The sequence below is a fragment of the Giraffa tippelskirchi genome, chromosome 9 (assembly GCF_054371585.1).
Source record: "Giraffa tippelskirchi isolate mGirTip1 chromosome 9, T2T-mGirTip1v1.2.pri, whole genome shotgun sequence".
Lineage (NCBI taxonomy): Eukaryota > Metazoa > Chordata > Mammalia > Artiodactyla > Giraffidae > Giraffa > Giraffa tippelskirchi.
The window spans coordinates 102,769,116-102,841,204 of record NC_137283.1 but is presented as its reverse complement, the minus strand read 5'-3'; the positions used below and the strand labels follow the sequence as shown (position 1 = coordinate 102,841,204).

The window sequence follows — 72,089 nt, the reverse complement described above, 5'->3', positions numbered from 1 at the left end:
AAAGACTGCTCTCCTACTAAAAACTATAGCATAACGTATCAAATATAATGGTTATTAACATTATCTCTTATAAAGATGATCCTCTTGTTAGCTCCATTTTTACTATTTAAGAGCCTAAAATATATGGAGGTTAAATAACTTGTCCAAGGTCAAAATCTGGGAGCATGTCAGAGCTGATATCTATAACAAAAAATGTACTCTGTTATCACTCAAGGGCTTCTCTATATTAATTTAGTGCAAAGATGTGGGGGTTAAGAAGAACTTACCCCCCAATTACATGTATAAAGTAAATATACACCAAATGCAAGGAATTATTAAAGGAAGCTTTTATTATTTTCATGCATTTGTTTGGGTCTTAATCCTTGATTTAGAGCTCCACAAACATTGTGGGTTAATTTAAAATAGATACAATAATAGACTCAGTTGGGTAGGCAGTACATGATAACACAGAAATATGTAATAGAGTACAGAGACACAACTATGAAAAAGAAACAGTGGTTACTGTCTCAGTCATCTTCTTTATTAGAACAGAAACTTGAAACAGGATATTGCGGGCCAAGCATCTCTCTCCTAGAGGGGAGTATTCCACCTAAAATAGCTCCAAGGTGATTCTGGACCAATTTCAGAAATAAGAACAGTTCTGTTTCATATGGAAAAGGTAGGAGTCTGTCCCTCATGGAAAGAATGCCATGTATTTCTATTTTACCTATCAGCCAGGCAGATTGTGATAGTTTAAATTTTAGCTAAATTAATCTCCTAGTTATTTCACTTTTTTTCTGAGATAGAAAAAAACAGGAAAGTGCTATTTTCAGTTTCTAATAAGTTTCTTAGAACACAATGAAAAAAAAATTGAGTGAAAGATATTTGAAAAATTACTTTAAATATGTCACACATACACACACACACACACATATATATATATATATATATACATACATATACACACATACATATATATTGTTCTGTGCTTAGTTGCTCAGTCGTGCCTGACTCTTTGAGACCCCATGGACTGTAGCCCACCAGGCTTCTCTGTCCATGGGGATTCTCCAGGCAAGAATACTGGAGTGGGTTGCCGTGCCCTCCTCCAGAGGATCTTCCCAACCCAGGGATAGAACCCAGGTCTCCTGCATTGCAGGCCAATTCTTTATCATCTGAGCCACCAGGGAAGCCCTATATATATTATCTTTCTTTGAAATTCATGTTTTCTTGGCACCTATACAAGTAGAAAAAGGTTTCTTTTTTATTTTGATGGAACACCAAGTGGCAACTTTTACTTAAAGTATTTTTGTGAAGCCAGATAGCACCATTATCTACTAGAGAATGTATTCTTGTTATATTTATGTCACTCTTGGAATGTAAAGGATCACCATAATACACCTGTCAGAAATAAATAGAAATATGAATGTGATTTTTTTTATTGATTGCTTCTAAGCGCAGGCATTGCAGATTTCTGGGTGGACTTGCAATGCTCTCCTTCAAGTCAATACATAGCTCTCTAGATCTACTCACTTCTATAAAATGGTCAATGTATTGTTGAGCAGACTGAGTTTTGAAGACAGAGAGGCAGTACAGCATTTCAATTGGAATTGTTTTGACTGGAGGGTTGGGTGATTAAGCTGGTCAGTTGTGGAAATGTATTGATTTCATGATATATTTTCAGGAAGCAATTTTTCTTTTCTGAAACACTGGGTCATCATGTGCTGTTTAGAATTTCTTCTCTTCCCAGAGGGACATGGAATAGCTTTCAACAACTGAAATAAAGATACAACAATGGAAAAAGGAAATATTTTGTCATTGTTGTATTCAACCCCCTAAATGTTAATAGAGAATCTGCAAGTATGAATTTGTGTTTTTCTTTGTTTTTAAAGGCTTATGAAGTAAGTGTATTTCAGTTTATTATACATTAGTCATATCATCCAGAAAAGCACATGTGGTATATTACAATTTTAAATTACAGCCAACATATGAAATATATGAAATGTTTAGTTTTATACCTGGAATAGAATGTGGCTTACATTTTATTTATTGAATGTTTTTCCCTTTTTTTCTAGATTTCTTGCTTTAAGATTATTCTTTAAAATCGGCTATTTTAAATGAAAGGCTTCATGATATCTTTTTAAATATTTATTTTTGGAAAGAAACTAACATATATTGAGCCTACATTATATGCCAGGCACTTTAAGATTACATTTCATTTAGTAGTCATAAGAATTACTTGAAGAGGAAATCAGTATCCTTTTGCAGATAAGAAAAAATAAAGATAAGACTCAAAAATATTACATATCAAAATCCATCCAAATAATAAGTATAATAATATTAATATAATAGTTGTTGTTAAGTCACTACGTCATGTCCAACTCTTTTGTGATCCCGTGGACTGTAGCCCACCAGCTCCTCTGTCCTTGAGATTTCCCAGGCAACAAGAATGGAGAGGGTTGACATTTCCTTCACCAGGGGATCTTCCTGACCCAGGAACTGAAGCCTGAATTAGCAGGCAGTTTTTTTACCACTGAACCACCTGAGAAATCCAATATATTAATATATTTTTTAGCATATTCAATACCTGGTCTTATCCCCTTCCCTTTTTCCTCATTAAATTGAGATCAGACATTTAAAATACTTTCTTTTTCAGCTTCTGTTGCAGCTAACGGTGGCTTAATGACCTAGGTTTGGTCAATGGGATGTAAAAAGAAGTCCCTATAGAAGGTGTCCTCCTTATCTTTGTTTTTCTCTTCTGTCTGAAAAATAGATTTGGTACCTAGAGTTATGCAGTCATTCTGAGATCACATGAAAATTGGTAATTGGGAAGACAAATGATTCTGCAATATTAGGTCTTTCTGAAATACAAGGTCCTGGTTGTCCAACTCAGGACTTGATATTGCATAAGAAAAATAAGTTGCTTGTTTTTTGAAAGATCATGTTTCTATGACCTTTTATTACTTTAAGCCTGACAAATCTTTGCTAAGTAACTAAGCACACTTCCATTGTTGGTGTCTGTAGGAGGTAGGGCGGGGTTTGGGTTCTGAGATTGTTATCACCAAAGAAATTTTAGTCCACATAAAAAAAAAAACAAAACTGTTAAGGAAATGTGGTAATAGTTTAAATGAATCAAATTAACAAATTACCAAGCTTCTATTGTGGGCAGGTCACTTAGATAGTGACGCACAGGATGTGAAGGAGTTAATGTATTTTTTTCTTTGTTTGAACTTCCTGAATTAGCTCCAGTGTGGTTGAAGATGTGAGGTTTTCTGGTTTTTGACTGAGTGCAAGCAGCTAGGTCTGGCTTAGAAAAAAAGGCACACAGAGCCTTGACTTTTCTCTGAGCATTAATTTCTATGACTTCTCTGATCCTTGGTAACAGTTCTATCTCCTCCTCCTCTCCCCTGTGTCTCTTTTCCTTCCCCATCCTTTCCTTCTCCTTTCTACTTAATCAGGATTTGTTGATTCTAGTTTGTTTGCTTGCTGTCCTTTCCTCTCTCCTAAATATGTATGAAATTCAGGTTGGGATTCATGGCTTTATGGTAATTAATTGCTGTGTTTTGTGTAATTTAATATTATTATTATTATTTTAAATATAAAAGGTAGAGCTAATTCTCTGGATAGAGTAAGTGACTACTAGGAGATACGGGGTTATGAATCTGGTTATTCCTGACTGTAAGTTTGTGAATTGTACTTTTTTTCAGAAAGTAATCCAATCTGTTAATACGTGAAAACTAGAGGAAGTAGGTAACTGAGAAGGAATGATTAGATAATTAATTTTTTCAGAAAGAGCCAAGGTTATAGTTTTCAGTAAACAAACACAGCCTCCTGTCTTGACAAAGACTTGGTTAAAAATTCACTCCTTTCTAGGATGGTAGTAATTTTTTACACCTTTGTCATCTCTTCCTCATAAATTGCAAAAAAGATGAGAGAGTCATGGTTCACCATACAGTTTCCCTTTTGATTATAGCAATTTTAAGGCAAATCAAAAGTAAGACCAGACAAGCTGACTGAGCCCTTTTAAATACCTTCTTTACTGTTTAAATACAGTCGAAGAGTCCAAAACAGAAAGTCTGGGCTTTTGAAACACCATCAGACCAGATGTATGAAGACATATTGAAGGCTGACTTAGATATAAATATTCAATAGTGTTGGATGATTTGGGGGTTAGGGTATGATTTTATTAGATGAAAATTAGGTCAGTTATGGAGCAAAAAGAGGGCTAAAATATAATGTTATGCTTATAAACTTGTTTGATAGATAAACAGTTGCAATGGAATAATATCTGAACAAAGGAAATCAGTTGGCATTTTACCAGGCATGTGAATGAACAATAAACTTCATGTTAGTTTTCTGTTTTTCCCCCTAAGAATTATTTAGATAGGTGTGGTGGAATGGAAAGTAATGTGGGAGAGAATATTTGAAAAGTGAAAATAGAAATTATTATCTATTTTCACTGTTGTGAAGCTAGGAGAGTTTGTAGTTTGATTAGGAATAATCAGAAGAATTACAGGAAATTATTTTAGTAGTTTTCAATATTGAATGAAACTGGGATTTGAAAAATCCAAAAACATTTTGAAAATAAAGAAATTAATTCAACAAAAGCAGTGTATAGTGTGAAGACATTTTTCCTCCTCAAAAATGTCATAGATGATTATATTAAAATGGAGAATTGAGGTTAACTTCTTTTTTTATTTATTTATTTATTTATTTATTTTTTTTGAGGTTAACTTCTTTACTGTATCTATGTCAATTAATGATACTTATCTTTATTTCTCCCGTATGCCTACTGATATTTTATGCTTTGTAATTCACAGCAGTCATGGAACTGAGATTATCTTTTATTCTCAATTGTTTCATAATTTAGTAGTATGTATATGCTTTTAAAAACAATTCTTGCACTACCGAATTTTTCAAAGGCCAATTTGCAGTGTTTTAAAATGAAATGTAAGTTAATAGAATGTCCAAAAAATGGCTTCTTTACAAAAAATATAAATTAGAAAACTATTTTCAAATTGATACTTGATTATCAACCTACACGTTACTAAGGCAAGGGTGATAATAATTATTATTTGTTTAATAATCAAGTAGCTTGTTTGCAAGTATGTTTCCTGAGAAAATGGAATAAATAATAATGTTTATGGAGAACAACTGATTAGTTGATACAGTTGTTTTTAGTTGTTATTAGTTGTTTATTAGCTATAAAGCATGATATCAATTGAAAAGGTAAGGAAAGTACTTTATTATATAAGGTATGTGAGAAGCCAGCCATGAAGTCAGCATACAGTACTGTATTGTGTTCTTGCTCAGCCACTCAATCGTGCAGTATTCCACTAAAAAGTTTATGAAAGGCATTTGGCCATGAAAGGAAAGCACATACATAATCTTTTTGATGGCTCAAATAAGATGAGGAAAATACAGCTTGGAGATAATGTTCAAAATTTCTTTCACATATCAGTGTATGAGGGTTTGCTGAGAACTCAATCATGACTGAGAAACCATAATTCTTTTATAATGCTTTCTTTCATTTTTTAAGCAGCACTTATATCTTCAAATCTCAGCTTGTGCAATTCTAAAGTAGAGCTAACACATCCCTTTTAACCTGAAATCATGAAATCAAAGCCTTGACTAGGTAGGGAATGGCTTTAGAATTGAATTAGTCTACATTTTTTTCCCCATTGTAAATATTTTTACGTCATTGTAATTTTATTAGCTCATGATGAGTCAGTCAACTTTAGGCTACTTTTTGATCCGATGATCAAATTCCCTTCATTATTTTTCTACTAAGGTGATTTACAATTGAACTCATTTATTGATGGGAAAGTCGGTCCTATTTTTGAGGACAGATTGATGTAAGAAGAATGTCTCTATCTTAGCCAAACATATACTTTGATATATTTTTCTCCTAAATAACCTAGTTTCACATTATAATGACATCAATAACACATTTGGTCCCTACTCCAGATAATAACTCTTCAAATATTTAAAGATTATAATTTCTACCACACTCCCCCATTCTCATTTTCTCAAAAATTTAGACTCTTTTTATTTTAGAATAATAACATCAATATTTATAGAAAAACCTTGCTGAGACTTTACAGGAATATGTAAACCTGGGTTTCAATACATGAAGAACTTACATCTTTACTATGTTGAGTCTCAGTCTAAGAACACATATGTCTTACTATTTATTTAGACCTCCTTTGATTTCATCAGTGTTGTGCAGTTTTCAGTATACAAGTCCTCAGTTCAGTTCATTTGTTCAGTTATGTCCAATTCTTTGAGACCCCATGGACTGCAGCACGCCAGGCTTCCCTTTCCAACAACAACTCCCAGAGCTTGCTCAAACTTCTGTCCATTGAGGCAGTCCATTGAGTAGGTGATACCATCAAACCATCTCATCCTCTCTCATACACTTCTCCTCCTGCCTTCAATATTTTCCAGTATCAAATGAGTCAGTTCTTCACATCAGGTGGCCAAAGTATTGGAACTGGAGCTTCAGCTTCAGCATCAGTCCTTCCAGTGAACATTCAGTACTGATCTCCTTTAGAATGGACTGGTTAGATCTCCTTGCAGTCCAAGGGACTCTTAAGAGTCTTCTCCAACACCATAGTTCAAAAGCATCAATTCTTCGGCACTCAGCTTTCTTTATGGTCCAACTCTCACATCCATACATGACTACTGGAAAAGCCATAGCTTTGACTAGACAGACCTTTGTCAGCAAAGTAATGTCTCTGCTTTTTAATATGCTGTCTAGGTTTGTCAAAGCGTTTTTTCCAAGAAGCATGCATCTTTTAATTTCATAGCTGAAGTCAGCATCTTCAGTGATTTTGGAGCCTGAGAAAATAAAATTTGTCATTGTTTCCATTGTTTCCCCATCTGTTTGCCATGAAGTGATGGGACCAGATGCCATGATCTTAGTTTTCTGAATGTTGAGTTTTAAGCCAGCTTTTTCACTCTCTTCTTTCACTTTCATCAAGAGGCTCTTTAATTCTTCTTCACTTTCTGCCATAAGGGTGGTGTCATCTGCATATCTGAGGTTATTGATATTTCTCCTGGCAATCTTGATTCCAGCTTGTGCATCATCCAGCCTGGTATTTCGCATGATGTACCCTGCATAAAAGTTAAATAAGCAGGGTGACAGTATACAGCCTTGACATACTCCTTTCCCAAATTGGAACCAATCTGTTGAACCATGTCCAGTTCTAACTGTTACTTCTTGACCTGCATACAGATTTCTCAGGAGGCAGGTCAGTTGGTCTGGTATGCCCATCTCTTTAATAGTTTTCCACAGCTTGTTGTGATCCACATGGTCAAAGGCTTTGGCGTAGTCAATAAAGAAGAAGTAGATGTTTTTCTGGAATTATCTTGCTTTTTCAATAATCCAATGGATATTGGCAATTTGATCTCTTGTTCCTCTGCCTTTTCTAAATCCAGTTTGAATATCTAGAATTTCTTGGTTCATGTATTTTTGAAGCCTAGTTTGGAGAATTTTCAGCATTACTTTGCTAACGTGTGAGATGAGTGCAATTGTTTGGTATTTTGAACATTTTCTGGCATTGCATTTCTTTGGGACTGGAATGAAAACTGACCTTTTCCAGTCCTGTGGACACTGCTGAGTTTTCCAAAATTGTTGGCGTATTGAGTGCAGCATTTTAACAGCATCATCTTTTAGAATTTGAAATAGCTCAACTGGAATCCCATCACCTCCACTAGCTTTGTTCGTAGTGATGTTTCCTAAGGTCCGCTTGACTTTGCATTCCAGGATGTCTGGCTCTAGGTGAGTGATCACACCATTGTGGTTATCTGGGTCATTAAGATCTTTTTGTACAATTCTTCTGTGTATTCTTGCCACCTCTTCTTAGTATCTTCTGCTTCTTTTAGGTCCATACCATTTCTGTCCTTTATTGTACCCATCTTTGCACGAAATGTTCCCTTGGTGTCTCTGATGTTCTTGAACAGATCTCTAGTCTTTCCCATTCTAAGTCCTATATATGTATTATTTTTTGTTCAGTCACTAAGTCATCTCCAACTCTTTGCAACACCATGAACTGCACATGCCAGTCTTCCCTGTCATTCACTGCCTCCTATTAGATTCACATATAACCATTTCATTTTTTGAGTGACTGTAGATAATGTGATGTTTTTAATTTCAACATCTATGTTTTCTTTGCTAGTATGCAGAAATATAGTTGATTTTTATATTTCTACACAAATAATCATGTTCTCAGCAGAAAGTTTTCTTTCTTTCTGATCTTTATGACTTCTATTTCCTCTTCTTGCCTTATCACCCTAGAACTTCAAGCCTTACAGTGAATGATTGGTGAAAGGACATATTTGCCTTATTCTCAATGCTAGTGGGGAAGCATTCACTGTCTCATTATTTATAATAATGTTAGTAGTAGATTTTTTGTAGGTGATTTTATCTTGTGAGCATGATCACCTCTATTCCTGTTTTTCTGAGAATCCTATTGTGAATAAACATTGAATTTTATCATTTATTTTTCCTGTGTCAATTAATATAATCATGTGATTTTCTTCTTTATCTTGTTAATAAAATAAATTAACATTTATTTTCCAATATTTGTATTGATATTAAAGCAAACTCATGAAGAAATAAGTACATGGACTTAAAGGAAAATTATCTATTAGGTAGTAAATATCTAATAGGTATTGGATAGTCATGAGTGCATAAAAGAAAACAGTCTCTCCAATTACTTGGAAAAAACTCAAATTTATGTACACAATATGCTTTTGCAGATATGCTACATACAAGTATTTTGTTAATTTCTTGCTTGTTACTGCTTTTGTATATACAACTTATAATGTGCCAAGTGATGTTTTCAAGTACTAATTCAATTTAATCATTGTAAGCTGTAAGGTATTATTACTATTGCTTTTTATATTATTGACTAAAGTAGTAACAGGAAAGGAAAACAAACCAAAATTGAACCATAAATATTTACTCATTTTTTCTTTGCTGCCATGAAATTACTTAGATATTTATTCTAATAGAAAAAAGAAAAAATCTTTGAGGGTTTTATTTTTTGTTTCAAGAAGAGTTTTATTACTTTTCCAAAGCATCACTGTGATTCTGATGTTATAAATGAGACAGAATTTTAAATAAGCTTACATTTCCTGAAAATATACAGCAGTATGAAGAAGGAACCTAGAACTTAAGGTGATCATTCTCAATTCATTCAATAAATTTTCTTGATCCATTTTTATTAAAACTTCGTCACTCAAAAAAATAAGACAATAATAAAAGTATGGGATATGGGAAGAATACTAGTTGAAATAGATGTTTGAGTCATATTTTAGAAGCCACTGAAAATGATATTTTAAAAGAACAATTAAATTAATATATTTTGTTATCTATCATGCTAACCAACGAGTTAATTTACATGTGGCTTCAGAAAGAATGATTCTTTGTTCAGTCATTCCATAAACTTAGTAAATATCTATTGTGTGTCAGGTACTTTGTGTTGTTTGGGAATTGAATTGGAGCTGTGACAGGGTTTTACCTTAAAAATGCTCTAAGGGAAGGAAGACATGTGAGAAGAAGAAGCCTTAATGCAGTGTGGTAGCTCTCGTAATAGAGATACTATGCACAAAGTGATGTATTTTGGACAAATGGAAGTACTTCTAGGGGGATCAGATTTTTGCCAAATACATTAACAGTTTTTAAGAAATAGAGTGATTTCTTCAAAAAAAGGAACAACAGACTGAGGAGGAGTAGTTCATAATTATGAAAACATTCAACTAGCACTTTGCAAATCACATAAAAAAAAATATTGAAGGTTGATTTCCTCCACTGGTTGAGATTTAAGACTAGGAGACTACACCTCTATCGTCTCTTGAATCCAATACTCTGTGGGGAAATTATGAAGTCCTGTGCACAATTGCCAGATCATAGAGAAATGTCTTAAGTAAAAAGCATTTTAACAAGTGTTTATCAAAAGCTCTTATCGGTTTCTTTCTCTCTGATTGCTGCTGTGGGAAATACAAATAGGTACAATGCATAGATGATATTTTTCACTAGCTTATATTCAGGTTGAAAAGTATTCTTATTTATTTAACAAATGAGTGTACTGCACTTCCACTAGAGATTGGATGTTTTTGCTATTTTTATTATTTATGAATAGCTGTCACTTTTGAGATCCCAGGGCACTCCACTGGCACTGTAACATCCTATTACTTCATTCTTTCAGGGTGACTGTATAGTAGTGATAATCTCTGTTATAGATAGGATGATCACACTGATATTCAGAAAAGTTAAAAAATCACCCAGGATTACCCAGCTGGTAAATGGCAGAGCTAAGTTTTAAACCCAATTCTATTTAATGCTAATTCCTATACACATAGTGGTTTGCCATGCCCTTCTCCAGTGGACTGGAAAAGGTCAGTTTTCGTTCCAATCCCAAAGAAAGGCAATGCCAAAGAATGCTCAAACTACCGCACAATTGCACTCATCTCACATGCTACTAAAGTAATGCTCAAAATTCTCCAAGCCAGGCTTCAGCAACAAGTGAACCGTGAACTTCCAGATGTTCAAGCTGGTTTTAGAAAAGGCAGAGGAACCAGAGATCAAATTGCCAATATCTGCTGGATCATCGAAAAAGCAAGAGAGTTCCAGAAAAACATCTATTTCTGCTTTATTGACTATGCCAAAGCCTTTGACTGTGTGGATCACAATAAACTGTGGAAAATTCTGAAAGAGATGGGAGTACCAGACCATCTGACCTGTCTCTTGAGAAACCTGTATGCAGGTCAGGAAGCAACAGTTAGAACTGGACATGGAACAACAGACTGGTTCCAAATAGGAAAAGGAGTACGTCAAGGCTGTATATTGTCACCCTGCTTGTTTAACTTATATGCAGAGTACATCGTGAGAAATGCTGGGCTGGAAGAAACACAAGCTGGAATCAAGATTGCCAGGAGAAATATCAATAACCTCAGATATGCGGATGGCACCACCCTTATGGCAGAGAGTGAAGAAGAACTAAAGAGCCTCTTGATGAAGGTGAAGGAGGAGAGTGAAAAAGTTGGCTTAAAGCTCAACGTTCAGAAAACTAAGATCATGGCATCTGGTCCCATCACTCCATGGGAAATAGATGGGGAAACAGTGGAAACAGTGCCAGACTTTATTTTTGGGGGCTCCAGAATCACTGCTGATTGTGACTGCAGCCATGAAATTAAAAGACGCTTACTCCTTGGAAGGAAGGTTATGGCCAACCTAGATAGCATATTTAAAAGCAGAGACATTACTTTGCCAACAAAAGTGCGTCTAGTCAAGGCTATGGTTTTTCCAGTGGTCATGTATGGATGTGAGAGTTGGACGGTGAAGAAAGCTGAGTGCCGAAGAATTGATGTTTTTGAACTGTGGTGTTGGAGAAGACTCTTGAGAGTCCCTTGGACTGCAAGGGGGTCCAACCAGTCCATCCTAAAGGACATCAGTCCTGGGTGTTCATTGGAAGGACTGATGTTGAAGCTGAAACTCCAATACTTTGGCCACCTCATGCGAAGAGTTGACTCATTGGAAAAGACTCTGATGCTGGGAGGTATTGGGGGCAGGAGGAGAAGGGGATGACAGAGGATGAGATGGTTGGATGGCATCACTGACTCGATGGACATGGGTTTGGGTAAACTCCGAGAGTTGGTGATGGACAGGGAGGCCTGGCGTGCTGGGATTCATGGGGTCGCCAAGAGTCGGACACGACTGAGCGACTGAAATGAATGAAATGAATGATACACATAGTGCTTGGTGACAAGCTAAATGATCCATTAGAAAGCAATCTGAACAACAATTATTTAGAACAATTGTTAAGAGTTATAGTGGACAACTCATATGTTAGTTACTAATATCGGACATTTTTTCTTACAAAGAACATTATGTTATAATTTCACATATTATAATACTTCCCAACATGTCTTAAGTCCTTGACATGCTCCATGCATTATTCTAAAGCACTTATACTTGATCATCACCATAAATCTGTGAGGAATTTCATTGCTAACCATCTAAATTTTAGAGAAAATATTCTCCTTAATCTCATCACATTATCCCAACTGTCAAAACTATCTGTTTCTTTGAAACTCCCTCCTTCCCATACACACTGCAGTGGTGTTGTTAATGTTCAGTTGCTAAGTCATGTCTAACTCTTTGTGACCCCATGGACTGCAGCACACTAGTCTTCCTTGTCCTTCACTGTCTTCCGGAGTTTGCTGAAACCCATGTTCACTGAGTCGGTGATGCCACCCACCGTCTCATCACCTGTGCTCCCTTCTCCTCCTGCCCTCAATCTTTCCTAGGATCAGGGTCTTTTCCAGTGAGTTGACTCTTTCTCTCAGGTGGCCAAAGTATTGGAGCTTCAGCTTTGGCATCAGTCCTTTCAACGAATATTCAGAGTTGATTTCTTTCTTTTTTTTTTTTTTTTTAATAAATTTATTTATTTTAGTTGGGGGCTAATTACTTTACAATATTGTAGTAGTTTTTGATTTCTTTAGGACTGACCAGTTTGATCAACTTGCTGTCCTAGGAACTCTCAAGAGTCTTCTCCAGTACCACAATTCAAAAGCATCAGTTCTTCAGCACTCAGTCTTCTTTATGGCCCAACCTGAATACATATTTAATAGAAATTATTTAATCATAGTTTATCACCACATAGCTTTTTCCTACAGAATCAACACAAATATATTTGGCTATTTTTGAACTTAATATTGGACTCATTACTGTGATGACCGAATCTATCAAAATCTTAAATACATGTTTGGATTATTGTAAAAGAACTATCATCTTTCTGGAATTTTAATCATAACTAGTTTATTATTAAAACTCTTCAAATTTCTTGTTTATAAACATCATATTTGTACTCTAACTACAGTATGGCATTTTATAATCATAAGAATGTTAATATCAGTAAGCTCACAAAAGTTTAGTAAAATTAAACAAATGTAAGTATTTTATCATCTTTGGTAAAGTAGGAATAATATCATCTAGGTTGAAGGTTTGGAGCAGAATTCAAACACAATACATGTAAAAAGTTGTTGGCAACGTAGACAACCGTTAAATGCCTTCTGTTAGATTATGGACAGACCTCGTCAGACTTTTCAGCCCTGCAGGATGGCATAAACAATGACCTATATGACATTATATATGTATTTTCTGTGTTTCTGGAGAACCTTGACTAATACACTAATAAAAGTAAAAATCTATCATGTCACACTCTGATACTTGTGTAGTCATATGTTGACTTAGAAAGTTATTTTCAAATTAAATAAGGTGCTTTTAGGTTTTAGATCAATTTCTTTAACACTAAAAGCATCTCACCAGAATGCCAAGCATAGCCTCTACCACACAATGCTGTTAGTAAAAGCACCGAGTTAGAGACTGGTAATACATACTTATTGGAGGAGACCCAGCACCCCACTCCAGTATTCCTGCCTGGAGAGTCTCATGAATGGATAAGCCTGGCAGACCACAGTCCATGGGTCACACAGAGTCGGACACGACTGAGGCAACTTGGCATGCACACATGCATATCTATATGTCCAGGGACCAGAGATTATCAAATAGTTATCCCTTAGTTAATAAATTGTCAGTATAGCTCTTTCACATTTCCAAGTTTGTTTTTAATGCTATCTATAATTGTATTTTAAAAGCATGGCAGGAAATTGGAGTAGTACCAGAGATAAAATATTAGCATATGTGGACGCTTGTATGTTTTCTGTGTTTGCTTATTACAAGGATGGGATTCAGTGACTCCTTAAAAAGCAGCAAAAGATATGCCTACTACATGAATCACGACTTAAACTGTCAAGCCCAGAGGTGTGATGAGGCTTTTTAATATCAGGATTGGCAGCACTGCTAGTCGACTTGTTGACTCCTGTATATTCTTTTCAGTGTTCCCCTCATTCTTGATTTATAAGATCTATACTGATTCTTAGTATGTGAGCCTTGAAAATACTTTGGTTTTATTGCAAATTTAGGATTGAAAATCAGATGTGATTTGAAAAATGTATTTAGAGCTAGAATATACTGTTTCTAACTTACAAGTTCAGTTAGCTTTGTTGAACCATACATTGCTCTTTTTAGATGGACTTGCTTAGTGCTTTCTGATTCAGCTTCATCCTTCAACATATTTCTACATATACTATTAAGTTAAAAGTTTCCTTTGTTTTCAATTTTACCAATAGTATGAATAATTGACATAGTCTTGGGCCTTAATTTTAGCAACAATTGCATGTACAATATGATATAAACACTGAGATTATTAGTGAAATAGGTCAATTTTTATCAACTCTAAGCATTTAATTTTAAGTCCATAATGCTTTATTCAGGTTTGATAAGTTAGTACCAATTTAGAAATTATCTGCAAATCAATTTAATAAGGAAACCAAGTTCATATTTTAATGTACTTACTATAATTATAAAATAAAAGAAGCTGACAAACCCATTTGTCATCATAACTACATATTAGACATAGTTGCATAAAATATTGCTTCAAACACATAATTTACTGTGAAAAATCAATGTTGAGAGCATGAAAGTCTGGCAAATATATGGCTTTAATTAATAATCAATAATAATGATAACAACAATAATAAATTTTCCTTCATAGCTGACATTCCCAAAGGTATGTAGAAGCCTAAGTAAAAATAGGAAAGAATAGCTTTACTTTAGAGAAGATGATACTCTGCCCATATATGCTTTCAATGGAATGAAAGCAAATCTGACCATTTTATATACAGAAATAGCATCATGTTTACATATGTCAAATTTATTTATTTATTTATTTATTTAAGAATTTAAGTTTTATTTTCCTTTAAATCTAACTTTTTTTTTTTATAAATTTATTTATTTTAGTTGGGGGCTAATTACTTTACAATATTGTAATAGTTTTTGCCATACATTGACATGAATCAGCCATGGGTTTACATATGTTCCCCTTCCTGGACCCCCCAGCCACCTCCCTCCCCATCCCATCCCTCTGGGTCATCCCATTGCCCAGGCCCTGAGCCCTTGTCTCATGCATCGAACATGGAATGGTGTTCTGTTTCACATATGATAATATACATGTTTCCATGCTATTCTCCCAGAACGTCCCACCCTCACCTTCTCCCTCAGAGTCCATAAAATTGTTCTATGCATCTGTGTCTCTTATTCTGTCTCGCATATAGGGTTATCGTTACCATCTTTCAAATTCCATATATATGCATTAGTATACTGTATTGTTGTTTTTCTTTCTGGCTTACTTCACTCTGTATAATGGGCTCCAGTTTCAGCCATCTCAGTAGAACCGATTCAAATGTATTTTTTTTAATGGCTGAGTAATATTCCATTGTGTATATGTACCACTGCTTCCTTATCCATTCGTCTGCTGATGGACATCTAGGTTGCTTCCATGTCCTGGCTATTGTAAACAGTGCTGCGATGAACATTGGGGTACACGCGTCTCTTTCAATTCTGGTTTCCTCGGTGTATATGCCCAGCAGTGGGATTGCTGGGTCATATGGCAGTTCTATTCCCAGTTTTTTAAGGAGTCTCCACACTCTTCTCCATAGTGGCTGTACTAGTTTGCATTCCCACCAACAGTGTAAGAGGCTTCCCTTTTCTCCACACCCTCTCCAGCATTTATTGCTTGTAGACTTTTGGATAGCAGCCATTCTGACTGGTGTGAAATGATACCTCATTGTGGTTTTGATTTGCATTTCTCTAATAATGAGTGATGTTGAGCATCTTTTCATGTGTTTGTTAGCCATCTGTATGTCTTCTTTGGAGAAATGTCTGTTTAGTTCTTTGGCCCATTTTTTGATTGGGTCATTTATTTTTCTGGAATTCAGCTGCAGAAGTTGCTTGTATATTTTTGAGATTAATTGTTTGTCTGTTGCTTCATTTGCTATTATTTTCTCCCATTCTGAAGGCTGTCTTTTCACCTTGCTTATAGTTTCCTTTGTTGTGCAAAAGCTTTTAATTTTAATTAGGTCCCATTTGTTTATTTTTGCTTTTATTTCCAATATTCTGGGAGGTGGGTCATGGAGGAGAGTGTTTTGCCTATGTTTTCCTCTAGGAGTTTTATAGTTTCTGGTCTTACGTTTAGATCTTTAATCCATTTTGAGTTTATTTTTGTGTACGGTGTTAGGAAGTGTTCTAGTTTCATTCTTTTACAAGTGGTTGACCAGTTTTCCCAGCACCACTTGTTAAAGAGATTGTCTTTTCTCCATTGTATATTCTTGCCTCCTTTGTCGAAGATAAGGTGTCCATATGTGCGTGGGTTTATCTCTGGGCTTTCTATTTTGTTCCATTGATCTATATTTCTATCTTTGTGCCAGTACCATACTGTCTTGATGACTGTGGCTTTGTAGTAGAGCCTGAAGTCAGGCAGGTTGATTCTTCCAGTTCCATTCTTCTTCCTCAAGATTGCTTTGGCTATTTGAGGTTTCTTATATTTCCATACAAATTGTGAGATGATTTGTTCTAATTCTGTGAAAAATACCATTGGTAGCTTGATAGGGATTGCATTGAATCTATAGATTGCTTTGGGTAGTATACTCATTTTCACTATATTAATTCTTCCAATCCATGAACACGGTATATTTCTCCATCTGTTTGTGTCCTCTTTATTTCTTTCATCAGTGTTTTATAGTTTTCTATATATAAGTCTTTTGTTTCTTTAGGTAGATATATTCCTAAGTATTTTATTCTTTTTGTTGCAATGGTGAATGGTATTGTTTCCTTAATTTCTCTTTCTGTTTTCTCATTATTGGAGTATAGGAATGCAAGGGATTTCTGTGTGTTAATTTTGTATCCTGCAACTTTACTATATTCATTGATCAACTCTAGTAATTTTCTAGTAGAGTCTTTAGGGTTTTCTATGTAGAGGATCATGTCATCTGCAAACAGTGAGAGTTTTACTTCTTCTTTTCCTATCTGTATTCCTTTTATTTCTTTTTCAGCTCTGATTGCTGTGGCCAAAACTTCCAAAACTATGTTGAATAGTAGTGGTGAAAGTGGGCATCCTTGCCTTGTTCCTGACTTTAGGGGAAATGCTTTCAATTTTTCACCATTGAGGATAATGTTTGCTGTGGGTTTGTCATATATAGCTTTTATTATGTTGAGATATGTTCCTTCTATTCCTGCTTTCTGGAGGGTTTTTATCATAAATGGATGCTGAATTTTGTCAAAGGCTTTTTCTGCATCTATTGAGATAATCATATGGTTTTTTTCTTTCAATTTGTTAATGTGGTGTATTACATTGATTGATTTGCGGATGTTAAAAAAAACCTTGCATTCCTGGGATAAAGCCCACTTGGTCATGATGTATGATCTTTTTAATATGATGTTGGATTCTGTTTGCTAGAATTTTATTAAGGATTTTTGCATCTATGTTTATCGGTGATATTGGCCTGTAGTTTTCCTTTTTTGTGACATCTTTGTCTGGTTTTGGAATTAGGGTGATGGTGGCCTCATAGAATGAGTTTGGAAGTTTACCATCTTCTGCAATTTTCTGGAAGAGTTTGAGTAGGATAGGTGTTAGCTCTTCTCTAAATTTTTGGTAGAATTCCACTGTGAAGCCGTCTGGTCCTGGGCTTTTGTTTGCTGGAAGATTTCTGATTACAGTTTCGATTTCCGTGCTTGTGATGGGTCTGTTAAGATCTTCTATTTCTTCCTGGTTCAGTTTTGGAAAGTTATACTTTTCTAAGAATTTGTCCATTTCTTCCAAGTTGTCCATTTTATTGGCATATAGCTGTTGGTAGTAGTCTCTTATGATCCTTTGTATTTCTGTGGAGTCTGTTGTGATCTCTCCATTTTCATTTCTAATTTTGTTGATCTGATTCTTCTCCCTTTGTTTCTTGATGAGTCTGGCTAATGGCTTGTCAATTTTGTTTATCTTCTCGAAAAACCAGCTTTTAGTTTTGTTAGCAAAGAAAAATTTTTTAGCATTTTTCAAATCAGTTTGGTTTGGATTCCAAAGAGGTGCCAGAAGGGAGTCCTTTTAGACTGTGCAAAGGGGCTATAAAGGTTATTAGAGAGTTTGAGGGCTTCTCAGGTGGTGTGGTGGTAAAGAATGTCTGCCAATGCAGGAGACACAAAAGCTTCGGGTTCCATCCCTGTGACCGGAAGATCCCCTGATGAAGGAAATGGCAACCCACTCCAGTGTTCTTGCCTGGACAGTTCCGTGGACAGAGGAGCCTGGCAGGCTACAGTCCATGGGCTCACAAAGAGTGAACACAACTGAGTACGCACGCAACTTGAGAGTTTGAAGGAAAATGATATGGTCAGATTTGCATGCTATAACAATGACATGGGATTCAAAATTGAGGGTAATTGGAGTGAGACAAAGAAAGAAAAATTAGGTTGGTTCACTAGCCCAATTTGTTAAAAAAAAGAAGAAAATAGTCATTTGCAATGTTATAGTGGCATTAAAGGTTGAAGTAACTGGATCAATTTGCATGCTTGGGAAGGATAGATAAGGATTTCAGATGGTTCCCAGGTGTTTTATCTGATCTCCTGCAAGATGGTGATGTGTTTTACATAAAATTCTAAAAGGAGAAAGGACCAGAAAATTGCATAAAGTTTCAGTAGTATATTCATGGCATCATATTGGAATGAAATAGCTATTTAATTGCAGCAAACATTTGTCATATCAAAATATTGTCACTAACTTAATTATCTAATTGTTTTTGTTCAGTCTCTAAGTCGTGTCCAACTCTTTGGGACCTCATGGACTGCAGCATGCCAGGCTACCTTGTCCTTCACTATCTCCCGCTGTTTGTTCAAATTCATGTCCATTGAGTCAGTGATGCCATCATACCATCTCATTTCCTGTCATCCCTTTCTCCTCCTGCCCTCAATCTTTAATTGTTTGTAGAGTTAACTGCATTTAATTTATAAATCATTCTGTTTTACAAATGACTTATTGCACCGTATTGAAGGGGGAAAGAGATGAAGTTGTGGAAGAGACTGCTCAGTAAGAACTGTGGCTGCAAAGGAATGCAGACTCCTCCTCCACTCAGCAAGGCAGATGGTATAGGAGAATCAGAAGGTGGAGTAGGGTGGAATAAAGATACTGGTCTTTCTCTTTGACTGTCTTCTGCTCTGCTTTGACACCTCCCATTGGCTGAAACATAAGGGAAACCACATGGAGAGAGCTCAGGTGATGTAGTTCATTTACATAGATCATTTTCCTCGGGCTCAGGGATCATAGAAAATAGAAGTAAGAAAAGGGTCATAAATTAAAAACAAGCATGCAAGCAAAGAAGTAAATATCTGCTGAGCATGCCAAAAGAAAATTTTTCCTTATATTCTTCTAGGTTCTTTGCTGTTTTAGTAATTAAACAACATAAGACAGATTAACAGGAGAACAATCAATTTAATTTCAGTTGTGTGGGAGTCCCATGAAGATATGAAACCCAAAGATAGTCAGGAAATTGAGGCTTATATACCATCCTGAGCTAAGGAATGGGATTGGGATTTGAGGCTTCAAAGGGCAGGAGGGCAGTTCACAGGATGACAAAAAGAGTAGATGTTAAGTAACCAGACATTTGCAAATAGATCTTTCAGATAAAAAGTAAAAATAACTCTCTTTCTGGGCCAGGCCCACAACTAAATTCTTTTAGACAGTGAAAGGTAAAAGTCTTGAATCTGCTAGGTCATAACTCCCTTCAACTCAAAATAATCTACTTGACAAAGTGGCACTTTTTGGAGTTACTTATCCTGCTCCCCTTCAATACCAACAATGTATTTATATTTTTAGCAATGTACTGAAAATGGTTTCAATTACTAAGAGTAGAAAGCAATCCTATGACTTAAGTAATTTATAGTTAAGTTGCAAAATAGCCACACAAATATTTAAAACACTGAGTTAAAGAATGGTTTTCAAAGTACCTGTAGAGGTGCTAATGGGATGTACCAAATATGTCAGAGTGGGGATCAGCACTCAACATAATTTGCCTTTGGCATTGTACAATCATAGGGAAAAAATGCTACACATTCCTAAGGACAGAAATTATTTAACCGATAGTATAAACTATGGTTTAATCTCTAGCCAGTTTCCCCAGAGGAGCAGGAATGTGTTTAATGTATTTTCATTGCTACTAGCCATTATTTGTTCTCCTTATGCTTAAAGTTGTCATGGTTAGAATGGAACCTATTTGCAATGCAGTGTGCAAACAGAATATCACCTCTGCCTGTCTGAGCCCTGCCCTTTATTCAAAGTGCTTAATTCCTGACTCATCCATCTAGATGTTTTGTCAAGTGGAAAGTTCTTAAGTTCTGCATAGGAAGAAGGTTGAGGGAGAATAATGGTTTATTCCCTGCCAAGTTTTAAATAAATGATCATGAATGGATATTTTCCAATTAATAATGTCCCATTTCCTCACAAAATCATTGAGTAATAACTCCCTAAACCTACATATGTTCACAATTGATAGACGCTGTAAGTTACAATCTAATATGTATGATCCTCAGTGAGCTACTCATGCTGGCAAGACTAACTCATTAAATAAATGTATAATCAAAATACAGAAAATATTTAGATAAAAATGATCTCTAGTATCTTTTTTGAATTTGTGATACCTTCTCTTCTTCTAAGAGAGAGGTGCAGATTTGGAGTATGAGGTGTGACATGGAAAGCATAGCAGTATGTAATATGTACTGATATGTAAACAACAAAAAATATCCCATATGTAAACAGTTTCTTATGATTAATAAAATGTTATACCAGATACTTTTATCATTTAGTCTTCACAACTCTGAGAAACAGTTATTATGATTCTGTTTTAAAGATGAGAATAACTGATAATGCCTTTAAGTAACTTGCCCAAATTCATACAGGCTTCAACTTCCAAGGTTATTTTTTTCAACTACCGTAGATACCCTAACACATGTCCTCACATTATGAATGAACTAACAAAATTGATATTGGTAAAATATAAAGAACTAATTGAAAGTCGCTCAGTCGTGTCCAGGTCTTTGCAACCCCGTGGCTATACAGTCCATGGAATTCTCCAGGCCAGAATATTGGATTGGGTAGCCTTTCCCTTTGCCAGGGGATCTTCCCAACCCAGGTCTCCTGCATTGCAGGGGGATTCTTTACCAGCTGAGCAACCAGGGAAGCCCATAAAGACCTAAAAGTAATTTCAAAATATGCTTTGCCTGTGGTTAGAATTCACAACTCTCTGTTACATTGGAAAGTGTACTTGGAGTTAGAAAATAACCTAAGTTCAAATCATAGATTTGCCACTATGGTAAGTGGTAGACACTGAGGGAAACTTTTAAACACTGTCAGTCAAGTTTTCTCCATCTCAGTAACAAAAATTATAATATCTGTCAGAGTCATTTTGAGCATAAAATGAAATAATACATGAAAGTACATAAAATGAAATCTGCTCAATATTTATTACATCTCTTTGATTTTTTTCAACTGCAACTGTTCGTAAAATTGTCTGCTGGCAAGCTTTATGAATTATTGAATTAGCCTAATTAGGGACTAGGATAGTTAACAAAATTGATCCCAGAGCTTGATGGTTTTTCTATACCTTGGAGCCATTTTCACCCTTTCTATCATATGGAATAAGCATTTTCGAGGACAGTAGATTCCAAATTGTTTCTGGTATTTGAAAACATCAGAAAATATTATCACCTAAACTATAGGATTTTCTGAATCTTTAGGCTGAAATAACAGTTGACATTAACTTAAACTCCATGTAGGAAGAATGTGAAGTGGTGTTGTGATATTAATTGCTTCAGTACCAATACTGTATACATTGATTTTATTACCATGGACTGATATTTTAATCAGTCTTGTCATAGTAGAACCAGGTAGACAGAGATGCTGATTACTCAGGTATCAACAAGCATTACATTGCATGCAAGGAGATAGTGAGAAGAAGAATTTGCATAATCTTTTCCTTTTGATTTTATTCATTTCTTATTTTCCTCCATATTTACATTGGGATCAATATTCCCTGAGCTTGTAATGGAATTAGAAGAATCACTAGCTATTAGGAGAATTAGCTTTGGTTGCAAGAAAAGAATAGAAAGCTAATGAATGTTCTTTGTCATCAAATGTCTGTAACTTCTCTGGATTCTTTATATAAAAGTATAAAATGTAAGTAAGAAACAATTGAGGCATATACACATATAATTTAACTTTTCAGCAAATGATTTTGAAGCCACTTAATATGGGTATAGCAGTGAAAATTGGTTATCACTTCTCTGCATCATATATCTCTGTGCTTGGTAACAAAATATAGAAAACAAGACTTCGAGTTTGGCTTGACTTGATATGTGTGTGTTGTTTTTGGATTGAAGTCTAGGCTTCCCAAGTGGCTCTGTGATAATCTGCCTGCCAATGCAGTAGACACAAGAGCTTGGGTTCGATTCCTGGATCGGGAAGGTCCCTTGGAGGAGGAAACGGCAACCCATTCCAGTATTCTTGCCTGGAGCATCTCATGGAAAGAGGTGCTACAGTCCATGGGGTCACAAGGAGTCGGACACAACTGAGTGATTGAGTATGAACACTAGCCATCTGTGTATGATTGACTCCAAAGTAATCAAATTGAGACATCACTTATTGGGCAGCATCACTTCATGGGAAATAGATGGGGAAACAGTGTCAGACTTTATTTTTTGGGGCTCCAAAATCACTGCAGATGTTGACTGCAGTCATGAAATTAAAAGACGCTTACTCCTTGGAAGGAAAGTTATGACCAACCTAGATAGCATATTAAAAAGCAGAGACATTACTTTGCCAACAAAGGTCCGTCTAGTCAAGGCTATGGTTTTACCAGTAGTCATGTATGGATGTGAGAGTTGGGCTGTGAAGAAAGCTGAGCACCGAAGAATTGATGCTTTTGAACTGTGGTGTTGGAGAAGACTCTTGAGAATCTCTTGGACTGCAAGGAGATCCAATCAGTCCATCTTAAAGGAGATCAGTCCTGGGTGTTCACTGGAAGGACTGATGTTGAAGCTGAAACTCCAATACTTTGGCCACCTCATGCAAAGAGTTGACTCATTGGAAAAGACCCTGATGCTGGGAAGGATTGGGGGCAGGAGGAGAAGGGGACGACAGAGGTTGAGATGGCTGGGTGGCATCACCGACTCGATGGACATGAGTTTGGGTAAATTCCGGGAGTTGGTGATGGACAGGGAGGCCTGGCCTGCTGTGATTTATGGGGTCACAAAGAGTCAGACATGACTGAGTGACTGAACTGAACTGAACTGATTACAAATGTACTATTCTAGTCTCTATGGAGAATGCAATATGTGGGGAGAGAGAGACATAAACAGACAGAAAGAAACCAAGTGACTTGAGGTAAAGAAGACAAATGCCACTAGGCTATAGATGGTCAGGATGAATGAGGACATCTCAAATGTCTCCTTTTGGAGACAGTAGGATCTGCAGAAAGTCTGGCAATACTTTCATGAGAAGAATAACCACACATCCCAATTTACTAGGATAGATCCAGCATAATTACTACTAGCACCCTTTTTCATTTTCAAAACTATCCTTTCTCACCTCAAAAAATTTTATTATAACTTGAGTTATAGAGAAGTTTTAAAATATGTGTATTTTCAGTATTTAAATGACTGCTGTCTCTTCTGAGCAACAGAAAAGATTTCCTTTCTATTTTGGAGCCAGCATTATTAAGATTTTTATAATAACTAAACATTTTAAAGTAAAATCAACCATGAACATGATAGCAATTTTATTGCTTTTTGTTGCATATATGAATTTTTAAATATTGTCTTCCTTTCCCACAATCAAGATAAACAGAAAAATCAGTTTTCAATTTGTGGAGTTTAGAATGTTAAATAAGATCTCTATGTAAAGCAATAATCATATTTTTGTGAAGAGAAATACAGCTAAAATGAACACTCCAGAAATATAATACATTTCTGCTCTATCATGATTTGTAAAGTTAGGCACTCTGTGTAAAAATTAAATATCATCTGTCTAGGAATAAAAGAATTTGAGATGGTTCTGTGTGTCCTTGGACTGTAACTTTTATTCTCTGAATTTAAGTTTCCTCATCTTTGAAATGACAGGGTTAACACAGATGATCATTAAGATCTCTCCCAGCTCTAATAGCCTACTATTTGAAATTCAAATAGGTTAATATAAATTTTACTCTTGGTAGTGAAACTTCCTGAGGTGATTGCTTAACATAATTGAAAAAGTAACGATAAAAATCTTCAAAAGGAATTATAGAAATATGTCTGAAGAATGTAATGATAGAGACTGGAACCAGTAGATAATATTGGAAGGTTTTCTTTGTTGGGACACATTTAATATTTGCTAATATATACTTTTATCTGAATGGCCTAGTGGTTTTCTCTATTTTCTTCAATTTAAGTCTGAATTTTGCAATAGGAGCTGATGCTTTGAGCCACAGTAAGTTCCAGGTCTTGTTTTGGCTGACTGTATAGAGTTTCTCCATCTTTGGTTGCAAAGAATATAATCAGTCTGATTTCAGTATTGACCATCTCATGATGTCCATGTGTAGAGCTATCTCTTGTGTCGCTGGAAGAGAGTGTTTGCTATGACCAGTGTGTTCTCTTGGCAAAATTCTGTGAACTTTTGCCCTGCTTCATTGTGTACTCCAAGGGCAGACTTGATTCTTACTCCAGGTATCTTTTGACATCCTACTTTTGCATTCTAGTCCCCTGTGATATAGAGGACATCTTTTTTGGGCGTTGGTTCTAGAAGGTCTTGTAGGTCTTCATAGAGCCAGTCAACTTCAGCTTCTTCAGCATCCATGGTTGGGACATAGACTTTGATTATTGTGATGTTGAATGGTTTGCCTTGGAAATGAACCGATACCATTCTGTCATTTTTGAGATTGTGCCCAAGTACTGCATTTTGGACTCTTTTGTTGACTATGAGGGCTATGCCATTTCTTCTAAGGGACTTTTGTCCACAGTAGTACATACTATGGTCATCTGAATTAAATTCTCCCATTCCTATCCTTTTTAGTTCAGAAGTTCATGGGGTCACGGAGTCGGACATGAATTTGCTGCTGAACCAAAACAAAAAAACAACAACATCCTTCTTACAACTTCACTCTTAAACATTAAATTGCATCACACTACTTGAACTGCTTGTGAATGCTCACATTCTGAAACACACTTCTGGATAATTTGAATACATATAATGCTATAAAAGGGGCTTCCATGGTTGCTCAGACAGTAAAGATTCTGTCTGCAGTGCAGGAGACCTGGATTCGATCCCTGGGTCAGAAAGATCCCCTGGAGGAGGGCATGGCAACCCACTCCAACATTCTTGCCTGGAGGATCCCCATGGATGGAGGAACCTGGCAGTCTACAGTCCATGGGGTTGCAGAGTCGGACACAATTGAACAACTAAGAACATAATGCTATAAAAGCAGTGTTTTCCATTCCTGTTTCTCAAGCCATAGGTCCAAAATATTCTACTACCTTAGGTTGTGTCTTTCTAGAAAGAGACTCTGAACTGAGGATTTGAATTCAAGTGGTCTATTAAAAATACGCTTCCAGGAGAAAACATGGGGAAGTGGGGCAGTGAGGAAGCAGGAAAGTACACTTTCAAATAAAGATGAAACTTCAAATGAAGTCTCAGACTCAGCATAAAGCCACAGGCAGGTACCAGAGTACACCCAAGAGCTTTCCCAGATAAGGACGTAGACTTTTGTATTCCTACACCTGTCAGTCATTGACTATTGATCAAGAGGAAGATGGGGGAGGAATGAGCATGAAAGGGGTATACACTTTCCTCCATTTCCAGTTCATTCAACTGGCAGGACAGTTCCAGTGCCCAAGACTGATATTTTGAAGACATTTCCAGGTGAGGCGTTTTAGCAGCCAGAAAAGCAGAAGCTGGGAGGTGGGGCACAGTGCCAATAAAGGGATGTGCGGTTTTCTAAGCAGCACATCAATAAAGTCCACTGCAGCTACTTACCTCCCAAACTCTTTCCGTGGTCAGACTGATGTGAGAAACTGTCTATGCTGTACCTCCTGAGGTTGATAGCGCACGATAGCATATCATAACTCTTAAGTAGTAACACAATAAAGTCACTACTTTTTTCCAACACAGTATTTCCCAAATGCATTTGACAAATTTATCATATGACTGCCTTAATGGAAATTGCTAATTTTTAAAATAAGACTGAAATAATTTTGAGTTAAAGAAAGGAAATTTTACTAAATCATAGCTTTTTGGTCCAAATGGATCTAGTAGCAGCCTCTGAAGTAGCCCAGCTAACCACTAAAATACATACTAAGGTATATTATACAGAAACACACCAACATTAAGGGATGACTGTCAACATATTGTAATAAACTGTGAGGAATATCCTCCAACTGAAGACCCTGAGGGAATGGAATTGCAAAATAAAATTGATAGTTTATATGATCTCTGCCTGCAATTCGTTAGCAGAGACATTCTACCTTTTGGCTCCTACATTCAAGATCTATACAAATAGTAAAAGTAATCAACTGTCTTTCTCCTGAGGGAGTACCACTTATTGAGGCAAAATGCAAACCTTAACCCTTCCCCATCTCATCCTGCAGTATAAATTTGCTTTTTTTTATTTATTCAAAATCTGCAACACTGAAGGGAAAACTTGGACAGGAAGACAAGAGTAGTTCATGGTGACTCATTACATCCTGTGCTAGGGTGCATGCTGAGTGGTTTCAGCCATGTCTGACTCTTTGCAACCCTATGAACTGTAGCCTGCCAGACTCCTCTGTCCTTGGGATTCTCCAAGCAAGAATACTAGAGTGGGTAGCCTTGCCCTCCTCCAGGGGATCTACCTGACCTAGGGATCAAACAGGCGTCTCTTGTGGCTCCTGCACTGCAGGCAGATACTTTATCACAGACACAGGGGAAGTCAAATTACATCCTAGGAGTTTAATAATACTTAAATCTATTGTTTGTTTTCATCTATGTGGTATGTCCAGTGTTAGGAACTTTACGTGTGTCATTTCATGTAATTTACAAAACCAACCCAACCATCCTGAGACGTGAGTGATAAGAAAACTGATTTAACAAAATTATGAAACTTTCCCAAAGCCATAAAACTAGAGAGTGATAGAGTGGAGATTCAAAAATTGATCTATCTGAATTCTCACTAGACAATACTAATTGTAGTTAAGGAAGTCAAAATTATTTTTGTCACTAAAGTGTAATAAATATTTTGATAATGCAAGTGCCTTACCTATTTAGAAACATATAAAGCTAGAGAGAGGAGAGCAAGATAAGTCTGAAATAGCTGCTTTCAATAAGAATATTTTTAACAAAGTAAAATCATTTTAAAATTCAAAGTCTCAATTTTTTGTTTTCAGTTAGCCATCTGAAAAAAGAGGGCTGATTAGTACTAAAATTAACAGATAACAAGATCAAGAGTATTCCTATACATTGTTTGTGGGCAAATACATTATCTGTGGGCAAACACAGGTTTTGAGTCTAGTTCTCACCTTTCAAGGAGATTCACACAAAGAAACATGGTACCATGAATTCATGTTGCAGAACAGCAGTAGAAGAACATCTTCCTGAAGAACATCTTTCTGAAGATTTATGAGTCCTGAAGACTCATAAATCTCTGAAAATGATTTCCTGTAAGAACCAGGAGGAAATTATAAAACTCTGTTTGGTATCTTTCATAGGAAATAAAAATATGGTAAAGAAACAGAAATCACATAACAGGAATAGGTAAAGATATAAAGCTCACAACATTTTGTGAAAAGAGAGATAGCAACATAGAAATGTTTGCAGAGAAACTAAAAATGAAAGACCACAAATGACACTGTCAAATGGTACCAGTACTGCAGAAGAATATACCTGAGTCATTCTTCCAAAGTCATTTTTCTAGAGTATTCAGGGGAAGATTAAAACAATGACAGAGAAAGTGACACATGAGTCAGAAAGCAAAGATATAATCTAAGTTGTTAGTGTCCCTGGATATAATACCAAAATAATCACAGAAGCAGTAATATAAAACTGATTTATTCCTGACCTATTACAGAATTCAAGGTAGAGATAAAATAACAATGTTGCTAAAAGAAAAATAAACAAACAAACATGGAGATCTACATCTAGAAAAATACTTGAGACATTTTCAAGTTTAATGATAAAGAAAACTCCTGTATACATTCAAGTAGAAAATTCTGCTTATCTCCAGAATACATCATATTGAATTTAATCTTCTCTTTTGCAACTTAATATCAAATTGGATGGAGAAAGTTTAGAGTTTTGATAGAGAAAATTTTGTAATTCAATATGTTTTATAACCAGCTGAGATATATTTTAAATGTGAATGCAGTAATAAAACACTTTCACTTAATAACTGCTGCTAAGTCACTTCAGTTGTTTCTGACTCTGTGCGACCCCATAGACGGCAGCCCACCAGGCTCCGCCGTCCCTGGGATTCTCCAGGCAAGAATACTGGAGTGGGTTGCCATTTCCTTCTCCAGTGCATGAAAGGGAAAAGTGAAAGTGAAGTCGCTCAGTCATGTCCGACTGTTAGCGACCCCATGGACTGTAGCCTACCAGGCTCCTCTGTCCATGGGGTTTTCCAGGCAAGAGTACTGGAGTGGGGTGCCATTGCCTTCTCCGTTCAGGCAAAATGCCTTTTTCAATTCTTAATAAAGTTATTTAGAATCATATTCAGTCAAAGAAAGGAATATTATATGATATCAGCTTATATGTGGAATCTAAAAATCTGATACTAATGAATTTATTTACAAAACAGAAACATACAGACTTAGAGGAAAAAAAATACAGGGTTGTGGGGGAGGGGAGGTAGAAGGAGGGGGCACTAGTTAGGGAGAGTGGGATTGACATGTATACACTGTTATATTTTAAATGGATAGCCAACAGGGTCCTACTGTATAGCAGAAAAGATCATATTGCAATTAACTATGGAAACTCCAAAAAATAATTCAAGACTTTGGAAATGTAGGGAGAAAAGTTGAATAGAGCTTTCGTACGTAAACAGATCACCACCCACATCACGAAATTTGGGAAAATCACCACTTTATCAAGCCACATCTATTTACCCTGACCATTTGATTCAACCTGTAGGAAAACTGAGTAGTTGCCTTCTCCATTCATATGAAGCTTTAAAGGTGAAAGTGAAAGTTGAAAGTTTAGTCGCCCAGTCGTGTCCAACTCTGCAACCCCATGGACTGTAGCCTACCAAGCTCCTCTGTCCATGGGATTTTCCAGGCAAGAAGCCTGGGATTTTTGGATTTATGGTTATTCTCATAAATAATTTGGTGAAGCTGATTTTCCTTTCCCTAGTTTTCTCCCAGGGCAGTAGATTTACTTCTTTGGGCAGGGAAGTTTCTAAAGATGGCCTTCCAAGATATGCAACTCCTGGTTATTCAATTAAACAGTAATGCAGTGTGAAGGGACTTTGCAAATGTAAGTAAAGTTACTATCAGTAGCTTTTAAGACAGGGAGATTTTTCTGGATTATCTGGGTGGGCCCGGTATACTCACAGGAGTCCTTCAAGAATAGAAGACAATGGCTAGGGGAAGGCAGAGATTGACTTAAAGCAAGAAGAAGCAGGAGAAATAGAATTAGGATTCTCTATATCTTTGCTGGCTTTTAAGATGGAGGAGGCCATAAGTCAAGGAATGTGGGCAGCCTCTACAAAATGAGAACAACCTCTGGCCTGTGTTCAGTAAGGAAAAAGGGATCCCAGTCCAACAGCTGCACAAAACTGATTTCTGCAAAACATCCTGCTTGAACCTGGAAGCAGATTCACCCCCAGAGAATCCAGATAAGAAAAATAGCCTCCTTAATGCCTTGACTGTGCCATTGTAAACCCTTACAATCATAGTCATAGCATATTCAGACTTCTGGCCTACAGAACTATGAATAATAAATGGGTGTTTTGTTTTGTTTAATATATTTGTTTCTTGGAGCAGTTTTAGCTGCAAAGCAAAATTGAGTGGAAGGTACAGAAATTTCTCATATATCCCCTGCCCCACACACTCATAGACTTCCCCATTACCAACATCTTCCACTAGAGTGGTACATTTGTTAGCAATTGATGAACCTACATTACACATCATAGCCACCCAAAGTCCGAAGTTTACCCAAGGATTCGCTCTTGGTATTGTAAATTTTATGGATTTGGACTAATTTATAATGACATGTATCCATTATTATAGTATGTTATACAATAGTTTCACTGCCCTAAAAATGTTCTATAATGCCTATTCATCTCTCAACTCCTTAACTCCTAGCAATGTGTCTTTTTTAAAAATGCTTAATTTGTGGCAATTTGTTGTAGCAACAATAGAAAAAAATAATACAGGCCCCAAGCGTACTCAAAGGCTCTGTAGGAGCTTATAGTCTTTTACTTTCTTCAATCCTTCTATTTTTATTTATGGGTATTTTTTGTGGAACTTGATAGAGAATTTAAGGTTAATTTGATAAACCAATTTAAATTAAGTCAAAATATATTTAAATAAAGATTTTTGTACCTTGATCTAAAATGGTGACTCTTACTGGGAAATTTAGACATATTATTGACTTGGCAAACATTTTACACAAGCAACCAACTCTCTTATCATTTCTTATGTACTAATACATATGCACTACCATGCATTTACTTGAAGAGCTAATATTGATTGTCATTGTTGTTCTAACTAGACCAGGATGACATGGTGTTTTTATATCTCAGATTGTCTAATTCTCTGGAAAGTGAAATTTTCACTTATGAGATGATCAATATATATTACAGATATAGAAGCTTATTGAAGAGTAAACCTTACCAACAGTTAGTCCCATTGCCAAATATCTTTGTTTTCTAAAACTCGTTTCTAGGTTGCTTTAAAAAATCACTTTGCCAGTATATTTGAAACGTGGTTTTACATACATAAATTTATGTATTGTGAAAATAGAAGTATGGCTAGAAAAAGTTAAAGGTGCAATAAATAGATCCCATAGGAAAATGCTTGTACTCTTGGATTTACGAACATTGTATTTTCTAGTCTTTCAAACTAATTCACTGATTAATGCTGCCACTTGCATTCCCTTAATCTGTTAAAATGCAGTTGCCTGTAAAACCAGTGACTAGATTCAGACTAAATTAAGTATCCAATTCATTTAGCATCTGTTCAGTTAGCCTACAATATTAGAATTAGACAAAATTATCACTAATTTCACAAGGATTTTCACAAGTTCTCATTTGCATATGTAAATTTTTAGTGCATGCTTAAGTAGACCAGACCTGTTCCAGGCTTCTACTGTAAAAAGTCCACATTTTCAGTTAATAATGTGATTCTAAGTTGTGATTCTAATAATGTGATTCTAAGTCATTGAGTTGTTTTTTTTTCTCTAACTCCACTAATTCAGACAAATGTTTAATTAGTTCCCCAAATCACTTGAAAACTTTAAGTCAGCTGAATGGTTAAGCAATCTTTTCAGTGGTTGCCTCTACTAAAACATAATGTTATCACTTGCCTGAGGAAGAGATGGAGCCTGGTAAAGAACCCAGACACTATGATCCTTTACTGATTTGTCTCCATTCCTCCTTTAGATCCGGTCCCAGTTCTGAGTCTGATTTGCAGATCTGAGTGGCAGAATCTGGTTTTAAAGGACCAACTTTACTACACATCAAAACAGTAAGTGCTGTAATGCTACCTTGTGTCAAACAATGGAGAGTGCGAAGTATATTTAACTCAAATTTCAGCTTTAGCTTTGAAGAGGTAATGAGCCAATACTGGTTAAGGGGTCAATGCAGCATCTCTCCTGTGGAAGAAAGACCAGGAGATGAATATTTTCTAACTACAAGCTGGGACAGTGAGCAGTTTTTCAGTTGCAGTGTGGTGGTGGGTGGAAGATAATTAAAATCTTGAGATGTGTATTCATCAAACCCTATTGCTTCTGCCTCATTTATTGCTTGACCATGAAAGAATAAGGATCCAGATAACCCAAAAACTATGTCGTGGTTGTCAGAAGCCTAAGTATTAAAAAAAGAAAAAATAGACAACAGCCTTTTGAAAAATATTTTGTTTTAAGGCTAAAATTAAAAGAAAACACATTACTAAGGATGAGAAATTTGTTCAGTTGCTAAGTTGAGTCTGACTCTTTCCTACTTCATAGACTGCAGCATGCCAGGCTTCCCTGTCCTTCACTGTGTTCCAAAGTTTGCTCAAACTCATGTCCATTGAGTCGGTGATGCCATTCAACCATCTTGTCCTCTGTCACCCCCTTCTCCTGCCCTCAATCTTTCCCAGCATCAGGGTCTTTTCCAGTGAGTTGGTTCTTTGCATCAGGTGGCCAAAGTATTGGAATATAGAGAAATTTGGATGAGTGCATGCTAAGTTGCTCCAGTCGTGTCCAACTCTTTGTGACGCTATGAACTGTAGCCTGCCAGGCTCCTCTCCATGGGATTCTCCAGGCAAGAGTACTGGAGTGGTTGCCATGCCCTCCTCTAGGTGATCTTTCTGACCCAGGGATCAAATCCATGTCTCATGTCTCCTGCATTGGCCGGTGAGTTCTTTACCACTAGCTCCACCTGGGAAGCCTGTTGAGAAACTTGACGGTACTCAAAATGTATGTGGCTCTTGTATTATGGCAATACCAGGTGAAAACAAAACAAATAGAGAATGAAGATGAGAAAAATATGCCACTAAGCGTATTTTTTAAGTACCTTGACAATTACATACTTAATGAAACTTTTCTGGCTTCTGATTTACTACAGTCAACACCTCAGAAGCTGTCTGTTAAAACAGATAAAAATAACTCTGCAGTTTTAACATTATTTCCTGGATCTCATTTGTAAATTTTTTGTTTCCTGACAATAGTGCTTGTCAGAGTCTTGGATATTTAAATTTTAAATCAAGAAACTCAAAGAGAAATTGTCCTTGATACTGTGCTGAGTTAACATTAGATGACTATAACACTTAACTGTTTGTTGCACTGTTTGGTCATCAGATACAATTAACAGATACTTTCACTGTTACCAATGTTATATTAAAAATGATAATAAGGTGTGTATAGCTTTATTGTTTTTCTAAGCCATGTGTAACCCAGCTCTTTTCAATTATGTAAAGAACAGCTACCCTAAGGTTACTTGACTTGGCCAAATATTAATTTTTTCTCTCATTTTCTTCTCTCAGTTTGTTCTCAGCATTCAATACTTTAACATTCCTAATTATAGTCTTTCCAATCAGGTCTTGCTCAAAATCTGTAGACTTGAAATTCTACACTCTGTAGAGTGTGAAATTCATTAATGAGTTGCTCTTCACTGTATAGATTTGTGTTAAACTTGTAAGAAGGTGGCATTATTATGTTTTTCATTTAAAGGTGATTGAGCAGGTAAGGTTCATTGGTGAATTATACATAACAGTAGAAAGGAATATATAAAAATGGTTTTCTCAAATTAGTATAAAGTTCCACTGAAATATCTATGTAATAGCAGGAAAAGAATGATTTGATTTTTTTCATGAAATATTTTCTGTTCTTTGACCAAAGATTACCTAATTTGATTTATTTCTACTGTTTTTTAAACAAATAAATATGAAAGACTGTATTATGCTTATGTTTTTTAATTAAATCTTTTATTTTGAGATAACTTTAGAATCACATGCAACTGTAAGAAATAATACAGGAAAATCCATATATTCTTTGCCCAGTTTCTCCCATAGTAACACCTTGCAAAACTATTGTACAACATTGCAACCAAGATATTGACATAGATAGTCAATATTAAGAAACATTTCTATCTCAAGGATCCATCATGTTGCATTTTTGTAACCACATCTATTTCCGTCCCACCTCACCCTCTTCTTAACCTCTAGTAATCACTAATTCATTCTCCATTTTTATATTTTTTGTCATTTCAAGAATGTTATATATATGGAGTCATATATTAGTGTAGCCTTTTGGAATTGACATTTTTCATTCCTCACAATTCCCTGGAGATTGATCATGTTGTGTGTATTAGTAGTCCATCCTTTTTATTGCTTCTTAGTATGTTATGGATGTACAACAGTTTGTTTGCTCACTAAGGACATCAGGGTGTTTCTACTTTTGGGTGATACAAATAAATAACAAGCTGTTTATAAACATGAATGTACATGTTTTTGTGTGAACAGAAGCCTTCAATTCTCTTAGGTAAATTCCTGGGAGTGCAATATTTGGGTTTTATGATAGTTGAATGTTTCATTTTCTAAGAAAATCGCCACTATTTTCCATAGGGACTGTACCGTTTTAATTCCTACCAGCATTTGGGATTTTGATCAGTAAGCCACATTTGGTCTTTATGTCAGCTTTCATATTTAGATCTCCAATTGATCTATACTTGTTTTATTTTTATAAAGTAAGAATTACAATTTACTATTTTTCTGTATGATTTTCAACTGACCATCCTACTGACCACCATACTGCTTTAATTCAGGTGAACATAAAGATGTGGGTCTATTTCTAGCCTTTATAACATGTCATTTACTGTCTACTTTTGTGACAATATTACACTGCTCTTACTACTGTAGCATTACAATTGACTTTAGTACTTAGTAGTTTAAATTCTCCAGTTTTGTTTTTCTTCTTTAATATTGGTATGTCTATACATTTTAGAATCAACTTTTAAATTTCTACAAAAACTCTGAGATTTTTCACTTGGATTTCATTAAATTTGTAGGTCAGTTTGAGAAGACTGACTTATTTACAACTTGAATTTTCAAATGACTAATATAATATGATATATCTATTATTTAGATCTTTGTCAATTGTTCTCCATAATATTTGTAGAATTTTACCAAGTGCTGTACCTACATTTATTGACATGATTATTAAATTGCTCTCCTTTTTGTAGTCAATATGACACAATATATAGATTGATTTCTCAAATGTTGGGACCACCTTGGATTCCTGTAATCAACACTGTTTGTGATGTATAATCATTGTCATTTATCACTAGACCTAATTTGCTAATATTTTAGTTAGTTCATTACCTTCATGTTCATGAGAGAAGTTGGACTATACCCTTATTAAGTTTCGGTGTCAGCATTGTCCTAGCCTCTTTAAACAAATTGTGAAATTTCTCTTCTTTATTTTTCAAAAGTGTTTGTATAGGATGTATAGAATTAGTGCTATTAAATTTTTGTTAGAAAGATTGTTTCTTAATTAGAAGAATTTCAATAGCAATTTCAGTTTCTGAGAGATAAAGGAGCATGCAAATATTTTTATTTTACCAATTTTGATATATTTTGTTTCTAAGGAATTTGTCTGTTTTCCCTGTATTGCTGAAGTAATGCTTTTGCTGTCTGTGGGGTTGTTGGCAGTGCTTCTCTCTCTCTCTGTTATTCTTATTTAGTCTTAAATTTTTGCCTTCAGATTTTCTTTAGTGTATACTTCTATTTCATTTTCTTCTCATATTGTCATTGTTTTAGTGTATTTGGGTTAGTGTTACTGTAGTTTCTTAAGAAACAAGATACTGATTTTTAACCTTTTAGATGAAGTATATCTTTAAAACTATATACATTTCTCTCTAAGCTCTGTTTTAGTTACATTCCATCCATTTTGATATATTGCTTGTTATTATCATTAAGTTAATTTTTTTTCTCTTTCTATTTCTGTTTAATACATTTTCTTAAAAGGTATTTTTTAATATTCCAGTGAATTGGATTTCTTAATGAATTTTACTTCATGTTCAAATTAACTCTGTTTTGGTCAGAGAGTACTGAAATATTTTAATTATTGAAATCTGTTTGGCTTGTAGCCTCATCTGGCATATGGCTAATATTGTTGAGTTCGGTGAGTCCGTAAAAAGAATATTCTGTCATTGTTGGGTGTAGTGTTCTAGTTATATTTTCAAAAATTGCTTTACAACTAATACGTTTATTTTCAAACAGAATTCCAAAAGGTAATATTTCATGGAAAAAAGTATATCCTTTTCCTTTAACTATATGAAATTGAATGATGAAAAGATTTATCCATCATCCTTTGTTTAATGTGAGAATATCATTGACGCCATTTCTTAGAAGAAATTCCTCCCTTTATATTATTTTTCTAGCAATTTAATTCAAATCTGTTCATCATTTGACAAGGTAGTGGTAGATCTGAGAAAACAGCCTTGTCGTTTGGACTCCATTTAGAAAATACTATTTTGAGAATAAATCCAAAAGTGTCATTCTTTAGAAAAGAGAGTAAGAAAAAGAAAGCTAATAAAATTATAAAGAGATATCTTTCTTCCATCTCATTGTCACTCTTGATAGTTCAGTCTAGATTGAGGCGCAGAGTTGAAAGAGAAATAATCCATATTTACCCTTTGTTTGTGCAGTTGTACAGAAAAGCGGAAATAAAGATGTCAGCACCTCTTTGCAGGAACATGACTTTGCTCCTTCTCTACTTGATTGCTGACTAAATTCTAGCAGCACTTTGATGGCGATTTCAGAGCTTGACATTATCTTCAGTTAAATGTTCTGCATGTCTTAGTGCAACTCAGAAGCCTCATGCTGTCACTTTGACCCACACTTCTGAATGTATTAAGCCTGTTTATACCACCATTTTCTGGGCTTCTCTTTTCTAACTCATTTTCCTCTTGCCACAGTTCTCTTTCATACATCTGACACTTTCCCTTTTCTTTGTAACTCGGTGAAATGAAGCATGCTTATGCTTCCCTATTGAAGGTCCTCCCCCGCCCCATCCCTGACACAGTCAACTATAATCTATTGCTACATTATATGAATTCCATTATTTTTCCACTGTGTTAACTTCAGGTGCCTTAAGCTGAGTTCTTGTACCATGGGACCAAAAGCACTAGAGTTTGTGAAAGTGAGCTTATCACCAAAGCTTTATATCTATAATTTAATAGATTGCTTATTCATTCAGGTGTCTGTAAGATTTCCCAGGGAATTTCACAAGTTATGCCATTTAAATAAAACTCATTACATCTAATGTTCAAGGGAGAATAAACTAAATTCTGTTTGGAACATTCAGAAACAACAAATACTGGAAGGATGAGACATTTTAAAAAGAATAAAAATTCAGTGAAGTTTAAGATATCACTTTCTAACTTGCCTAATTCACATCTCCTTGGACTCTTTCTCATTATTATATTTACCTGAGTTTTAACAATGCATCATGTTTCTGTGATGGCATCTTAAATGTATTTTGGTATAAAGTCCAATAGCAAGTCTTGTAATTTAAGAGAATAGTTAACTAAAACCCTAGTGTAAGCCATAAAATCAAGCTCTAGTATTCCATTTTGCCTTCCCCCAAAACAGAGAGAGAACACAGGAGCTCATAGGATATTGTAGGAAAATTTCATAGTTTCATCCCTCTCTGGGCTCTTTTTTAATATAATTTTATTTATTTATTTATTTTTGGCTATTCTGGGTCTTTGTAGCTGCATGGGTTTTTCTCCAGTGGGGACCACTCTCAAACTGTGGTGCACAGGCCTCTCATTGAGGTGACTTCTCTTATTGCAGCGCATGGGCTCAATTGTTGTGACTCAGGAGGTTAGTTGCCCGGCAGCATTTGGGATCCTCCTGGCCTAGGGATCAAACCCATGTCTCCTGCATTGGCAAGCAAATTCCTATCCACTCACCTTCTGAGATCTTAATTATATACCCCAAGTACTATGCATTGGATGACTTAACAGATCAACAGTCTAATGGTGCACTCTTTGGGATCTTCTTATTAAGTGCATTGGCTGTTTAAAATGTCAGTGATAAAATAAAAAATCATCCATAACAGCTGCTGTTTTCTCCATTGTTGAAAGATAAATGCTACTTAAGTAAAGACCAAATATTTGATCCTTTCACCCCTTATTTTATCCTTTCACCCCTTGAAATGATTGTGTTTATTAACAAAAAGGCGTAGAGAAAATTCAAACCATGGTTACACTAGAACATGGAGAGAGTTGAATTGAATTATGCAACATTACTAACTTAATTCCAAGGTCAGGTACTGTTTTTAAAATCTGTTATGGCAATACTCACTACTGCTTTTCTGCCTATTACCAATATTGTAGCCAAAGATTTGCAATCCATTTTGGTTTCCTTTTCTCTTTTCAGAAAGAGATTTAAATTTAGACTTTTAGATTGCTTATCAGAGTTGGCAGTAAGACATTCTGGTGATTAAGTGGCAGAAAGAAAATTTTTAGGCATAAAAAACCACTTTTCTGCACTCATTTCCTTTTCAATGCCTTTTTGCTATCTGTACATGATGATAGAACAGGAATGTGAAGGAGCACATGACTGGGTGAGCCAGCTTTAGTCCACCTCTGACATTATTTAGTTGGGTAATATTATCTAAGTCTATGAAACTCCTTGTCTTCCAAAATGGAAACAATTGCTACATCACTGGGTTGGTGTAAATATCAAAGAAAATATTGCATGCAAAATTTAAAAAGACAGTTATCGTCATCCTTTATAAGTGGTTCAAACTAAGGTTAGGGCAGCAATGGAGAGGAAGGAAAACGAATGTCTATTCATTAATTTGCTAACTTCCAAATAATGTAATAAGAAATTTTATAGATTAGTGATTGTAAGTTTAACACTATTGACAAATTATATATATATGTGTGTGTATGTACATATATTAATTATATGTAGTTGAATGTACTATAGTCACTTACATTTCTATTCATTTCTGAAAGGACAAAGGTTATCTCCAAAATTAAAATTCCTGTAGTGTGGCACTTTGCCTTGAGTCTTGTTTTTTCCAGTGCTGTAGTCTATTTTGATAAGTGTACTAAGATGACTAAAAGAATGTGCAAGAAATCTTATGTGAAAGTAGGGCAGGCTATTCTCACCTTAGAGTCAGGCAGGCTGCACTGCCTAGCATGTAAGACCATATGATGCAGCGTCAGATTGCCATAGCTTCATTACTTCCTAGCTGTGTGAATTTGACAAGCTATTTAAACATTATGAACCCCAAGTTCTGCATCTATAGAATGGGGATTAAAAAAGCATCTATTTCTTAGGGTTATTATGAAGTTAGATGAGTTAATAAATGTACAGCATTTAGAATAATTTCTATCAGACAGTAAATACTCAGTACATTTTAATTATTACCATTCTCAGATTTTACAGCCTAGGTTTTCATTGATAGCTGTACCGGTGGCTCAGATGGTAAAGAATCTGCCTGTAATGCAGGAGACTCAGGTTCGATCCGTGGGTCAGGAAGACCCCCTGGAGAAGGGAATGGCAACTCACTCCAGTATTCTTGCTATGACTCTTGACTCTGTTTTCTACCACCTGTCTATTTCCTCTCCAGAGCTCTTATTTTTCCCCTCATATTTCTCTTTCCATCTTTTCCTTCACTGGAAACAGATGAAATCTTGAGTGTACAAGCTGAAAAGCAGATCTCTTCTTACCTCACCAGGCCACAGGTGGGAGCTGAACTGTTTAAGTATGAATGATGGAATTGAACTGATGTGAGCAAATTTCATATGTCTCAGTGTTATTTGTGGTGTCAGATATATTTGTAGAATCCTTCCATTTGAAAGGTCCTCTTAGGTTAAATGAAAGGTTATAAGTGATGCTTACAGCCCTCTGCCTCAAGCACTTTATAAATAGTGTAACTTCTGAGAAAACTGCGAGTGTTTAACTAACTGCCTAGATATTTTGGACAATCATAGTTTGCAAGGTATACAGCAGCCGTTTTAATAATAACACCATCCCTGTCTTACTGACACTTCCATATCCCCTATCCTTTCATACATTGTTTTTCCTCAAAGAATACATTACCTTCTAAGCTATTATATATTTTGTTTGTTTATTTAATTTTTAAGCTTTCCATCTCTACCCACTGGAATGTAACTTTCATAAGAATGGTGATTTATGCCTGTTTTCTTTATCAGTATATTCCCTCAACCTCAGAAAGGCTTCTGGCACATAATAGGTATATCAAGTTAACAATGCCTCTAATTGACAAAAATCAGTTTATTTTTCATAAGAACTTTACACTTTCTTTGCCTCATCTCATATGAGTGTTATTCATTCATTCACTTACTGTTACTCAATATTGTTGTTATCAAATCCATGCCCAACACTGAACTCCTAACCTTTCATGTGAAATTTACTCCATTCACTTCTTCCCAATATGAGTGAAATTCAAGCTATTCTTCTAGTTGCTTAGATCAAAAAATCTAGGGTCATTTTTGACCTTTTTTTTTTTTTTATGTATCCTTTCCAAAAGTAAATGCTTTTGACTCTATCTTCAAAATATTTCTGGAATTTAAACATCTGTTATCATTTCTATTGCTTTCATACTGGTGGCCAGCATCTTCGCTTGTCTAGGTTATTGTAACACATGCCTAATTAGTCTCCCTGCTTCCATTTTTTCCTGGACAGATTTGGCTGTTAGATTCTTTTAGTCAGAACAAAGCACAAAAACCTTCAAGGATTTATAAGATTGGTTTCAGTGCTTGAATCATCTCTTAGTAGATTAATCACTCACCTAAATTTCAGCCATGTTGGACTCTCTTCTGTTCTTGGATTTTACCAAGCACCCTCCATCTCAGGGCTATTTTGTTGTCTTCTCCTTTGGGATGGCATGCTGTAGATACCGTGTATAATTTGACCTATGACTTTTAGACAATATATTCTCTTTATTTGCAAAGTGAAATAGAAATTTCCTTTATATTTTTATGACCTTGTAGCAATGATAAGCTTTAATGTTGGTTAGGTTATACATTATTCAGGTCCTAAAACTGCACTAGAGAAAACTGTAAATGATTATGCAAAAAAAAAAAAAAAAGGCTCAAATGGTCAAATTTGTCGTGTGTAAAATAAACCAAATGATGGCTTCCTGGGTGGCTCCATAGGTTAAGAATCCACCTGCAATGCAGGAAATACAGGAGACACAGGTTCAGACCCTGGGTCAGGAAGATCCCCTGGAGTAGGAAATGGCAACCCAGCTCAGCATTCTTGCTGGAAAATCCCCACAGAGGAGCCTGATGGGCTACAGTCCATGGGGTCACAAGGAGTCAGAAAGGACTGAAGCAACTGCAAGGGAAATCTGTGATAACTTGTTTCACTAACTGGATCTATGTTTCTCACACTTGAAACAATGTCTGCCAGCTTCTAAAAGCACACACTAGCTCCTCTAGATTGATTTCCTCTTTCTTTATCAGTTATTGGACAATTGGCCACCAGAGTGTAGAATTTATGAACTGCTTTATGCAGTTATTTGACAAATGAAAATCAGTATCTGTGGAAGATGATGTTTTGCTGCTGGTGTCAACATGGACAGACTAACAATCTCAGAGTTTGTGAGAGTTTTATGATTGGTAGTGCAGTGTATTATTGAGGATCATCTCCAGAGTCAGAGAGCCTGGATTTGACATCGATTTAACCACTTACTGGGCTTCCCAGGTGGTTCAGTGGTAAAGAGAGCTGCATGAGATACAGGCTTGATATATGGGTCAGGAAGATCCTTTGGAGTAGGAAATGGCAACCTACTTCAGTATTCTTGCCTGGAAAATTCCATGGACAGGGGAGTCTAGCAGGCTACAGACCGTGGGGTTGCGAAGAGTTGGACACAACTGAGTGCACAGAAATACACACACACACCCTCTTACTAGCTGTGCACTCATGCAAGTTGTTTAAACTCTTAGTTTCTTTATCTATTAAATGAGAATAATAATAGTAACTTCCTCAGGAGATTATTAAGAAAATTGCAAGTAAGTTAATAAATGCAGTTCTCTTAAACAGTGCTGACCTACATAGATACATACTAAGAAATTGTTATTTATTACTATGTTCCACTTCTCTTTCCTTTTAAATAATATTCTTTGGTGGGGAAAACGTAGATGCATCTGAGAGTCTGTTAACTTGTTGGTTTCACTCACAAAAGCTGTACTCAAACACATACACACAAAATTTTATATACAGTTCCCATAGGTTTACAGAGGACCCTGAAGCTTACTCTTATAATAAATGACTAAATGTCTCTATGCGTGTGTGCTCGGTCCTGTCTGACTCTTTGTGACCTCCTGGACACCAAGTAGCCTGCCAGGCTCCTCTGTCCAATCACATCAGTAATCACATTAAATATGAATAGTCTAAACACAACAGTTAAAATACAGAGATTTCCATATTGACTAAAAAAAAAGCAAGATCCAAACCTAAATGCCATCTAAAGAAAACCCACTTTAAAAATCAAGTTATTAATCATTTAAATTGAAAAGGGTGAAAAAAGTATACCATATGTATGGGAAAGATTAACTCAGGAGATCTGCATTGTTCAAACCCTGCAATTTCAAAGGAAGTCTTTTTGTCATTATTGGCCTTTGATGGTGGGGTGGGGAATGGGGGGGTTGGGTGGTGGCTTCTGGGCAATGAGCTCTTTTAATGTTCTTTCTGAAAAAAGGGTATACTTTGGGGCCTGCAACTTTGGTCATGCTGAATTAGTTGGCTTAGATAGTTATGCTAGCAATGTGATTTGTGGTGAGTATCTACTTTTGCTCTGGATTTCTGGATTTTGAGGAATTAAAATCAGTCAAATGAAGATCCTGGCATCTGGTCCCATCACTTCATGGCAAATAGATGCGGAAACCATGGAAACAGTGAGAGACTTTATTTTTGGGGGCTCCAAAATTGCTGCGGATGGTGACTGCAGCCATGAAATTAAAAGATGCTTGCTCCTTGGAAGAAAAGCTATGACCAACCTAGACAGCTTATTGAAAAGCAGAGACATTACTTTGCCGACAAAGGTCCATCTAGTCAAAGCTATGTTTTTTCCAGTAGTCATGTGTGGGTGTGAGAGGTGTACCATAAAGAAAGCTGAGCACTGAAGAATTGATGCTTTTGAACTGTGGTGTTGGAGAAGACTCTTGAGAATCACTTGGAGAGCAAGGAGATCAAACCAGTCAGTCCTAAAGGAAATCAGTCCTGAATATTCATTGGAAGGACTGATGCTGAAGCTAAAGCTTCAATATTTTGACCACCTGATGTGAAGAGATGACTCACTGGAAAGGACCCTGATGCTGGGAAAGATTGAGGGCAGGAGAAGAAAGGAGTGACAGAGGATGAGATGGTTGGATGGCATCACTGACTCAATGGACATGAGTTTGAGCAAATTTGGTGGGATAGTGAAGGACGGGAAGGCCTGGCACTTTGTAGTTCTGGGGTCACAAAGGTTCAGACACCACTTAGTGACTGAACAACAGCAGCATTTACCACATGTACTACAATGATTGACTTTTACAAAAATTAGGTGAGATCTTTGACTTCAAAGATTTTAGCACAATCCCAGCACATGAGAAACTAGTGTTAACTAGTATTTTGGTTGGGATGCCTAGGTTGATGATAATGAATGAGTTTGCTACCAAGTCATTTATTAACAACTTGCCTTTGAGGTAGTTACTGTCTTGCTTTTTGAGAAGTGCTATGTTATCACTTTGTCACTTGATTCACAATTTGAATAACAAGTATTTCAAGTAATTTAACTTGGTTAAGGAAATGTACTGCAGCAATTCAAATTACACCTCTAAGAGGCAATATAAATGAACACAAAAGGGACATAAATCTTTTTCTCACTTTTCTCTATTTGTGTGTGTGATAGGGGATGGGAGTTCTGTTTGTGGTTCAAGAAATATTTATTAACAAGAAATATTATTAACTTTGGTAGTTAATAGATATGAAGTTATTGATTTTATTTTTTTGTACTCAGAATACATCTCCCCAAACTGGAAGCACCTAATTATTTAGCTGACACATTTTTTCTTAGAGCTAGTGATCCAATGAAAGAAGAATGCTCTTCCTAAGTCCTTGGTGCACCTGGGGCTCCATTTCTATCTCATTGGTACAGTACCGCCCTCAGTTGGAGACTTTATTGGCACTGGTGACCTATAAGCCAGAGAGGCAACTTCCAAATTATGCAGTTCATTCTTTAGATTGTTGGAATGTGCCTCAATCTTGCTTTTCAGTTATGTCAAAAGTCCTGTTTTTAGATTTGACTCTATCTCGTGGGATTATTTTTTGTAGTTAAAAGAAGGCTGCTCCTGTGCTTAGAAACTTTAGGGATCAATCTTGAGTGTTTGAAATATTTGCTTAAAGTTTACTTGCTTAGTCAGGTTTTTAGCTGATTGCTAAAACTTCAATGTTTTCTTTGTGCAATTCTAGAGGGTACTGTTATGAAGCACTCTACAAATGGCTGCTGAAATGTACATTATTATCCAAGGGTCTTATTTCATTTGGTCATATTCTCCCATCTACAATGAGCACAGAAAGAAATATTTAAGGCATTTCTTTACAGAAAAATAAATACAAGAAAAAATAGGAGCTTCCGAGATAATCTTCTGAAGGAACTCATTAAAGGTACTTGAAATTTAATTAAACTGTTTGTTTCATACCTTCATTTAAGTCATAACTTTAAAATCTATTAACAATCAATTTGAAGTACTTACTGATATGCCTGTGAAAAGAAATCAAAATAACCAACAAATAAACTGCAGATATTTCATTTTTGTGATAATTATATATGTGAGAAGGACTAAAATTTAATTTAAAAAGACTGATTGGCTATTAACTCTTATCAGTCAAATCATTTGAAAATATATTTTCCTATTCTGTAGGTTGTCTTTTCATTTTGTGAACGGTTTCCTTTGTTGTGTGAAAGCTGTTAAGTTTAATTAGGTCTCTTTTGTTTATTTTTTCTTTTATTTCCTATGCTTTAGAAGACAGATCCAAAAAGTATTGCTAAGATTTATGTAAAAAGTGTTCTGCCTGTCTTTTCCTCTAGGAGTTTTATTGTTTCTGGCCTTACACTTAGGCCTTTAATCCATTTTGAGCTTATTTGTATATAAGGTTAGAGAGTGTTCTAATCTTATTGTTTTACATGTAGTTGTTCAGTTTTCCCAACACCACTTATTGAAGAGATTCCATTTTCTCCATTGTATACCCTTGCCTCCTTTGTCATAGATTAATTGGCCATAAGTGTGCTGATTTATCTCTGGGCTGTCTATTCTGTTCCATTGATCTATGCATCTCTTTTTGTGCCCATACCATACTGTTTTGATTACTGTAGCTTCATAGTATAGTCTAAAGTCAGGGATGATGATTCATCCAGCTCTGTTTTTGTTTTGGGTGTTCTGGATCTTTTGTGTTTCCATAAAATTTTGAACTTATTTGTTCTAGTTCTGTGAAACTATCTCATAGAGAGAACAAGTTAGAGGTTACCAGAGGGATGAGGGGAGGTGGGAGGGACAATACAGTGGTAATGGATTAAGAGGTACAGACTATTAGATATAAAATAAATTACAGGGACTTATTGTCAAACAGGGAATATAGCTAATATTCTGTAATAGCTATAAATGAAATAGAAACTTTAAGGGTTGTGAATCACTATATTGTACACCTGCAACTTATATAATACTGCTCATCAGCTGTACTTCAGCTAAAAAATGTTTTTTAAGTCTGCTTGGCATTTTCAGTTCTCATGTGTAACAATGAACAAGGTAATAGATGCAAGAGTATATTATGGGTTAAGGTTGATTAATATAATAATCTCATCTATTACTTAAAAGTCAAGTAACAAATTCAAATACTCTTTAATTTACATATGCCAAATGTATATTTCAGGCTTCCCTGATAGCTCAGTTGGTAAAGAATCTGCCTGCAATGTGGGAGACCCTGGTTCAATTCCTGGGTTGGGAAGATCCCCTGGAAAAGGGATAGGCTACCCACTCCAGTATTCTTGGGCTTCCCTTGTGGCTCAGCTGGTAAAGAATCCACCTGCAATGCGGGAGACCTGGGTTCAATCCCTGGGTCGAGAAGATCCCCTGGAGAAGGGAAAGTCTACCCACTCCAGTATTCTGGCTTGGAGAATTCCATGGACAGTCCATGGAGTCGCAAAGAATGGGACACAACTGAGCGACTTTCACTTTTCAATGTATATTTCATTTTAGTAAATAATCTTTTCCTCACTAGATTGTAAGGTTCATGAAAACAAGAATTTTTATCTAGTATATTTAATGTTGTATCTACAGTATCCAGAACATGTCTCATGAATGAATGATCTCATATTTAAATGATCTAAAAATTGAAGGAGAGGGAGGAGATGATCCTCCCTTCCCTTACTGTGTCCACAAATCTGTTCTCTATGTTTGCATTTCCATTGCTGCCCTGCAGATAGGTTCATCAGTACCATCTTTCTCGATTCACATGCATTAATATACAATATTTGTCTTTCTCTTTGTACAACTTACTTCACTCTATATAATAGGCTCTAGGTTCATGTACTTCATTAGGACTGACTCAAAGGAGAGGGTGGGATGAATTGAGAGAATAGCATGGAAACATATACTTCACCAAATGTAAAATAGGTAGTAAGTGGGAATTTGCTGTGTGACACGAAGAGCTCAACCCAGTGCTCTGTGACAACCTAGATGGGTGGGTAGGGTGGGATATGGGAGGGGGTTCAGAAATGAGGGGACATATACCTGTGGCTGTGGCTGATTCATGTTGATGCATGACAGAGGCCAACACAATATTGTGAAGCAATTATCCTCCAATTAAAAAAAAAAGAAATAAAATTAAAAAAAAATTGAATGTTTGTTTCTTTCTGTAAACCCAGGACTACTATGACATCAGCTCATAGTAGATGCTCAATAAATGGTGCATGTTTAGAGCCTGCCCACAGTGAAGGCCTCCAAGTGATAGTTACTGCCACAGTTAATTCTCATGAACATTTGCCAAACTTTATAGATTTCATATTAAAAAAAATTTTTGTCTTGTCAAGGTGATGATACATCTAACAGATAAAATAAATTACTCTGACAAGAACAAGAGCAGGTATACTGAATAATCAAGTAAAATATTCCCGAATTCTCAGGCACTGTTTCATGAAAAGTTACAGGTTGTTTAGGAAAAATTGTTCCATCAAAATTTTCATCCCAGTCATGTAATAACATTTTGTTTGTAAATATAACCTCTTTCTGAGAGATGTGCTAAAAGCCCTTCAGTTAAGTCATTGATGAGAATCATTTCAGGATGACTAAAAAACACAATTTCACATTGAGAAATGAGCTATTATTTTGGTGTTTAAGTAAATACGTGGTTTCCTATTTACAATTAATTTTAAATAATCACTTTTGTGTCTAGATAGAAAAAAATATACCCAGGATTATATACTATGAGTTCTCAAAAAATGCTGTTTTCTTTCTGAAAAATATTATTAAAATATTTGACTTCACATTCTTCTTATAATAGACTGATTTTTTTTTTTTAGGTACACTAAAAGTCTTTCTCATGTGAATGCTGCCCCCATTGTCTTTTTCTATATATAAATAATGTTTCTATTTCTATAGAATCTCTCAGATCCATTTTTCCTATCTAGTCCACTTGTTTTTAAACCAGTTCATATCCTGTTCGAGAGGCTACTTTAGTAATCTGCTGACTCGGTTTCATTGTCTGTCTATTTCTAGGTCAGTAGACATCATTATTTCTCGCCTGGCCCCTTGGGCTTCAACATTCCACAGTTTCATTCTTCCTCTGTGTAAATCTTGTCTACACTACACCCAAAATAATCTTTTAAAAAGAGCACATCATATCTTGTTAGTTTCTGCTTTATATCTTTCAGGTAAATTCCCTTTGTGCTGAGAATGAAATCCAGACTCCTCACAAGGGCCTGGATGGTTAGGAATATGAGACCTTTGCCTTTTTGCAGTTGATGCCCTCTTGCTCTTTCTTTACTATCCATCTTAGACTACAATAAGCCTAACAACATCAGTTTTACAGATGTGCAAATGAAAGCCTAGAGAGATTGTTTATCTGAGATTACATAACTAATCTATGACAGAATGAGAAATTCAGAAAAAGAATATATTTGCACTATTCCTAGAAAACCCACATATTAACAAGATAGGAGAAATGCTGCGACCCGAGGCCTTTCCCTCCACCATCTAGGCACATTTTCATTATTCTCAGTGTAATACAGTTGATTTCAGGGAACTTCTTAGACAAAAGTAAAACTACTGATTTTGAGGAGTGGAAGGAATGGAGAGTAAGTAGTGGAATTATAGTGAGAATAAACACTATAATTTATTACTCAAAGGAGGAAAAATCTTATCTTGAGCTTTTATAATAATGTCATTCTAAAAGGCTTCTCTAGTTTGGAGAATAAAAAGAAAGAAATTTGGGGAGACAGTATACAGTTTAGTGGGGGATTATTTGTGCCACAAAAAGTGGCACAATTGTTAACAGATGTCATATTTAACACTTATTTCTGACTAAATATTGAGTTGAAATGCTTCTGATAATTTTAAATAAGGATCAAATTGAATTATTTTAAGTAATTCTGATATCATTTGGGGGATTGCTTTCTGCTGAGGACTATACAGGCAGGCTCCTCCATGGTTGTTCCTCTCTTAGTGGCATGACTTACTGGCGCTTTCCACTCGAACCTGAGAATTGAGGTAATATCCACAATAGATCTATTTTTGGCAACAACTCTGGCAGAGTGTTTGATAGAAGCTGATGCAGTCTGAAATGTGATTGTTGATGCTAGTCATCCAAGACAGTCACTGTGTCACGTCGTGGATAACTGTCCCTGAGCTATATATTTTACATATAGCTCATCTTACTTTTATACAGTCATTCCTTTCCTTTGTAGGATAAAAATATTATACAACATTTAGTATATTAGAATTAATGACCTATCTGCTTTGTAAATGGTGTGTTAATAAATGTGTTGCTCAGATGGTAAAGAATCTGCCTGCAGTGCAGGAGACCTTGGTTTGATGTCTGTGTGGGGACGATCCCCTGGAGAAAGGAATGGAAACCCACTCCATATTTTTGCCTGGAGAATTCCATGGATAGAGGAGTCTTGTGGGCTGCAGTCCATGTCACAAAGAGTTGTATACAACTGAGCAACTAACACTTTCACCCGCATTTTATTCAAGAAGTAAGCTAATAAGCAGTCACTACTGTAGTAGTACTCCTACCATTTATTAAGTCAAGAACAGTGTGATTTTATGTTACCAAAATCCTGCAGTGACCTAGCCAACTACATCAAACTGGCGGTATTTTCTTACATATTATTTAGATTCTAACAATTAAACTAGAAATGAAGCATATTAATTCTCAGAGCCCTCATCCCTTGATTTTTTCCAAATTTGTTAATTAGTTAGTTATTAATTCAAGGGTTGTCTGATTCAAGGAATATTACACTACCCTGGCCAATGGATATTTACAAAATATGAATAAAGCACTGCCAGTTCTGAACTTTCATGGTTATGGAAATCTTTATTGGTGTGGATGAGTCAATGGAGGAAGTACAAAAGGTGGAGATAATGGGTTAAAGGCCTTAAAATTACATAACATAACTGGAAAGTAACTTAGGGATAATTTAGTGTTAAACTCCTCAGTTTCTAGGTTTGAATACAAATGCAGAAAGATGAAATGATTTATGAACTAGTTAGTCCAATATTCTTTCTCCTTTCTCTTGAATTGCAATATTCATCTTAACAGCAACAAAAGTCTAATTAAAACTATATTGTACTTAATTAGGGAACTTGGTTGTAGTTTCTGAAAACATAGGATTTATTCTGAGGCTGTGGAATGTCTAGGGTATTCGTTGTTTCTTCTCTTGCTATCTCTTGTTTAAAAAACTTTGTTTTTCCAATAACATATGAGATCTGGTTGTCTGTTTCTCTATACAACTGCATCACTATTTTGAGGTGGTTTAAAAAATTTATGTTTTCTTTTATGTCTTGTCTGGTGCAACCAGTACTTGAGGCTATATCTTAGTGAATGGAAGCACCATAATATGAATCATTCCAAATCAGAGAAGCCAGGAAATCAATTAAGTTCAGTCGCTCAGTTGTGTCTGACTCTTTGTGACCCCATGAATTGCAGCACGCCAGGCCTCCCTGTCCATCACCAACTCCCAGAGTCTACCCAAACCCATGTCCATCGAGTCGGTGATGCCATCCAACCATCTCATCCTCTGTCGTCCCCTTCTCCTCCTGCCCCCAATCCTACCCAGCATTAGGGTCTTTTCCAATGAGTCAACACTTCACATGAGGTGGCCAAAGTATTGGAGTTTCAGCTTCAACATCAGACCTTCCAATGAACACCCAGGATTGATCTCTTTTAGGATAGATTGATTGGATCTCCTTGCAGTCCAAGGGACTCTCAAAAGTCTTCTCCAACACCACAGTTCAAAAGCATCAATTCTGCGGCGCTCAGCTTTCTTCACCGTCCAACTCTCACATCCATACATGACCACTGGAAAAACCATAGCCTTGACTAGACGGACTTTTGTTGGCAAAGTAATGTCTCTGCTTTTAAATAAGCCAAGAAATAGTACACAATAGAAATATTTGAGATGTGTTTTAAAAGGCAGTCCTGAAGGTGTCATGGAAAGCTACTGTTCACAGCCAAAATAAATAACTGTTTTGGAACAGCAGAAATTAGTGACTGAGAGCACTAAAGAATGCAGATGGAAGCTCCCAGAGCCCTGGGAGTAGCACTGACCCAGCCCTGACTCCACTGCTAATTTAACTATGTGATTTTACACTTTCACTTCAAATCACCAGTCCTCAACTTTCTCACTTCCACAAAGAAGAGATTAGATTGGAAAGTCTCGATGTTCCCTTCCTATAAAATTCTGATTTTAGGTCTCAAGTTTTCTCTTCTGCAGCTATATATATGGGGTAGAACTTGGAAATAAATTAATTGTTTTTAGGTCACTGGCACCCATCAGATGTCTAGGTATAGTAAAAGATGAACTATTGCTGGAAGAGTTCTCATACAGATTGTGAACATAATATAAATACACATAGTCATGAGTAAACATACTTTTAACCATAACTGAGAAGAAAAGAAAGCTTCCTAATCATGTTAAATTTTTCATAATGATATCTTAAAGAAATGGCTGGATTGTTATTTTCAACTAGAACTTGAGAGCAAAGAAATACTAGGAATCCATAAATTATTTGAAGCACAAATAAACTTGTTTCTGTCATTTCCCTCAAACTTAAGAAACAAATATAGCTTGCAAAATGGATTTTGATTTATTCAGTGCTGAGAACAATACCAAATGTGATGGAGGTAATCAATACTTCTATCTCATCTGATTATTTTTTGCCTTTTAATGTCACATCTGGGACACCTGTGACTTCACTGCATAGGGCCCAGAATATAACCAGACACATGTTAATACTTTATAATATACAATCTTTACATAATCATAAAGATCTTGAGTGGAGGTTATTATTAACTCCATTTAATAGGTGAAGACAGAACATTTTATCAATTTTCTCAGTGTCAAATTGATTGTAAATGATGGAAACAAAATTTTAAATCTTTGTCTTCTAACTCAGGATCCCTGGGTTAAGCTCCCTGCATTCCCTTGGCATTAATATTCACATACATCTGAATAACAAGACCAGCATCAAATTCGTGGTCTTAATAAGGTAAAAATGCTCTTCCCTTTACAGTCGCAGACTTGTCTGATGTTACCGCTACCACATGAATTAGAAAGGCAGTCTGTGCATGTGTGTGCTCAGTCACTCAGTAGTCTCTGACTCTTTGTGATTCCATGGACTATATCCTGCCAGGATCCTCTGTCCATGGAATTTACCAGGCAAGAATACTGGAGTGGGTTGCCATTCCATATCCAGGGGATCTTCCCAACTAGAGGGTCATACCCACATCTCTTGCATCTCCTGCTCTGGCAGGCGGATTCTTTACCACTGTGCCACAAGGCAGTACTATATACTTTAAAAAGAGTGAGGTAAAATGACCTGTGGCACTGTGCCTCAGGAGTGAAATGGAATTACTGAGCTGGAATCCTAGCCATCAAGTATTTTATTACGTGATCATAAGGAACAGTGAGGTCACTCTGCTTTTAGCCCTCTTTGGCACAGGGAATATGCTTTAAAATATCTTTTAAAAATATAGAGGCTATTTGTGCCAATCATGCATATTTTTATTCAATCTTGTGTTTATATAAATCTATTTCTGAAGGAAGAGTCTTGATGATAATTTAAGGGAATGAATTAATTAAAATTTAATGATACTTTTTTCCTTAACTTGAAAGAAGTTTAGAAGCTATTCCAAATTTATCTAATCCATAGATTCACATTTATAGAATGTATTAAGATGCATTCTGGCTATATAATTATTTCATATTTTGGAATGAGAGACATGAATTATAATTAGTTTAGCACATTGATTTAAAACTTTATAAACTCCTTTCTTCCTTGTACCTAGTTGTCAAAGGAGCACATTCATTTAATATTTACTAGAAGTTGGAGTCAGCTTTGAATATCAACATTCTTGCAGCTCATCCCATTCTTTAATGTGATTTTTCTAGAGGAATCAGAGGACTTGACTTGTATAAAATATCAATTACTGTGTTTTCATAGTTGTGTGGGTCTTTATAGATTATAAAATGTCACAAACTGCATCATTTCTTGATGACCTTACAACTAGTCAGTCTGGGGGTATTTATAGTCAGTATTTTTTGGCTCATATTTGGAGTTACAAACAAAAGAAATAAGGAAAAAAAATAACAATCTTCTACCACCAATTCAGAATAGTCTGAATTTGAGAGAATTTCTGATCATAATACAGTTGGAAAGCCTCAGGAAAAACACTTGAAACCTTGTTTTCTATACCCAAACCCATTACTCTCTACCCTCCTCTTTTGAATCAACCTCCTTAGAGACCATATCTTGGCATCTTTGATAGTATATCTACAGTGTCTTTGGAACTAGAAAGTTTGAGCATTTTTAATTTTCTCTAAACTTTGGTTTCCTCATCTAAACAATGAAGTTAAGATGTAGACTGTATTATAGAAACAAAATATAGCACTTGGAACAAAATGTGGAGTATAATACATTTTCAATAATTTATAAGTTACTAATATTGTTTATGATTGCATGGTTAGTGTGAGGTGCAGGAGAGACTTGATCTATAATTTATTTCTGAAATGCTGTCCAGGAAGCACTTTATAAGCTAAGTTACATGATTAAATTTTGCAGCCTCTTTATAGAAAATGTTTCAGGATAAATAAGCAAAGCTAATTTATCTTGGGTGAAGGGCAAATGAAAATAACTTATTGGTATCCTAAATATAAACTCTTATGCTAATTTATAATGGTTCCTTAGTTGCTTAGAACTAATTAAAAAATCCAAACACTCCTTTGTTTTGTTCTGTTTTAAGGGAACATCAGTATAGTAATACACATTTAGAAGGTAGCATAAAAGTTTTCCAAACCCAAAAGTATAAGTCAGGGTTAGGAAAATTGGTTGCCTATGAGCTGTCCCTCCAGAAACAATTTAAAGCATATAGTGATAAACAGGTTAATGTAAAGCACAGATAATTATTTATTATTAACCTCCAAAGAATCTGTTAGGCCATATGCTCATACTGTTATTTAGAAAATATATTCCTTTTAATATACATAGGGCTTCCCTGGTAGCTCAGCTGGTAGAAACTCCACCTGCAATTTGGGAGACCCCCATTCGATTCCTGGGTCGGGAAGATCCACTGGAGAAGGTATAGGCTACCAGTATTCTGGGTTTCCTGATGGCTAAGCTGGTCAAGAATCTGCCTGCAATGTGAGAGATCTGGGTTCGATCCCTGGATTGGGAACATCCCCTGGAGAAGGGAAAGGCTACCCACTCCAGTATTCTGGCCTGGAGAATTCCAGGATCACAGAGTCAACACAACTGAGTGACTTTCACTTCACTTCACTTTAATATACATAGTGGCAGATCCAATAATTTTAAAAGTTTATATTTATTATATTATATAAATGTTGTATATATAAATACTGAAAGTTTATGTCTTACTATTTATCAGTAAGTTATGACATTCCCTTAAGTTTAAAAATGTAAGCTGTTGATGTTACTTATATTACTACCTAATTTAGGTACCCTGTGAGAAAGAATGGAAAGCTATTGTGTTACAAACCTGGTCTCCCCAGATTATAGGTTCTTTGGAGATATAGATTGTGCTGATTTATCGTTATAGCTCAGATGTTTAATATAATATCTGTTATATGCATAGTTGTGGATTAAGGTTTTTTAATTTAACTGTCCTATTAAAGTGAAAATGTTAGTCACTCAGTCATGTCTGACTCTTTGTGACCCTATGGACTGTCTCCATGGAGTTCTCCAGGCAAGAATACTAGTGTGAGTTGCCATTCTCTTCTCAGGGGATCTTCCCAACCCAGGGGTTGAACCCAGGTCTCCTGTGTTGCAGGTGGATTCTTTACCTGCTATGCCACCAGGGAAGTCTCGTAAAGTACCCACCTTCATATGATATGATGCCCTCTTAAGAGTAATTTAAGGGCTTTTCAAGTATTAAATTTAATGGTTGAAAATAGGCAAGTTTGCTTTTTCCTAATAAAATAAAATCTTGAATTATTATTATGACTAATTCAAAATATACTCAGTAGTATAGTTTACCACTTAAAGACTTGAGGCTTTCATAGCCTTGTCCTGTATCAGCCAGTAATCTCAACACAAATAGTAGGAAATTCTGAAAACGGTTTTTTAAGTGTTTACTGGTTAGGAAAGCCTGATGGTCAGGTCTAAAGGTCATACAACCTGGAATAATGCTCAAATCACACTTGCAGGGTCTAACAACGACAATAAATGCAGACACCAGTGCCATCATAATTGCCACTGACCTATGTGACAGAATTTCCATTCCATTGCCCTGAAACCCAGATGCTGCTATGGCTACCCTCTTCCCCAAATGGATTCTCCTCCATTTGTGCTTCTTCATATTGCCATGTCTGAATTAAAGTTGCATGTAGTTGGGTCTGCATTGCTGAATGTAGGTCATATACCAGTATCTTTCGTAAAAATAGAGGTTGAGAAAGTGGCATTCTGGCTTCTGCTTGAGTTGGAAGTATGTAGAATGCATGAAAAGGAGAATTTTTTCAAACAAACGGTGTTTAAAAAGTGCAGTATAATAGGAAGCATCATGCATTTCTACCACAAGTTGCTGCCTCTCCACCCTCACTCCTCACATCTTGGCTCTCTATATTTTAATCATAATTGTCTTTTTTAAAGGTTATCTTTATGAAAATAACTTTTAAATTTATTTTTATTGGAGTATGCAAAGAGAAAGACCAAGATAATTTTCAGCTTTTGGCATTCAAAATAGGATGACATTACAGGTAGACAGTGTTGCAAACCAGTGATTGTCACTGTTGTAGTGAGAAAGGATTTGAATATCTCAAATCATAGATTTCTTTTCCCTATGGTATAGTGGTAAAAACACAGTTAGAAAATGAGGTTATTATTCTGTGGCCTCTATGGCCTTCATTTAGTCACAGGATTACAACAGGAGAGAAGAATAAAATAAAGTGAACTGTATTCGGGCTCTAGGGAATGAAAAAGAGAAGGGGAAAATAAAGAGAGGAAGAGAGAGAAACAAATCCTATGTCCTGATGTTCTTGTTCTCAGCAATTAGAAAAGTAATTTAAAGAAACTAAGGGTAACATTGAGAGAAGAGAGAAGGTATTCTCAACTAGCCATTTGGAACTCTGTGCAAATAGGCTTCCCTAAGGCAAATAAAAAAGAGAATAACGCAAATGATCAGGCAGAATGAGAGCCTCTGTTTCAGGTTTTCCAAAGCTGTTCTTAGAGTCTACATGTGAATACTGAGCTAGGAGTCAGCCATGGAAGATCAAATGACTCCAAAACAGGCTAGGGAAACAGGCTAAATTAAGTGCAAATTGCAATTAATTAAAATAATACTAACAATAGATAATATGTATTGAGCACTTACTAAGTCCATGGTAGCGTTCCAAGCACTTTAGTCTTTTCTCATTCGGTCATAACAACAGCTCATTGAAGTATGACCTCTATTTTGTAGATAATGAACCTGAAACACAGAAAGGTTAAGTGTCTTACTTCAGGCAGCACAACTAGGAAATGTGTTGATAAATGTGAATTACACTATTCAGATGATACTTTTTATTTTTTGAGGAGAGTTCTCAAATTTGAGATCATTACACTTCTTTCAGGGGAAAGCCTAGCACAAAGCTTTCAGACAACTCTAGTAATTTCCTTCTCCTTTTTTTTATGTATTCTCAGTGATACCTTCTTTTTGATTCTAGAAAGGAAAATAACCATCTTGAATATCTTTATGTTTTAGGGTCTCAAAAGTGTTCTTGGGTTTTTCCCCATCCACCACTATGACTTCAAAATGAAAGAGGGGTCATTACTAGGAGTTGTGCAGTATAGTTACAATGTTTTTGTTTTTTTCTTTTAAAAATATTTCCAGTGCTAAGTGTTGCCCCCTTTTTTTTTCTGTGTGTGCTTATTTCTTTAGATATTAAGAGGAAGATTTTTTATAAGATTTTATACTGCCATCATTAGATATAGGTTAGATTATTTTTTTGAATGGGAAAGACTAAAGCAAGTTTAAATGGTAATGAATATGTTTTGATATATAGGGATAGATGAAGTATAACTTAGGGAATATTTGATTGAAATAATAATAATCAGGATATACATAATTCTAAATTTATAGTAAACAGCATGATTTTTGGAGATAGTTATATAATCAGCTTATGTTGACTAATGCAGGAATTGTATTTGTGGGGGAACTAGAGCTGGGAGGGGGAGAAATGGTGAATGTATGGTTGAATGGTTTGGGGAAGACCATAGGAGGACATGAACTGGGTAGGTGTCTAAATATCTGTGGAATATAATGGTAATATCTTCCTAAAATTACCTCCTGTGAAAACTAGAAGACAAACAAAATGCTTACTGAGTTTGTAGCTCTACGGAAAAAAATTTACTAATGATTTACATTGAGTTTTATTGAGTCATTGGAAAAGACCCTGATGCTGGGAAGGATTGGGGGCAGGAGGAGAAGGGGACGACAGAGGATGAGATGGCTGGATGGCATCACCGACTCGATGGACATGAGTTTGGGTAAACTCCAGGAGTTGGTGATGGACAGGGAGGCCTGGCATGCTGCGATTCATGGGGTTGCAAAGGGTCGGACACAACTGAGCGACTGAACTGAACTGACAAGAAAATATGAGTTTAAAAAAGGAATTGATCAGATAAGGAGTAACAGTGAAAAGAACTGGGAGTCAAGAACTTTGAGTTTAAGATTTTGAAAAGAGAACTTCTAGACTTAGTCATAGATGACGTTCTAATAGATTTTGAGTTATAAACATCCAGTAGGACTTCTTGGAAAAGAGCGACTTGGCCTGTGGCAAAGAATGAATAAAGGTTTTGTCCCTTTCACACAAGTCTGTTAGTGACCAAGTAGCTGCAAAAAATTGAAAGAAAAGTTATGGAGAAAAGACTATAGAACTATGTCTAAGGATAACATTTGGGTGGCGGTTACTGATACAGGGCACTTTCTGAAAGCAAATGGACTAGAAGCTTACAGATTTTTTCAGGGTTATGTATTGGTAGAGAGACAATTAAATGATTTTGAAATGTCTGAGAGGGACTTCCCTGACAGTTCGGTGGTTAATGCTTCGCCTTCCAATGCAGAGGGTGCAGGTTCAATCTCTAGTTGGGGAGTGAAGATCTCACATGTGTCACACCCAAAAAATAAAACATAAAAAGCAGAGAAACAATATTGTCGGGGGAGTGTGTAATTTCCTTGGTTCTGTCTTGTTGCAACAAAAATTTGAAGCATCGGACAGACCAGCATTACAGCCCTCAGACAGACCAGTGTTACAGCTCCATGTTGCACCTCAGTTTTATTTAGAAAGTAAAGGAAAATACATCCTCGAGGCATGAGAGCATGCTGACCCAAAAGACATGAAGAGAAGAGAGGCCCCTGGCCCAATTTTGGCTTCTCTTTTTATGTATATATATATATTTTTTTTCTCCTCCCCCTGGGCCTGCCCTATGTAAATTGGGCTAGCCAGGAGTGCAGTTTGTTTTACCTGAGATCCTCACTCCGCTCCTGGGTTTTACCTGAGGTCCTCACTCCGCTCCTGGGACCTTCCTTTGTTCTATTTTCATGGGCTTTTCTCTTCCTTGTCTTTTAGCCACCGCCATTCTGGACTCCTTTTTCCTATTCTAACTACCTAACAATATTGAAAGAAATTCAACAAAAACTTTAAAAATGGTCCATTCACATAAAACAAATAAATATGCCTGGGATTGATGGTTGAGCCTTAAAATAATTCTAAGTTGAGAGAAGGATGCAAAACAGCATCTTCCTTATCAATAGGTAAACTTTCCATAGCATATTTCAGGAGAAAAATGGATGAAGTAAGCCACACAGAGAGTAGAATCATGGCCAATTCAAGGAACCACCCCATCCTCAGAGTAGAAGTGTTTATACAGAGGAATTTTAGAATTGTTGTGTTTTGGTGACTTTCCTGGACTCTTATTCCTCCCCTTCCCAGAAGGAAATGAGTGTTGCCTCTTTTTTGCCATTTTAGCTCAAAGACTGATACAATCAAAAGCGACATCCAGACCACATAGAGGAGCATGTATTAATCAGATACCCTTGACTTAAAAGTTGGAGGTCTTGACTCACTGGAGAGAAAATGTCTTTTTTTTTTTTTGGAAAAATGAAAGGAGCGGATATCTGTTAATGAGAAGAGTAGACTGTGGCAGTAATATTGCTGTGCACTTAGCAGACCGATTTCATTTTATTCCTGGATACATGGCCAAACCACATTTTCCAGCTCTTGTATGTAGTAGATTTGGAACATGACTGAGTTTAAGCCATTGGAAACTGAATGGAAATTACATAGTTATTTCTAGGCCTTACTCAGACATGTCTCTCACCTCCCACTTCTGCTGATCCCAGTGAATTGTGAGATGAGCAGACAAAAACTTTTAGTGTGTCAAGTCACAGTTTGGGGAATTATTTATTATATTACATAGTTCCTATAATTATTAAATGAGTCAGTGAGTGCTCCATCTCTTCAGTTGTGTCTGACTCTTTGCAACCCCATGGACTGTAGCCTGCCTGGTTCCTCAGTACATGAGATTCTCCAGGCAAGAATACTGGAGTAGGTTATCATGCCCTCCTCCAGTGGATCTTCCCAACCCAGGGATCAAACCTATGTCTAGGTTTGATTGTCAGGGGAGTGTGTAATTTCCTCAGTTCTGTCTTGTTGAAACAAAAATTTGAAGCATCGGACGGACCAATGTTGTAGCCCTCAGATGGACCAGTGTTACAGCTCCATGTTATACCTCAGTTTTATTGAGAAAGTAAAGGAAAATACATCCTCGAGGTGTGAGAGGATACATCTCCTGCATTACAGGTAGAATCTTTATCACTGAACCACTGGGGAATAATTATTAAATAAGATAGTCTAAAAAACTACCTAGTCCAAGAGCTAGCCCTTCATAAGTCTTCAAAACTGTTAATTATTTAATATCAAGTACTTTAAAATTCTAATATTAAAGTAATATGCTGCTGCTAAGTTGCTTCAGTCATGTCCAACTCTATGCGACCCCATGGACAGCAGCCCACCAGGCTCCTCTGTCCACAGGATTCTCTAGGCAAGAGTACTGGAGTGGGTTGCCATTTCCTTCTCCAAAAGTAATATGAGTAACATTTAAAATTAATGCACATAAAATGAATAGAAATTAGTTATTGGGTGTGCTAGAAACAGAATAATTTTTCTCATTGTTAAAGAAATACTGTAGAGTAAATGTAGAACATTTTTATTTTCTCAGAAGTCAAAATTTAAAGGGATGGGTGGAAATCATAGAGCTATGATTTGATTTAACTAAGAAAAGACTTAATAAGACAATAAGGTGCTTTCTCCACTTGGCAGCCAACTCAATCTAACTAGCACTGGAACAGATGTCTCGCAAACACTTCCCAACACTGTCTTGAAATTCTGTTCTAGGTTTTAAGCAGTTTATGTAATTTTTAAGAAAAATGCATAAATATTGCATATACGTTACATACTTTCTACAGAAGAGGACTTCCCTAGTAGCTCAGCGGGTAAAGAATCCACCTGCAATGCAGGAGACCCTGGTTTGATTTCTGGGTCTGGAAGACCCGCTGGAGAAGGGATAGGCTACCCACTCTAGGATTCTTGGGTTTCCCTGATGGCTCAGCTGGTAAAGAATCTGCCTGCAATGTGGGAGACCTGGGTTCGATCCCTGAGTTGGGAAGATCTCCTGGAGAAGGGAACAGCCACCCACTCCAGTATTCTGACCTGGAGAATTCCACGGGCTGTATAGTCCATGGGGTCACAAAGAGTCCGATTGAGTGACTTTCACTTTCACCTGAATGAGTTATAAACTGAACACACAGGAGGAGGCTTGTTGGAATTACAGATGTGTATATAAATATTATTGGAGGAGGAAATCACAACCCACTCCACTATTCTTGCCTGGAGAATCCAATGGACAGGGCAGCCTGGCCGGCTACAGTCCATGGGGTCACAAAGAGTCAGACACGACTGAGAGATTTTCACTTCAATTCTACAGAAGATACATGTTTAATAAGAAAATATTAAATTCTCAGAAGTTAGTGTGAGTAAGCATTATAAGAGAAAAACAAGAATACCACATATATGAAAGAATATTTTAAATGTGTTTCAAAAATTAGAACTTGAAAAACATTTTAATGGAATTACAATTGATAAAAGAATAAATTATGTGTTTTTTTTAAAAGGAACTTTATTGCTCGTTATTAAAAATGTCAAAATACAAAATCTTTCCTCAAAAACTAAAACCCAGATCTAGCAGTATTTCATTATTAATGGAATTAGCGTGCTCTGTCTTCAAGTGTTTTAATTACTACAGGAAGCTGCATAATCTACTATCATCCTTACAAATTCTCTTACTATTAACAGAAAATTCTCAAATTTTATTCTTTTCAATTTAATGTTGCATCTGTGTATCCTTTTAGAAAGATTGAAGTACTTTATAATTCAAAAAAGCACAAATTTGGAAGTTTTCCAAGAGAAAAATCCTAAAATCATGATTTTTTGACCATTGTCAGTATTCTCTAAGTATACTACACATCACAGGCACTAGCATTCATATATTGAAACACATATGTCTGCATTTATAAATAAATCTAGATAATATAATGTTCAAGAGAATTGATTTTTTGTTGATAACTGAATTTACATACTTTTGAGTCACTTTTAAAACTTCCCAGAATCAGGTCACTTATATGTATGATAACATTTTATTCTTTGAATTAAATTTACCCACAGACAAAGGAAAGGACTGATAGAAAGTTCCCAACAATCCATATAAGCAGATGAAAATATGCCTAGACCAGAAAAGGTCACCAAAAAAAAGCAAGCTGGCACATGAAGACACCCAAGACACAGGATATAAATTTCCTCTAAAGTATTCCCAGTACTGGTCTCAAAAATATGATAGTAAAAATAGTTTTTATTGTAACATATATGTCATGATATTATATAATCTTTAGAATATAGGGCACATATCTATAGGTGTTGATATATAAAACATTGAACCAGGTATTTGTCACCATTTCCAACTCTGGAAAATTGAAAAAGTAATAAAAAGGATTTAACATTTTCTAAAGAGAAATATGAAAATAAGACACAATGATAATCACCCAAGTTATAAAGAAACTGAACTCCAGTGGCTATTAATTTCGCTAAGAAACAACTGAAGAAAATAAATTGCAGCCAACTAATGCAAACAGTAAAAGGGACAATTTGTCCTATAGAGTTTTGCAGAACATTTGTGAAAACCTTCTACAGCATTAGCTAACATTATTATATTGTATTGAATATTGATTATTCCAGAGCAAAAATACTAGCTGAGAATTATGGATATAATATTCTGAGATGAGAATAAAGCTATACATTACTAAGCAATCTGTTTATATTGCTGATTTAATGACCTGCATCATTATTTATACTCTTCTTCTGGAGGCAATGCATTCTCTTCTGAACCTTGAGCCTCCTTCACTATAAAATTGGATATTATCTTTGTGGCTGGTTGTGAAAAATAGTTCCAAATTCTATCTATAAGAAATGGATTGAGGAATGAGGGAAAAAAAAAAAAGTCTGCAGTTTGTATGCTCTCATTTCTTGTCCATTTTCACCAGTACTGGGTGCTGGGCCACAAAACAAATTATTAAAATAAGGTACCCAGAGACAACACAGGAAATCATAATATGCCTCTATTGTATGTGGATTACCAAGAAGCGATTTCATTTAGACAAGTTCACACTAATTAAAACATTTTCTATGACTCTAAGTTTATGTAGCAAATTTAATTTACTGTTTTGATTTATAATATTTTATATTTGTATAACCCGATAAATTAACTTTAAAGCTACTGGAATACAGAAATATTCAGTAAGCATATGATTTGGTGACTAATTAGCAAAAATTGATAGATTTTTCTATAAATAAAACTCTTGGGAAATTATAATGGGAAAATACTCTATTTATGATAGGTCAAATGATCAGAAATAAACTTAGAAAGAAAAATCAGTGAATGTAATTTATAGAAATAATTGAATGGGTGATGAAAATGTTGCCTAAGTTAGGGAAGAAAGGTGCATCACTCAGTAACTTAACAATAACTGGATGGAACGTTTCAAGGTGGGGTAAATCTCTACTTACATTTTTTTAAACCTCAAATTAACAAATCAAAGACTAATGCCAAATATAAAGAAACCTTAGAACTAGATAAAAATAAAGGGTAAATTTTGTTATAATAATAGTGAGATATCAAAGACCATTTTGAGTTGGTTTGAAATAGCAGAAACATTTATAAAATAAAGACTGATAATTCTGATTGCTGATTAAGCACTTTCCCAAGAAGAAAAATATCACAAACAGACTCAAATACCAAATGTGAAAAAATGTATTTAAAAAATATATTGCAAAAGATCAAGCTCTTTACCTTGTGAGGAATTTTTATATTTAATAGGAAAGGAATCTATCACTCAGCATAAAAGTGGACAAGGGGCACACAGGAGAAATGGATAGCTTTTATCATTTAATTATTTTTTTTCAATAAGTAATATTTGGATTGAATTCAAATGAAACACAGTACTAAACTTTGAGAAGTCATTTCTATCCCTGCGCCCATGTACACTCCATACTTCCACCCTCTGAAAGAAACAACTTTGACTGGTCCTTAAAATGTATCTGTTCAGTTTTTATTATGCAGACATAAGAGAATGCAAATATACAGCTTTATTACCCTTCTTCCTACACAAAATATACCATATAATATTCATTCTTCTATACCATATTTTCTTTTTTCGATATAAAAGTATGATGTGAAGTTTTTTCTTTTTTTTTCAACATAGGTGGTATTCTTTAGAAAGCTTTACATATTCCATTATATAAATATACTACTGCTGGGCCTTTGACTTGTATTCAGTATTTTGCTATTATGAACAGGAATTCTATGAAGAATGATGCATAGGTCATTTTCTACGTTTATTGGTGTATCTGTAAGATATATTTCCCAAAGTGGAATTTCTGAGTCAAAGAGTAAGTGTAATTGCAATTTTGAAAGACACTGCCAAATTTCCGTTCATTAGAAGCTGAACTACTTCACACTCCTGTCATCAATTCCAGCATATAAGAGTACCTCTTTTCTCAAAGCTGAACAAATAGAGTGTTGTCAAGTGTTTTTGATAGTCTGGATAGATAATTCAGTTGAGTTCAGCTCAGTTGCTCAGTCATGTCCGACTCTTTGCGACCCCATGAATCGCAGCACGCCAGGCCTCCCTGTTCATCACCAACTCCTGGAGTTTACCCAAACCCATGTCCATTGAGTCGGTGACGCCATCCAACCATCGCATCCTCGGTGGTCCCCCTTCTCCTCCTGCCCCCAATCCTTCCAAGCATTAGGGTCTTTTCCAATGAGTCAACTCTTCGCATGAGGTGGCCAAAGTATTGGAGTTTCAGCTTCAACATCAGTCCTTCCAGTGAACACCCAGGACTGATCTCCTTTAGGATGGACTGGTTGGATCTCCTTGCAGTCCAAGGGACTCTCAAGAATCTTCTCCAACACCACAGTTCAAAAGAATCAATTCCTCGGTGCTCAGCTTTCTTTATAGTCCAACTCTCACATCCATACATGACTACTGGAAAAACCATAGCCTTGACTAGACGGACATATGTTGTCAAAGTAATGTCTCTGCTTTTTAATATGCTATCTAGGTTGGTCATAACTTTCCTTCCAAGGAGTAAGCGTCTTTTAATTTCATTGCTGCAATCACCATCTGCAGTGACTTTGGAGCCCAGAAAAATAAAGTCAGCCACTGTTTCCCCATCTATTTGTCATGAAGTGATGGACCAGATGCCATGAGCTTTGTTTTCTGAATGTTGAGCTTTAAGCCAACTTTTTACTCTTCTCTTTCACTTTCATCAAGAGACTTTAGTTCTTCTTCACTTTATGCTATAAGGGTGGTGTCATCTGCATATCTGAGGTTATTGATATTTCTTCTGGCAATCTTGATTCCAGCTTCTGCTTCTTCCAGCCCAGCGTTTCTCATGATGTACTCTGCATATAAGTTAAATAAGCAGGGTGACAATATACAGCCTTGATGTACTCCTTTTCCTATTTGGAGCCAGTCTGTTGTTCCATGTCCAGTTCTAACTGTTGCTTCCTGACCTGCATACAGGTTTCTCAAGAGGCAGGTCAGGTGGTCTGGTATTCCCATCTCTTTCAGAATTTTCCACAGTTTATTGTGATCCACACAGTCAAAGGCTTTGGTATAATCAATAAATCTGCCTAATCCTTTTATTTAATGTGCCTGATATAATTAGAGTATATGATAATAATACCAATGTGAAAAAATGTTGATTAAAATTTAATAGATTTTATATTTTATTCTTACCCCTGTTTTTTTAAAGATTTGAGCCATTTGTGAAGTACACATTTAGATATATTTTTGCCAAAGTTTTTAAAAAATTTTTCTCCTTTTTGATTGTGAAACTTTCTTCAAAATATTTTGAAGAAGCGGCATCCAAGAAAAGGATCTGAAATACTCTTATACAGTATATATAGTGCTCATAATTTACAAACTGTAGTGTCTTTTCTAAAAGCCTTGTTTTTAGTAATTAAGCTAAAAAGCTGTTGAAAAAGTATTTATGTACTGAACACATTTGAAGATAGTTGAAATAATATTCTAGTCAAATAGAAAGGGACATATTTGATAAAAGGCAAAGTTTTTCAATCTAAATGTCAAATTGTTTTCAATCTCAAATTTTATAATAAACTTAAAAGAGTCCTTGGTCTCAAATGATGTTTTTATGTAACTGTTACTGTCATTCACATACAGATGAATACTGTAAAGAGAAATACATTTATTTATTTTTCTTTTTATTGATGTAATAACCCCAATAAAATTAGTATGCACCAAAGGAGATGCCTCCCAGCAAGAGATGCATCAATATTTCCAGTTGCTTCCTTAACATGTACTCTTTCCTTTCTGCAAGGACTTTTTAAAACCTTCCAATTTTCTCAACTTCCAGACAAAGAAGCCCCTATTTTCCATACAAGATGGAAGCTATCAGAAGGTCAAATGCCTAATATTAACTTCACTGAACATGTAAACCCTCACTATTAAACTCATCCACTCTTTTCTCCTTCACTATTGAAAAACAGTCTTCTTTCCCATCAGTGTTTTGTAACCTGAGTCTTCACACCTCTCTCCACTTTGATTACCCTTCTCTCATTTCTGTATTCAGCTCATATGTTTCTTTTCAACAATCTTTAAATGTAATCAAATATTTCTAATTCAAATATCTTTAAAGGCATCAACAAACAGATGAATAAAAACAATGAATACAATACTCCTTCCAGTTGCTGCTTGATCTCACCCAACCTTTTGATAGCTTACAGTGAATGGTGTCAGATTTGTGATCTCTGAAGGAGAGAATTTCTCTTCAGGACCAAAGTCACGGCTTCAGTTCACTTAGAGCTCCGTGCAGCTAAAGGTTTATTACAGTGAAAAAGGGATAGCGGAAGCTTCTGACATAGACACCAGAAGGGGGAGGATAGTGCCCCACTCACTAGCTGGGGTGGGGCTTTATGTACTTTTTCAATTGGTTACCAACAATAGATCAAAAGAATATCTCAAGGTTGTAAAGGTCTTACCAGACCCACTCCCACAACGTACATTAAAATAACAGGATTAGTCAGAAAGTTTCTATTAAGAAGGAGAAACATGTCCTTGGGCAAGATACATTTTTGTTATGTAATCATTAGCACAGAACTTAAGGAAAAACATAGTTTGAGCAAGACCTGTTGTTTGTTGTGAAATCATTAGCTCTCAGCTTAAAGAAAGTTAATCTTAGGTGAAATAGATTGTTGTCATAACAACTCAGAGTTTAAGAAAAAAACATCTTATGTGACTAAGACAAAGCAGTGTAGAAAAAAAAATGTCTGTCCTTTTCTCCTCCTTGAGGGCCCTGGTCTCCTTATTGACCTACCTTCTAGTCAAAGCTATGGTTTTTCCAGTGGTCATGTATGGATGTGAGAGGTGGACTATAAAGAAAGCTGAGCACTGAAGAATTGATGCTTTTGGACTGTGGTGTTGGAGAAGACTCTTGAGAGTCCCTTGGACTGCAAGGAGATCCAACCACTCCATCCTAATGGAAATCAGTTCCTTATATTCATTGGAAGGACTGATGCCGAAGCTGAAACTCCAATACTTTGGCCACCTGATGTGAAGAACTGACTCATTTGAAAAGATCCTGATGCTGGGAAAGATTGAGGGCAGGAGGGAAAGGAGATGACAGAGGAAGAGACGGTTGGATGACATCACCGACTCCATGGACATGAGCAAGCTCTGGGAGTTGGTGATGGACAGGGAAGCCTGGCATGTTGCAGTCCATGGGGTGACAAAGAGTCAGATGTGACTGAGCAACTCAACTGAAGAATTAGCTCTCTCACTTTCATAGTCAACTGTTTGTAAGAGTGACATATTTACTATCACACACCTGCTTAGAATAATTCTAAGAGCCAGGTAAAGAAACAAATTCTTGATATGGCTTAGTTTTGTAATTTCCCCCCTACATCCCCAGTGTTTGTAACATGCTTTTTTAAAGACCATTTATATCTAGTTTTCCAGGATTCACCTATACTGTTTTTATGACACAGATTTTTACCCTCTGACACTTCTCTTAGCCTTAGCTTTTACTGAATTATTTCCAGTGTTTCCCTGAATCATAGCTTAATCAGATCATCTTTAGGGAGTGCTTCCTTTCCTCACTGAATAGGTCAGTTTTCTTTATTGCAGATTGGAGAATCCTTAGTAACTCTTTTTCAACGTGATTGTTACATCTAAGTTTTGTATTTAAATATTTGACTCTTGTATTTAAATATTTGACATCTGTCTTCCCTACTGGATCATAAACTCTGTGAGAACAGGTTCTGTGTCTGCTTGTTCTCATCATGGAAGCCCCCATACTTAGTAGGCACTTAGTAGGAACTCAAGAAATATTCACTGTATGACAAAATAAATGAGTGAATTATGGGTATTATACTTAGAAGAATTTGAATTCTTTTTTTTAAATTAATCTATTTTTTTATTGAAGGATAATTGCTTTACAGAATTTTGTTGTTTTCTGTCAAATCTCAACATGAATCAGCCATATGAAATTCTGATAATGAGAAGGAATTTTTATTATAACTGCTGAGTTGACATAAATTTAAAAATTAAGAACAATTACCAACTCTGAAAGTGTGATAGTATATCACTCCTTGATTTTTTTGTTAAGACTAAAGCTAAAACAATAATATCTTTTATACGTAACGTGTTAGAAAAATGATTGTGATAAATACAAAGTGGGGGAACTTCTAAGAAAGTCAGTGCAATGATTAATGAATTAGAGGGATTGACTTTTGTGGGGAGAATAATAATGATCAGCTTTAGCACTGAATTTGAAGTAGCATTCTACATAGACTAGGCAGAGCTTGTTTGTACATCATAGGTCTCCACTCTTACTATTTTAATTGTGACACTTTTAATTAGACTGTTCTTTTCCAAAGAAAGTAACTACATTTCAATAGCATGGTTCAGAGACAGTTTAAAGGAAATATGATAATAATTTGTGTTTATTGAAAGCATGCAAACACCAGTTGAGAATAAAAAGTATTAGATAAAAGAATTAGTCCTAAGATTCATAGAGTGAAAATACACTTGGGAAATTTTAAATCAAGCACAAAATTCCTTTCTAAAATAATGTTGAGTAAATGTTCAATATCTATTATGTAACAGTTTAAACAAATCTCTAGACTGGAGTGGTTTTGAGGATGGGGCCTTATAAATAAAATAAAAATAAAGCAAATATTGAAAATATAATGCAGTTCATAATCTTTTACTTTTTTTTTTTTATTTTAGTTGGGGACTAATTACTTTACAATATTGTAGTAGTTTTTGCCATACATTGACATGGATCAGCCATGGGTTTACATGTGTTCCCCTTCCCGGACCCCCCACCCACCTCCCTCCCCATCCCATCCCTCTAGGTCATCCTATTGCCCCAGTCCTGAGCATTTGTCTCATGCATCAAACATGGAATGGAGTTCTGTTTCACATATGATAAATACATGTTTCAATGCTATTCTCCCAGAACGTCCCACCCTCACCTTCTTTTACTTTCAAACATGAATTTCCTATAGTTTTCAAACTTTTGATCATTATAAATATTTACTACATTTTAGTTTTGATTCCATCTTTTAATTTTTTGACATTACATTAGAAGCATTAAATGACAAAAATAAAATTTACTATTTTTTTAGAATAAAAATAAAGTTGGGTTCATTAATAGAGATGTGTGACCTTCGATGCTGAAATGGCTGTATCAATATTATTTTAAAATTTTATATTTACCAATATTGGAATATTCTTGACATCTGTGTTCACATATCCTTTTTCTCTCTGTTTGTCAGGTTCAATTCAAAATCTCATCCTTTTTCCTATGTAATGACAGAGTAGAATCACTTTGAAACACATTGATGAACAAATATTCTGTGAAGAGAAATTAATTTCCTTGCCTGCTTCTTGGACACTAGATTATATTTTGCAGAATTGTAGCTAAGTGTGATCATTGACTAAGTTCAAACAAATGGAATGTGAGAGAAAGGGAGATGTACAACTTCCACGTTACATTTTGAGAGAAAATGTAGAGCTTTTTCCCCTTTTCCAAAAGCAAGAATGATAGTGACTCAGATGGCCTTGGAGAAGTTTTGTAAACTTTGCAGAGTTGCCCTTCTGTACTGTACACTGCCTTTGGATCAGAGCTGCCCACAGACAATGAACACTTGCTTCTAGATGTTCTTTGCTTGAGGAATGACCTGGGTATTTTCATAGAGAAGTTAAGCCTTTTATCCTCATTCATACATATGTGAGTACAAAACAAGTTTGAAATTTTGTTCACTATGTATTGATGTGCTGTGTGCTAAGTCACTTAAGTGGTGCCGGACTCTTTGTGACCCTCTGGACTGTGTCCCTCCAGGCTCTGCTGTCCATGGGATTCTCCAGGCAGGAATACTGGAGTAGGTTGCCCTTCCGTTCACCAGGTGATTTCCCAAGCCAGGAATCGAACCAGCGTCTCATGTCTCCTACATTGGCAGGCGGGTTCTTTACCACTAGTGCCGTAACTTTAACCTAGACAAAACAAAAATATCCCCTAAACATAGTTGCATTTTGGGTCTGAGTAATAGAAAGATCTTGAAATCCCTGGGTGGTCTATGGTTTTGCTGACATTTCCAAGCTTCACATCAGTATGGTGTCTTCCTTTATTGCTTTTTGGAATTAAATACTTGAACATTAAATAAAGACATCACTTGAAACGTGAAGTCTCCACTTGAAGCTTGGCTCTTGGGACAAGTATCTGCAGTTTACCCAAGAATGACACCAGATGGATTTTGCTGTAAGAACTCTCTAATCTTGTGTCAATATAAATTAATTCTCCTGCAACAGCACTAGGTTTAAGATTAGCAACAGAACAATTTTTGTGAGAGAATGTACTAAAGCAGTGAGTTATAAGCCTAAAGTCCCACTTATGGTTATTAAATTTTCTGGCCTTAGTAACTCCATTAGAGTTTTACTGTTTCTATTTAACTCTCATTTTACCTTGAAGGAGAGAGATGTTAAATGTTCTTTTGTCTGTTTTGTGTGCTTCTTTGGTGCTATGTGGTGGTATTTGCAGCCCTCTCTGACATTATCAAATGGACTGACATTTGAAATATTTGCAGTGCTCAGTGGGTACTAATTCAGCAAAGGTGAACCACAAGCTTCTTTTGCTGTGGCACAGCAAGTGATGTGTGTCTATTTAATCACAGCAGCTAAAATGAAATCAAAAGGTTGAAAAGTGTTGTTGAAGTACTAAAACTGCTGTCGCAGCAGATATACCTGGAGGGGTCCTTAAAGGAAAAAGCTAAGTAGTGAAGAACCTACTTAAGCCACAAACTTATCTGAACCCATTAACCTGGCTCAGCAGGAAAGTCTTTCTAAGCATGTAAAGTTTCCATATTTCTAATAAATTCTTTATTGGTGCTGCTTAATCGTTTGTGGGCCTCTCAGCAATTCTTGAGCTTCTGTTTACTCTAAATGGAAATTTTACATTCTATGTTTCCTCAGAGTTGATAATTCAAATATTCTCAAAAGATGAAAAATATAAATCATTTGACATATTCACTGTCATACAGCTGTGGGACTTGAGCCAAAGAAATTTTATAAAGTATGAAATAGTAATACTAATTTTTTGGCTGTTGAGATTTTATACTTCATGTATTATTTACAGATTCTACAATAACCAGTGTTAAGACATCAGTGAATAGAATGACTTTAAATTTGATCCTAACCTTTTTTTTCAACAAAACATGGAGTTTTCATATAATTCCTTGTATTTTAAAATAGTCCATCAAAATAATCATTTGTATTTGTATTTTGGATTAACTTGAGTATCTTCAGTCCTCAGGTTCCTGCAAACAAGGGAGTGTTTGAGTTTAGATTTTTACACAGATTCCCCTGACTTGCATCAATCCCACATATACCTCCAGAAACTCAGCATCACTACCTTCCATTCAAGTCTTTCCGAAAACGTTTATGATATCATATCAAACCTATCTATGCAGCTTCCTGTAGTTCAACTTGCTGTGGGTTTAATTTACATTTAAGAAATCAATAGGACATAAAGCTTAAAAACTTTTGTTAAATATAAAGTGGAAAAGTAAGTATATGTCATAATTTAGGTATATAAGGCTAATTAGTATGACAATAGGGAGTCATTGAATAATTTGGAAGATAATTCAGTGATTTTTGTCCTGCAATTTGCTCCATTTACGTCTTATCCTAACGTGAAATTTTTAAGTGTCAGGCAAGGAACTTAATTTTTTTCTAATACCTTTTCTTTGTAGTTAAGAAAAAGAATTAATATAATAGCAATGCAATAAAACCATGGGGTTTATGAGAAAGAAAAATAAATAATTGCTTTGGGAGTATTTACAAATGTCCTTCCTCTCTAGTACCTCAAAGAGAAGCCAATTTCATATCAGATCCTCATCCTCCTCATCATCTTGCCCCCCCCACCTAGGCTTTTGAAAGACAGCACTGAGACTTTCATAAACAGATGCAAAGAAAGTGTTAAAGGACAGGGACTGTGGAGTAGGAGGAGAAGGAGAAATGTTCAAGGTGCTGAAATAAAATGCTTGGCTCACAAGCTGCCATAAAAGATCACAAGCTGCCATAAAAGAAATATTTACTGATGGTGAACTACAGGTATAGTGCCATTCTATATCTGTAAGAAACAAGATAAAAGAAACAAGGATCCATACCCTTATGAAGTTTTCATTCTAGCAGGAGATTGATAATAGACACAATAAATAAGTAAACTATGTAGTTTGTTGGAAGATTAACATTTTCATGACAAAAGTATAAGATGGCTGAAGAGTATGGACATGGGTGGTAATGAGGGTCTTACTGCAAGTTTAAATGTAGTAATAAGAGCTGGCCTTATTGAGCAGGACAGATTGATTGGAGGGGGAAGTTTTCAAGAAAGAGGAACTGAGAGTGTTTCTGAGTAGTAGACGGAAAACAAAGGTGTAGGGAAAAGGAAGTTATATTAAAAAGCATTTAATAGGTTTCTTTCATATCTTGACTCATAAATAGGTCTGCTCTGAACATTGGGCTGTATGTATCTTTTTGGTTTTTTCTTTTGTTTTGTTTTTATAATTAATTTAAATTTATTTAAAATATTTTCTTTAAT

General features: G+C 35.7%; 1 long non-coding RNA gene across 1 annotated transcript; it reads right to left on the bottom strand.

The window, feature by feature from the left end:
- Positions 1-17,397: 17,397 nt before the first annotated feature.
- LOC145521240 (uncharacterized) lies at positions 17,398-59,998 on the bottom strand. The gene is made up of 3 exons (XR_014065255.1): positions 59,813-59,998; positions 55,688-55,783; positions 17,398-19,100 (listed from the first exon to the last, which is right to left on the bottom strand). It is a non-coding gene; the product is annotated as an uncharacterized LOC145521240 (long non-coding RNA).
- Between the last annotated feature and the right edge of the window lie 12,091 nt (positions 59,999-72,089).